Source organism: Heterodontus francisci, chromosome 12 (assembly GCF_036365525.1).
Source record: "Heterodontus francisci isolate sHetFra1 chromosome 12, sHetFra1.hap1, whole genome shotgun sequence".
Classification (NCBI taxonomy): Eukaryota; Metazoa; Chordata; class Chondrichthyes; order Heterodontiformes; family Heterodontidae; genus Heterodontus; species Heterodontus francisci.
Genome location: NC_090382.1, coordinates 20159675 through 20230074, shown reverse-complemented (window position 1 = coordinate 20230074; position 70400 = coordinate 20159675). Strand labels below are relative to the sequence as shown.

The window sequence follows — 70400 nt, the reverse complement described above, 5'->3', positions numbered from 1 at the left end:
TAACTGGAGTTCTGTGTCGCGAGGGGAGGGAGCTGTGGAGGAGTCTCGGAGTGATTGTTTGAGGGACTGGAGTTCTGTGTAGTGAGGGGAAGGACCTGAGGAGGAGTCTCTGAGTCATTGAGTATCTGGAGTTCTATGTAGTGAGGGGAAGGAGCTGAGGAGGAGTCTCTGAGTGATTGAGGCCCTGGAGTACTGTGTAGCGAGGGGAAGGAGCTGAGGAGGATTCTCTGAGAGATTGAGTAACTGGAGCTCTGTGTCGTGAGGGGAAGGAGCTGAGGAGGAGTCTCTGAGTGATTGAGTAACTGGAGTTCTGTGTAGTGAGGGGAAGGAGCTGAGGAGGAGTCTCTGAGTGATTGAGGGACTGGAGTTCTGTGTAGTGAGGGGAAGGAGCTGAGGAGGAGTCTCTGAGTGATTGAGTAACTGGAGTTCTGTGTGGTTAGGGGAACGAACTGAGGAGGAGTCTCTGAGTCATTGAGTAACTGGTTCTGTGTAGTGAGGGGAAGGAGCTGAGGAGGAGTCTCTGAGTGATTGAGTAACTGGAGTTCTGTGCAGCGAGGGGAAGGAGCTAAGGAGGATTCTCTGAGTGATTGAGTAACTGGAGTTCTGTGCAGTGAGGGGTAGGAGCTGTGGAGGAGTCTCTGAGTGATTGAGGTACTGGAGTTCTGTGCAGTGAGGGGAAGGAGCTGAGGTGGATTCTCTGAGTGATTGAGGTACTGGAGTTCTGTGCAGTGAGGGGTAGGAGCGGAGGAGGATTCTCTGAGTGATTGAGGGACTGGAGTTCTGTGTAGTGAGGGGAGGGAGCTGTGGAGGAGTCTCTCAGTGATTGAGGGACTGGAGTTCTATGTAGTGAGGGAAGGGACCTGAGGAGGAGTCTCTCAGTGATTGATTGAGGGACTGGAGTTCTGTGCAGTGAGGGGAGGGAGCTGAGGAAGAGTCTCTGAGTGATTGAGGGACTGGACTTCTGTGTAGTGAGGGGAGGGAGCTGTGGAGGATTCTCTCAGTGATTGATTCAGGGACTGGAGTTCTGTGCATTGAGGGGAGGAAGATGAGGAGGAGTCTCTGAGTGATTGAGTAACTGGAGTTCTGTGTAGTGAGGGGAAGGAGCTGAGGAGGAGTCTCTGAGTGATTGAGGGACTGGAGTTCTGTGTAGTGAGGGGAAGGAGCTGAGGAGGATTCTCTGAGTGATTGAGTAACTGGAGTTCTGTTTAGCGAGGGGAGGGAGCTGAGGAGGAGTCTCTGAATGATTGAGGGACTGGAGTTCTGTGTAGTGAGGGGAAGGAGCTGAGGAGGTGTCTCTGAGTGATTGTTTGAGGGACTGGAGTTCTGTGCTGTGAGGGGAAGGAGCTGAGGCGGATTCTCTGAGTGATTGAGTAACTGGAGTTCTGTGTAGCGAGGGGAGGGAGCTGTGGAGGAGTCTCTGAGTGATTGAGGGACTGGAGTTCTGTGTAGTGAGGGGAAGGAGCTGAGAAGGAGTCTCTGAGTGATTGAGTTACTGGAGTTCTGTGTAGTGAGGGGAAAGAGCTGAGGAGGAGTCTCTGAGTGATTGAGGGACTGGAGTTCTGTGTAGTGAGGGGAAGGAGCTGAAGAGGATTCTCTGAGTGATTGAGTAACTGGAGTTCTGTGCATTGAGGGGAAGGAGCTGAGGAGGAGTCTCTGAGTGATTGTGGGACTGGAGTTCTGTGTAGTGAGGGGAAGGAGCTGAGGAGGATTCTCTGAGTGATTGAGTAACTGGAGTTCTGTGTAGCGAGGGGAGGGAGCTGTGAAGGAGTCTCGGAGTGATTGTTTGAGGGACTGGAGTTCTGTGTAGTGAGGGGATGGACCTGAGGAGGAGTCTCTGACTGTTTGAGTGACTGGAGTTCTGTGTAGTGAGGGGAAGGAGCTGAGGAGGAGTCTCTGAGTGATTGAGGTACTGGAGTTCTGTGTAGCGAGGGGAAGGAGCTGAGGAGGATTCTCTGAGTGATTGAGGGACTGGAGCTCTGTGTAGTGAGGGGAAGGAGCTGAGGAGGAGTCTCTGAGTGATTGAGTAACTGGAGTTCTGTGTAGTGAGGGGAGGGAGATGAGGAGGAGTCTCTGAGTGATTGAGGGACTGGAGTTCTGTGTTGTGAGGGGAGGGAGCTGAGGAGGAGTCTCTCAGTGATTGATTGAGGGACTGGAGTTCTGTGCAGTGAGGGGAGGGAGCTGAGGAGGATGTCTCTGAGTGATTGATTAACTGGAGTTCTGTGTAGCGAGGGGAGGGAGCTGAGGAGGAGTCTCTGAGTGATTGAGGGACTGCAGTTCTGTGCAGTGAGAGGAGGGAGCTGAGGAGGATGTCTCTGAGTGATTGATTAACTGGAGTTCTGTGTAGCGAGGGGAGGGAGCTGTGGAGGAGTCTCGGAGTGATTGCTTGAGGGTCTGGAGTTCTGTGTAGTGAGGGGAAGGAGCTGAGGAGGAGTCTGAGTGATTGAGGGACTTGAGTCCTGTGTAGTGAGGGGAAGGAGCTGAGGAGGAGTCTCTGAGTGATTGAGTAACTGGAGTTCTGTGGAGTGAGGGGAAGGAGCTGAGGAGGAGTCTCTGAGTGATTGAGGGACTGGAGTTCTGTGTAGTGAGGGGAAGGAGCTTAGGAGGATTCTCTGAGTGATTGAGTAGCTGGAGTTCTGTTTAGCGAGGGGAGGGAGCTGAGGAGGAGTCTCTGAATGATTGAGAGACTGGAGTTCTGTGTAGTGAGGGGAAGGAGCTGAGGAGGAGTCTCTGAGTGATTGTTTGAGGGACTGGAGTTCTGTGCTGTGAGGGGAAGGAGCTGAGGCGGATTCTCTGAGTGATTGAGTAACTGGAGTTCTGTGTAGCGAGGGGAGGGAGCTGTGGAGGAGTCTCTGAGTGATTGAGGGACTGGAGTTCTGTGTAGTATGGGGAAGGAGCTGAGGAGGAGTCTCTGAGTGATTGAGTTACTGGAGTTCTGTGTAGTGAGGGGAAGGAGCTGAGGAGGATTCTCTGAGTGATTGAGTAACTGGAGTTCTGGGTCGCGAGGGGAGGGAGCTGTGGAGGAGTCTCGGAGTGATTGTTTGAGGGACTGGAGTTCTGTGTAGTGAGGGGAAGGACCTGAGGAGGAGTCTCTGAGTCATTGAGTATCTGAAGTTCTATGTAGTGAGGGGAAGGAGCTGAGGAGGAGTCTCTGATTGATTGAGGCCCTGGAGTACTGTGTAGCGAGGGGAAGGAGCTGAGGAGGATTCTCTGAGAGATTGAGTAACTGGAGCTCTGTGTCGTGAGGGGAAGGAGCTGAGGAGGAGTCTCTGAGTGATTGAGTAACTGGAGTTCTGTGCAGTGAGGGGAAGGAGCTGAGGAGGAGTCTCTGAGTGATTGAGGGACTGGAGTTCTGTGTAGTGAGGGGAAGGAGCTGAGGAGGAGTCTCTGAGTGATTGAGTAACTGGAGTTCTGTGTAGTTAGGGGAACGAGCTGAGGAGGAGTCTCTGAGTCATTGAGTAACTGGAGTTCTGTGTAGTGAGGGGAAGGAGCTGAGGAGGAGTCTCTGAGTGATTGAGTAACTGGAGTTCTGTGTAGCGAGGGGAAGGAGCTAAGGAGGATTCTGTGAGTGATTGAGTAACTGGAGTTCTGTGCAGTGAGGGGAGGGAGCTGTGGAGGAGTCTCTGAGTGATTGAGTAACTGGAATTCTGTGTAGTGAGGGGAGGGAGCTGAGGAGGATTCTCTGAGTGATTGAGGTACTGGAGTTCCGTGTAGTAAGGTGTAGGAGCTGAGGAGGATTCTCTGAGTGATTGAGGGACTGGAGTTCTGTGTAGTGAGGGGAAGGAGCTGAGGTGGAGTCTGTGAGTGATTGATTGAGGGACTGGAGTTCTGTGCAGTGAGGGGTAGGAGCTGAGGAGGATTCTCTGAGTTATTGAGAGACAGGAGTTCTGTGTAGTGAGGGGAGGGAGCTGTGGTGGAGTCTCTCAGTGATTGAGGGACTGGAGTTCTATGTAGTGAGGGGAGGTACCTGAGGAGGAGTCTCTCAGTGATTGATTGAAGGACTGGAGTTCTGTGAAGTGAGGGGAGGGAGCTGAGGAGGAGTCTCTGAGTGATTGAGCGACTGGAGTTCTTTGTAGTGAGGGGAGGGAGCTGAGGAGGAGTCTCTCAGTGATTGATTGAGGGACTGGAGTTCTGTGCAGTGAGGGGAGGGAGATGAGGAGGAGTCTCTGAGTGATTGAGGGACTGGAGTTCTGTGTTGTGAGGGGAGGGAGCTGAGGAGGAGTCTCTCAGTGATTGAGGGACTGGAGTTCTATGTAGTGAGGGGAGGGAGCTGCGGAGGAGTCTCTGAGTGATTGATTGAGGGACTGGAGTTCTGTGTAGTGAGGGGAGGGAGCTGAGGAGGAGTCTCTCAGTGATTGATTGAGGGACTGGAGTTCTGTGCAGTGAGGGGAGGGAGCTGAGGAGGAGTCTCTGAGTGATTGAGGGACTGCAGTTCTGTGCAGTGAGAGGAGGGAGCTGAGGAGGATGTCTCTGAGTGATTGATTAACTGGAGTTCCGTGTAGCGAGGGGAGGGATCTGTGGAGGAGTCTCGGAGTGATTGCTTGAGGGTCTGGAGTTCTGTGTAGTGAGGGGAAGGAGCTGAGTAGGAGTCTGAGTGATTGAGGGACTTGAGTCCTGTGTAGTGAGGGGAAGGAGCTGAGGAGGAGTCTCTGAGTGATTGAGTAACTGGAGTTCTGTGTAGTGAGGGGAAGGAGCTGAGGAGGAGTCTCTGAGTGATTGAGGGACTGGAGTTCTGTGTAGTGAGGGGAAGGAGCTGAGGAGGATTCTCTGAGTGATTGAGTAACTGGAGTTCTGTTTAGCGAGGGGAGGGAGCTGAGGAGGAGTCTCTGAATGATTGAGAGACTGGAGTTCTGTGTAGTGAGGGGAAGGAGCTGAGGAGGAGTCTCTGAGTGATTGTTTGAGGGACTGGAGTTCTGTGCTGTGAGGGGAAAGAGCTGAGGCAGATTCTCTGAGTGATTGAGTAACTGGAGTTCTGTGTAGCGAGGGGAGGGAGCTGTGGAGGAGTCTCTGAGTGATTGAGGGACTGGAGTTCTGTGTAGTATGGGGAAGGAGCTGAGGAGGAGTCTCTGAGTGATTGAGTTACTGGAGTTCTGTGTAGTGAGGGGTAGGAGCTGAGGAGGAGTCTCTGAGTAATTGTGTAACTGGAGTTCTGTGTAGTGAGGGGAAGGAGCTGAGGAGGATTCTCTGAGTGATTGAGTAACTGGAGTTCTGTGTCGCGAGGGGAGGGAGCTGTGGAGGAGTCTCGGAGTGATTGTTTGAGGGACTGGAGTTCTGTGTAGTGAGGGGAAGGACCTGAGGAGGAGTCTCTGAGTCATTGAGTATCTGGAGTTCTATGTAGTGAGGGGAAGGAGCTGAGGAGGATTCTCTGAGTGATTGAGTAACTGGAGTTCTGTGCAGTGAGGGGAAGGAGCTGAGGAGGAGTCTCTGAGTGATTGAGGGACTGGAGTTCTGTGTCGTGAGGGGAAGGAGCTGAGGAGGAGTCTCTGAGTGATTGAGTAACTGGAGTTCTGTGTAGTGAGGGGAAGGAGCTGAGGAGGAGTCTCTGAGTTATTGAGAGACAGGAGTTCTGTGTAGTGAGGGGAGGGAGCTGTGGAGGAGTCTCTCAGTGATTGAGGGACTGGAGTTCTATGTAGTGAGGGGAGGTACCTGAGGAGGAGTCTCTCAGTGATTGATTGAAGGACTGGAGTTCTGTGCAGTGAGGGGTAGGAGCTGAGGAGGATTCTCTGAGTTATTGAGAGACAGGAGTTCTGTGTAGTGAGGGGAGGGAGCTGTGGAGGAGTCTCTCAGTGATTGAGGGACTGGAGTTCTATGTAGTGAGTGGAGGTACCTGAGGAGGAGTCTCTCAGTGATTGATTGAAGGACTGGAGTTCTGTGAAGTGAGGGGAGGGAGCTGAGGAGGAGTCTCTGAGTGATTGAGCGACTGGAGTTCTTTGCAGTGAGGGGAGGGAGCTGAGGAGGAGTCTCTCAGTGATTGATTGAGGGACTGGAGTTCTGTGCAGTGAGGGGATGGAGATGAGGAGGAGTCTCTGAGTGATTGAGTGACTGGAGTTCTGTGTTGTGAGGGGAGGGAGCTGAGGAGGAGTCTCTCAGTGATTGAGGGACTGCAGTTCTATGTAGTGAGGGGAGGGAGCTGCGGAGGAGTCTCTGAGTGATTGATTGAGGGACTGGAGTTCTGTGTAGTGAGGGGAGGGAGCTGAGGAGGAGTCTCTCAGTGATTGATTGAGGTACTGGAGTTCTGTGCAGTGAGGGGAGGGAGCTGAGGAGGATGTCTCTGAGTGATTGATTAACTGGAGTTCTGTGTAGCGAGGGGAGGGAGATGAGGAGGAGTCTGAGTGATTGAGGGACTGCAGTTCTGTGCAGTGAGAGGAGGGAGCTGAGGAGGATGTCTCTGAGTGATTGATTAACTGGAGTTCTGTGTAGCGAGGGGAGGGAGCTGTGGAGGAGTCTCGGAGTGATAGCTTGAGGGTCTGGAGTTCTGTGTGGTGAGGGGAAGGAGCTGAGGAGGAGTCTGAGTGATTGAGGGACTTGAGTCCTGTGTAGTGAGGGGAAGGAGCTGAGGAGGAGTCTCTGAGTGATTGAGGGACTGGAGTTCTGTGTAGTGAGGGGAAGGAGCTGAGGAGGATTCTCTGAGTGATTGAGTAACTGGAGTTCTGTTTAGCGAGGGGAGGGAGCTGAGGAGGAGTCTCTGAATGATTGAGAGACTGGAGTTCTGTGTAGTGAGGGGAAGGAGCTGAGGAGGAGTCTCTGAGTGATTGTTTGAGGGACTGGAGTTCTGTGCTGTGAGGGGAAGGAGCTGAGGCGGATTCTCTGAGTGATTGAGTAACTGGAGTTCTGTGTAGCGAGGGGAGGGAGCTGTGGAGGAGTCTCTGAGTGATTGAGGGACTGGAGTTCTGTGTAGTATGGGGAAGGAGCTGAGGAGGAGTCTCTGAGTGATTTAGTTACTGGAGTTCTGTGTAGTGAGGGGTAGGAGCTGAGGAGGAGTCTCTGAGTAATTGTATCACTGGAGTTCTGTGTAGTGAGGGAAAGGAGCTGAGGAGGATTCTCTGAGTGATTGAGTAACTGGAGTTCTGTGTCGCGAGGGGAGGGAGCTGTGGAGGAGTCTCGGAGTGATTGTTTGAGGGACTGGAGTTCTGTGTAGTGAGGGGAAGGACCTGAGGAGGAGTCTCTGAGTCATTGAGTATCTGGAGTTCTATGTAGTGAGGGGAAGGAGCTGAGGAGGAGTCTCTGAGTGATTGAGGCCCTGGAGTACTGTGTAGCGAGGGGAAGGAGCTGAGGAGGATTCTCTGAGAGATTGAGTAACTGGAGCTCTGTGTCGTGAGGGGAAGGAGCTGAGGAGGAGTCTCTGAGTGATTGAGTAACTGGAGTTCTGTGCAGTGAGGGGAAGGAGCTGAGGAGGAGTCTCTGAGTGATTGAGGGACTGGAGTTCTGTGTAGTGAGGGGAAGGAGCTGAGGAGGAGTCTCTGAGTGATTGAGTAACAGGAGTTCTGTGTAGTTAGGGGAACGAGCTGAGGAGGATTCTCTGAGTGATTGAGTAACTGGAGTTCTGTGTAGTGAGGGGAAGGAGCTGAGGAGGAGTCTCTGAGTTATTGAGAGACAGGAGTTCTGTGTAGTGAGGGGAGGGAGCTGTGGAGGAGTGTCTCAGTGATTGAGGGACTGGAGTTCTATGTAGTGAGGGGAGGTACCTGAGGAGGAGTCTCTCAGTGATTGATTGAAGGACTGGAGTTCTGTGCAGTGAGGGGTAGGAGCTGAGGAGGATTCTCTGAGTTATTGAGAGACAGGAGTTCTTTGTAGTGAGGGGAGGTACCTGAGGAGGAGTCTCTCAGTGATTGATTGAAGGACTGGAGTTCTGTGAAGTGAGGGGAGGGAGCTGAGGAGGAGTCTCTGAGTGATTGAGCGACTGGAGTTCTTTGTAGTGAGGGGAGGGAGCTGAGGAGGAGTCTCTCAGTGATTGATTGAGGGACTGGAGTTCTGTGCAGTGAGGGGAGGGAGATGAGGAGGAGTCTCTGAGTGATTGAGGGACTGGAGTTCTGTGTTGTGAGGGGAGGGAGCTGAGGAGGAGTCTCTCAGTGATTGAGGGACTGCAGTTCTATGTAGTGAGGGGAGGGAGCTGCGGAGGAGTCTCTGAGTGATTGATTGAGGGACTGGAGTTCTGTGTAGTGAGGGGAGGGAGCTGAGGAGGAGTCTCTCAGTGATTGATTGAGGGACTGGAGTTCTGTGCAGTGAGGGGAGGGAGCTGAGGAGGATGTCTCTGAGTGATTGATTAACTGGAGTTCTGTGTAGCGAGGGGAGGGAGCTGAGGAGGAGTCTCTGAGTGATTGAGGGACTGCAGTTCTGTGCAGTGAGAGGAGGGGGCTGAGGAGGATGTCTCTGAGTGATTGATTAACTGGAGTTCTGTGTAGCGAGGGGAGGGAGCTGTCGAGGAGTCTAGGAGTGATTGCTTGAGGGTCTGGAGTTCTGTGTAGTGAGGGGAAGGAGCTGAGGAGGAGTCTGAGTGATTGAGGGACTTGAGTCCTGTGTAGTGAGGGGAAGGAGCTGAGGAGGAGTCTCTGAGTGATTGAGTAACTGGAGTTCTGTGTAGTGAGGGGAAGGAGCTGAGGAGGAGTCTCTGAGTGATTGAGGGACTGGAGTTCTGTGTAGTGAGGGGAAGGAGCTGAGGAGGATTCTCTGAGTGATTGAGTAACTGGAGTTCTGTTTAGCGAGGGGAGGGAGCTGAGGAGGAGTCTCTGAATGATTGAGAGACTGGAGTTCTGTGTAGTGAGGGGAAGGAGCTGAGGAGGAGTCTCTGAGTGATTGTTTGAGGGACTGGAGTTCTGTGCTGTGAGGGGAAGGAGCTGAGGCGGATTCTCTGAGTGATTGAGTAACTGGAGTTCTGTGTAGCGAGGGGAGGGAGCTGTGGAGGAGTCTCTGAGTGATTGAGGGACTGGAGTTCTGTGTAGTATGGGGAAGAAGCTGAGGAGGAGTCTCTGAGTGATTGAGTTACTGGAGTTCTGTGTAGTGAGGGGTAGGAGCTGAGGAGGAGTCTCTGAGTAATTGTGTAACTGGAGTTCTGTGTAGTGAGGGGAAGGAGCTGAGGAGGATTCTCTGAGTGATTGAGTAACTGGAGTTCTGTGTCGCGAGGGGAGGGAGCTGTGGAGGAGTCTCGGAGTGATTGTTTGAGGGACTGGAGTTCTGTGTAGTGAGGGGAAGGACCTGAGGAGGAGTCTCTGAGTCATTGAGTATCTGGAGTTCTATGTAGTGAGGGGAAGGAGCTGAGGAGGAGTCTCTGAGTGATTGAGGCCCTGGAGTACTGTGTAGCGAGGGGAAGGAGCGGAGGAGGATTCTCTGAGAGATTGAGTAACTGGAGCTCTGTGTCGTGAGGGGAAGGAGCTGAGGAGGAGTCTCTGAGTGATTGAGGGACTGGAGTTCTGTGTAGTAAGGGGAAGGAGCTGAGGAGGAGTCTCTGAGTGATTGAGTAACTGGAGTTCTGTGTAGTGAGGGGAACGAGCTGAGGAGGAGTCTCTGAGTCATTGAGTAACTGGAGTTCTGTGTAGTGAGGGGAAGGAGCTGAGGAGGAGTCTCTGAGTGATTGAGTAACTGGAGTTCTGTGTAGCGAGGGGAAGGAGCTAAGGAGGATTCTCTGAGTGATTGAGTAACTGGAGTTCTGTGCAGTGAGGGGAGGGAGCTGTGGAGGAGTCTCTGAGTGATTGAGTAACTGGAATTCTGTGTAGTGAGGGGAGGGAGCTGAGGAGGATTCTCTGAGTGATTGAGGTACTGAGGTTCCGTGTAGTAAGGTGTAGGAGCTGAGGAGCATTCTCTGAGTGATTGAGGGACTGGAGTTCTGTGTAGTGAGGGGAAGGAGCTGAGGTGGAGTCTGTGAGTGATTGATTGAGGGACTGGAGTTCTGTGCAGTGAGGGGTAGGAGCTGAGGAGGATTCTCTGAGTTATTGAGAGACAGGAGTTCTGTGTAGTGAGGGGAGGGAGCTGTGGAGGAGTCTCTGAGTGATTGAGGGACTGGAGTTCTATGTAGTGAGGGGAGGTACCTGAGGAGGAGTCTCTCAGTGATTGATTGAAGGATTGGAGTTCTGTGAAGTGAGGGGAGGGAGCAGAGGAGGAGTCTCTGAGTGATTGAGCGACTGGAGTTCTTTGTAGTGAGGGGAGGGAGCTGAGGAGGAGTCTCTCAGTGATTGATTGAGGGACTGGAGTTCTGTGCAGTGAGGGGAGGGAGCTGAGGAGGAGTCTCTCAGTGATTGAGGGACTGGAGTTCTATGTAGTGAGGGGAGGGAGCTGCGGAGGAGTCTCTGAGTGATTGATTGAGGGACTGGAGTTCTGTGTAGTGAGGGGCGGGAGCTGAGGAGGAGTCTCTCAGTGATTGATTGAGGGACTGGAGTTCTGTGCAGTGAGGGGAGGGAGCTGAGGAGGAGTCTCTGAGTGATTGAGGGACTGCAGTTCTGTGCAGTGAGAGGAGGGAGCTGAGGAGGATGTCTCTGAGTGATTGATTAACTGGAGTTCTGTGTAGCGAGGGGAGGGAGCTGTGGAGGAGTCTCGGAGTGATTGCTTGAGGGTCTGGAGTTCTGTGTAGTGAGGGGAAGGAGCTGAGTAGGAGTCTGAGTGATTGAGGGACTAGAGTCCTGTGTAGTGAGGGGAAGGAGCTGAGGAGGAGTCTCTGAGTGATTGAGTAACTGGAGTTCTGTGTAGTGAGGGGAAGGAGCTGAGGAGGAGTCTCTGAGTGATTGAGGGACTGGAGTTCTGTGTAGTGAGGGGAAGGAGCTGAGGAGGATTCTCTGAGTGATTGAGTAACTGGAGTTCTGTTTAGCGAGGGGAGGGAGCTGAGGAGGAGTCTCTGAATGAATGAGAGACTGGAGTTCTGTGTAGTGAGGGGAAGGAGCTGAGGAGGAGTCTCTGAGTGATTGTTTGAGGGACTGGAGTTCTGTGCTGTGAGGGGAAGGAGCTGAGGCGGATTCTCTGAGTGATTGAGTAACTGGAGTTCTGTGTAGCGAGGGGAGGGAGCTGTGGAGGAGTCTCTGAGTGATTGAGGGACTGGAGTTCTGTGTAGTATGGGGAAGGAGCTGAGGAGGAGTCTCTGAGTGATTGAGTTACTGGAGTTCTGTGTAGTGAGGGGTAGGAGCTGAGGAGGAGTCTCTGAGTAATTGTGTAACTGGAGTTCTGTGTAGTGAGGGGAAGGAGCTGAGGAGGATTCTCTGAGTGATTGAGTAACTGGAGTTCTGTGTCGCGAGGGGAGGGAGCTGTGGAGGAGTCTCGGAGTGATTGTTTGAGGGACTGGAGTTCTGTGTAGTGAGGGGAAGGACCTGAGGAGGAGTCTCTGAATCATTGAGTATCTGGAGTTCTATGTAGTGAGGGGAAGGAGCTGAGGAGGATTCTCTGAGTGATTGAGTAACTGGAGTTCTGTGCAGTGAGGGGAAGGAGCTGAGGAGGAGTCTCTGAGTGATTGAGGGACTGGAGTTCTGTGTAGTGAGGGGAAGGAGCTGAGGAGGAGTCTCTGAGTGATTGAGTAACTGGAGTTCTGTGTAGTTAGGGGAACGAGCTGAGGAGGAGTCTCTGAGTCATTGAGTAACTGGAGTTCTGTGTAGTGAGGGGAAGGAGCTGAGGAGGAGTCTCTGAGTGATTGAGTAACTGGAGTTCTGTGTAGCGAGGGGAAGGAGCTGAGGAGGATTCTCTGAGTGATTGAGTAACTGGAGTTCTGTGCAGTGAGGGGAGGGAGCTGTGGAGGAGTCTCTGAGTGATGGAGGCACTGGAGTTCTGTGCAGTGAGGGGAAGGAGCTGAGGAGGATTCTCTGAGTGATTGAGGTACTGGAGTTCTGTGCAGTGAGGTGTAGGAGCGGAGGAGGATTCTCTGAGTGATTGAGGGACTGGAATTCTGTGTAGTGAGGGGAGGGAGCTGTGGAGGAGTCTCTCAGTGATTGAGGTACTGGGGTTCTATGTAGTGAGGGAAGGGACCTGAGGAGGAGTCTCTCAGTGATTGATTGAGGGACTGGAGTTCTGTGCAGTGAGGGGAGGGAGCTGAGGAAGAGTCTCTGAGTGATTGAGGGACTGGACTTCTGTGTAGTGAGGGGAGGGAGCTGTGGAGGATTCTCTCAGTGATTGATTCAGGGACTGGAGTTCTGTGCATTGAGGGGAGGAAGATGAGGAGGAGTCTCTGAGTGATTGAGGGACTGGTGTTCTGTGTAGTGAGGGGAGGGAGCTGAGGAGGTGTCTCTCAGTGATTGAGGGACTGGAGTTCTATGTAGTGAGGGGAGGGAGCTGCGGAGGAGTCTCTGAGTGACTGATTGAGGGACTGGAGTTCTGTGCAGTGAGGGTTGGGAGCTGAGGAGGAGTCTCTGAGTGATTGAGGGACTGGAGTTCTGTGTAGTGAAGGGAGGGAGCTGAGGAGGAGTCTCTCAGTGATTGATTGAGTGACTGGAGTTCTATGCAGTGAGGGGAGGGAGCAGAGGAGGAGTCTTTGAGTGATTGATTGAGGGACTGGAGTTCTGTGCAGTGAGGGGAGGGAGATGAGGAGGAGTCTCTGAGTGATTGATTGAGGGACTGGAGATCAGTGCAGTGAGGGGAGGCGGATGAGGAGGAGACTCTGTGCGATTGAGGGACTGCAGTTCTGTGTAGTGAGGGGAGGGAGCTGAGGAGGAGTCGATGAGTGATTGAGTGACTGGAGTTCTGTGCAGCGAAGGGAGGGAGCTGTGGAGGAGTCTCTGAGTGATTGATTGAGTGACTGCAGTTCTGTGTAGTGAGGGGAGGGAGATGAGGAGGAGTCTCTGAGTGATTGAGTAACTGGAGTTCTTTGTTGCGAAGGGAGGGAGCTGTGGAGGAGTCTCTGAGTGATTGAGGGACTGGAGTTCTGTGTAGTGAGGGGAAGGAGCTGAGGAGGAGTCTCTGAGTGATTGAGTTACTGGAGTTCTGTGTAGTGAGGGGAAAGAGCTGAGGAGGAGTCTCTGAGTGATTGAGGGACTGGAGTTCTGTTTAGTGAGGGGAAGGAGCTGAAGAGGATTCTCTGAGTGATTGAGTAACTGGAGTTCTGTGCAGTGAGGGGAAGGAGCTGAGGAGGAGTCTCTGAGTGATTGAGTAACTGGAGTTCTGTGTAGCGAGGGGAGGGAGCTGAGGAGGAGTCTCTGAGTGATTGAGTAACTGGAGTTCTGTGTAGCGAGGGGAGGGAGCTGTGAAGGAGTCTCGGAGTGATTGTTTGAGGGACTGGAGCTCTGTGTAGTGAGGGGAAGGAGCTGAGGAGGAGTCTCTGACTGTTTGAGTGACTGGAGTTCTGTGTAGTGAGGGGAAGGAGCTGAGGAGGAGTCTCTGAGTGATTGAGGTACTGGAGTTCTGTGTAGTGAGGGGAAGGAGCTGAGGAGGATTCTCTGAGTGATTGAGTAACTGGAGTTCTGTGTAGCGAGGGGAAGGAGCTGAGGAGGATTCTCTGAGTGATTGAGGGACTGGAGCTCTGTGTAGTGAGGGGAAGGAGCTGAGTAGGAGTCTCTGAGTGATTGAGTAACTGGAGTTCTGTGTAGTGAGGGGAAGGAGCTGAGGAGGAGTCTCTGAGTGATTGAGGGACTGGAGTTCTGTGTAGTTAGGGGAAGGAGCTGAGGAGGAGTCTCTGAGTGATTGACTAACTGGAGTTCTGTGTCATGAGGGTGAAGGAGCTGAGGAGGAGTCTCTGAGTGATTGAGGGACTGGAGTTCTGTGTCGTGAGGGGAAGGAGCTGAGGAGGAGTCTCTGTGTGATTGAGTAACTGGAGTTCTTTGTAGCGAGGGGAAGGAGCTGAGGAGGAGTCTCTGAGTGATTGAGTAACTGGACTTCTGTGTAGTGAGGGGAAGGAGCTGAGTAGGAGTCTCTGAGTGATTGAGTAACTGGAATTCTGTGTAGTGAGGGGAGGGAGCTGAGGAGGATTCTCTGAGTGATTGAGGTACTGGAGTTCTGTGTAGTAAGGTGTAGGAGCTGAGGAGGATTCTCTGAGTGATTGAGGGACTGGAGTTCTGTGTAGTGAGGGGAAGGAGCTGAGGTGGAGTCTGTGAGTGATTGATTGAGGGACTGGAGTTCTGTGCAGTGAGGGGTAGGAGCTGAGGAGGATTCTCTGAGTTATTGAGCGACAGGAGTTCTGTGTAGTGAGGGGAGGGAGCTGAGGAGGAGTCCCTCAGTGATTGAGGGACTGGAGTTCTATGTAGTGAGGGGAGGGAGCTGCGGAGGAGTCTCTGAGTGATTGATTGAGGGACTGGAGTTCTGTGTAGTGAGGGGAGGGAGCTGAGGAGGAGTCTCTCAGTGATTGATTGAGGGACTGGAGTTCTGTGCAGTGAGGGGAGGGAGCTGAGGAGGAGTCTCTGAGTGATTGAGGGACTGGAGCTCTGTGCTGTGAGGGGAGGGAGCTGTGGAGGAGTCTCTCAGTGATTGATTGAGGGACTGGAGTTCTGTGTAGTGAGGGGAGGGAGCTGAGGAGGAGTCTCTGAGTGATTGATTGAGGGACTGGAGTTCTGTGCAGTGAGGGGAGGGAGATGAGGAGGAGTCTCTGTGCCATTGAGGGACTGCAGTTCTGTGTAGTGAGTGGAGGGAGCTGAGGAGGAGTCGATGAGTGATTGAGTGACTGGAGTTCTGTGTAGCGAAGGGAGGGAGCTGTGGAGGAGTCTCTGAGTGATTGATTGAGTGACTTCAGTTCTGTGTAGTGAGGGGAGGGAGATGAGGAAGAGTCTCTGAGTGATTGAGTAACTGGAGTTCTGTTCAGTGAAGGGAGGGAGCTGTGGAGGAGTCTGTGAGTGATTGATTGAGGGACTGCAGTTCTGTGCAGTGAGGGGAGGGAGCTGAGGAGGATTCTCTGAGTGATTGAGGGACTGGAGTTTTGTGCAGTGAGGGGAGGGAGATGAGGAGGAGTTTCTGAGTGATTGAGGGACTGGAGCTCTGTGCAGTGAGGGGAGGGAGCTGAGGAGGAGTCTCTGAGTGATTGAGGGAATGCAGTTCTGTGCAGTGAGAGGAGGGAGCTGAGGAGGAACGCTGAGTGATTGAGGGACTGGAGTTCTGTGCAGTGAGAGGAGGGAGCTGTGGAGGAGTCTCTGAGTGATTGAGTAACTGGAGTTCTGTGTCGCGAAGGGAGGGAGCTGAGGAGGAGTCTCTGAGTGATTGATTGAGGGACTGGAGCTCTGTGCAGTGAGGGGAGGGAGCTGTGGAGGAGTCTCTGAGTGATTGAGTAACTGGAGTTCTGTGTCGCGAAGGGAGGGAGCTGTGGAGGAGTCTCTGAGTGATTGAAGGACTGCAGTTCTGTGCAGTGAGGGAGCTGAGGAGGGGTCTCTGAGTGATTGAGGGACTGGAATTCTGTGCAGTGAGGGGAAGGAGCTGAGGAGGAGTCTCTGAGTGAGTGCGCTCTGTAGACACTGTGCTGGTGAATCCCCTCCATCTCTAACCAGTATTCTAAATACTGTTAATGGTGATGGTTCCTCTGGTGAATGTACAGCCAGAGCCAAGTCACAGCATCTGGGCTGGCTCAGCTCGACAGGGTGGGAGGAGGAAGGCCAGAAAAGCAATAGTGTTTGGAGATTCAATGGTCACTTACGAGGCTGTGCACATGATTCCAGGATAGAATATTGTCTCCCAGTTTCAGGATCAGGGATATCAGTGAGCAGCTGTAGTGCATTCTGAGTGGGGAGGGTGAACAGCCAGATGTCGTATTGGCTTTGGGCCCTGACAGCATCCTGGCTGAGGTACTGAAGACTTGTGCTCCAGAACTAGCCGCACTCTTAACCAATCTGTTCCAGTACAGTGACAACACTGACACCTCCCGACAATGTGGAAAATTGCCCAATTGCACAAAAAGCAAGACAAAACTAATCCGGCCAAATACTGCCCATCAGTCTACTCTCAATCATTAGCAAAGTGATGGAAGGTGTTGTTGACTGTGCTACCAAGCAGCACTTACACAGCAATAACCTGCTCACTGACGCTCAGTTTAAGTTCTACTCGGGCCACTCTCCTCCTGACCTGATTCCAGCCTTGGTCTAAATATGAACAAAACAACTGAATTCCAGAGGTGAGAGTGACTGCCCTTGACATTAGGGCAGCATTTGATCAAATGTGGCATCAAGAAGCCCGAGCAAAATTGAAGTCAATGGGAATCAGGGTGAAAAGTCTCCACTGATTGGAATCATACCTAGCACAAAGGAAGATGGTTGTGGTTATTGGAGGCCAAACATCTCAGGTTCAGAATATTGGTGCAGGAGTTCCTCAGAGTAGTGTCCTAGGCCCAATATTCTTCAGCTGCTACATTAATGACTTTCTCACCATCATAAGGTAAGACATGTGGATGTTCGCTGATGATTGTACAGTCTTTAGAAAAACTTACAATCGCTCGGATAATGAAGCAGCCCAGGATCGCATGCAGCAATATCTGGACAATATCCAGGCTTGGGCTGATAAGTGGCAAGTAAATTTGGCGCCACACAAGTACCAGGCAATGACCATCTCCAACAAGAGAGAATCCAGCCATCTCCCCTTGACATTCAATGACATTACCATCACTGAATCCCCCACTATCAACATCCTAGGGGTCACCACTGACCGGAAACTGAACGAGACCAGCCGTATAAATGTTGTGGCTACGAGAGCAGGTCAGAGGCTGGGAATTCTGTGACGAATACTCGCCTCCTGTCTCCCCAAAGCCTGTCCACCATCTACAAGGCACAAGTTAGGATTGTGATGGAATATACTCCACTTGCCTAGATGGGTGGTGCTCCAACAACACTCAAGAGGCTCGACGCCATCCAGGACAAAGCAGCCTGCTTGATCAGTACCCCATCCATCATATTCAACATTCACTCCCTCCACCACCAAAGCACAATAGCAGCAGTATGTAACATCTACAAGATGCACTGCAGCAATGCACCAAGGCTCCTTGGACGGCACCTTCCAAACCAGTGACCTCTACCAACAAGGGCAGCAGATGCGTGGGAACACCACACCTGCAAGTTCCCCTTCAAGTCACACACCATCCTGACTTAGAACTATATCGCCGTTCCTTCACTGTCGCTGGGTCAAAATCCTGGAACTCCCTTCCTAACAGCACTGTGGGTGTACCTACACCCCAAGGACTGCAGCATTTCAAGAAGGCAGCTCACCACCACCTTCTCAAGGGCAATTAGGGATGGGCAATAAATGCTGGCCTGGCCAGTGAGGATCACATCCCGTGAATAAATTTTAAAAAAACTATTTTTCGGAGGTCCAGAAATTTGGTATGCTATGTGGGTGGGCTGATTGATTCCCGATATGATCAGGGGAGCCACCTGTCAATCAGATGGAAATGATTCACACTTGTGGCCTCATAGTGGCTTCCCGCTCATCCCTCCCACATGATTCATGTCCCAATATAAAATCACACTGCCACCTTCCATTGGAAAAGTCCTGTATTAATGCTGTTGAATTTGTGTGGGCCTTAAAGGGTTAATCTGCAGACATATGAAATGCTGTAACTGAAGCAGCAGGAGCTTTGTGTTCCAGGTCTTGGATATAGAGCAGGAAGTGGTTAATGGCCTAATCAGCTCAGGAAATGTGTATTGTTTTGTTGGTTCACCTACATCCTGTCGTGTCACCTCACCCCCAGCTCCTCACTCTATCTTGCCCAGCAAACTCCATCACATCACTCCTCACAGTCACTTAAGTTTCAGCAGCCCCCATCCTTCACTTTTGATGCATTTCCTCACCTCCCCATGTATCCATCCACTGCTGTCACTCAATCCCAATCCTTAATATGATGCATCTGTCTCTTCGTCACCCTCACTAAATGCACTACATCCATCAAGCTCATAGGTCTGTTTTTCACCTTTTGTAGAAGAAGAAAGCACAAAACACAAGAAAAAGGGAGAGGATTAGAGGTGGGCAGGTATAAATTGTATAACTCACTGAAGTAGGGGAGATACCCTGGAGATGAGTAACACATCTGCATCCCTCCCACTCAGTGATGGAGAGACAGGGAGCTCACAGGAAAGCTTGTGACAGAATTACAAATATCTCTGACACATCCAAAAATCTTCTACCAGTATGTAAATAGTAAGAAGCTAGTTAGAGGTGGAGTGGGGCCTATTCAGGACAAATAGGTTAATATATGCTTCAAGGCCCAGGGCAAAGCCAGAAAACTGAATGAGTACTTTGTATCAATGTTTACTGAAGAAGAGGAGTCTGATAAAATATCAGTAGAAGTGGAGAGAGTAGAGGCAATGGATAGGGTAAAAATTGAGAGAGAGAAGGTATTAAGAAACCTGGCTGTGCTTAGGGTAGATAAGCCAGCTGGTCCGAATGGCTTGTATCCCAGTTATCTAAAAGAAGTGGTGGGGGAGATAACGGAAGGGCTTGCCATAATCTTCCAATTTTCCCTAGATGTGGGGGAGGTGTCAAAGGATTGGAGAGTGGCAAATGTGGCATCCTTATTCAAGAAAGGGTGTAAGGATATTCTGAGCAACTACAGGCCAGTTAATTTAACATTAGTGCTGGGTGAGGTTTTATAAATAATAATCGGGGAAAAAAATCAACAAGCACTTGGAAAGGTTTGAGTTAATTAAGAATAGCTCACATGGATTTGTAAAAGGCAGATCATGCTTGAATAATCTCATTGACATTTTTGACTAAGTAACAGAGAAGGTTGATGAAGGAAATATGGTGGGTGTTGTCTATATGTATTTTACAAAAGCATTTGATAAAGTACCACATAAAAAGCTGGTTGACAAAACTGTGGCTCGTGGAATATGAGGTTCAATGTCCAAATGGATAAAAACTTGGGCCTGGATTTTACATGTCCGCCGCTGAGATTGGTGACAAGATGCTGTCTAAGAAGTCTTGGTAAGTTGCTTCAGTGCATCTTGCAAGTGGTACACACTGCTGCCTCTGTGCATCGGTGGTGAAGGGAGTGAATGTTTGTAGATGGGGTGCCAATCAAGTGGGCTACTTTGTCTTGGATGGTGTCGAGCTTCTTGAGTGTTGTTGGAGCTGCGCCCATCCAGGCAAGTGGAGAGTATTCCATCACACTCCTGACTTGTGCCTTGTAGATAGTGGACAGGCTTTGAGGAGTCAGGAGGTGAGTTACTCGCTGCAGAATTCCCAGCCTCTGATCTCTTGTATCCACAGTATTAATATGGCTGCTCCAGTTAGTTCTTTTATCTTCCAGGGCCTTCACGTGTTGAGCACCTGTTGTTAGATACCCATGAGGACCTCTTTCCTTCTGAGAGTGCACCATCACAGCCACTTTAACCATGCACCAACACAGATACGTGCACTACGGTGGTTCCAGTTAGAGAATTAGTTGGGTTTTTACCTGGTGATTCAACCCTTATAAGTGAGCACGAGCAGACACTAGGGACTCGATTTTAAGGAGCCCTCAATGTCGGGATCTGTGGCGGGTGCGTGATGGGTGCTGAAGATGACCCTGCTCGTCGCCCGCCACAGACCTCGATGCCGGCAGGGTCCGGTCCGATACTCCCGGTGGCGGTGAGACCCCGTGGCAGCCCCTCACCTGCCACTCGGCGACAGAACCATAATTTGAATATTTAAAATAATTAATATCAATATAATTACGTTGCCTCCCTATGTCCCGCTGTGATCTTCGGCTCGGTGGCCAGCACTCCTGTGCCTTCGGATCCCTGTCCAGAGAAACAGGCATAATGCTGGCGGGGAGGGGGTAATTTTCTCAGTGCGGGGACAACGGTGGATGGGGTCAAATTAACATGGGTATAGGGGATGGTGGGAAGGGTTGTGCTTTAAACTTGTTGCAGTTGGCGGGGCTGGGGGAGAGGTCAGAATGTAAAGTTGTTTTGGGGGAAAAGGGGCAAATAATTAATTTATTTATTATTGGGGGGGGTGGGAGAGGGGAAAAAGAGATGTATTTATTTAATTTCATTAAATGTTTCTTTAAATATTTATATATGCCGGCAGTGCTAACAGTCCTTTAAAAATGGCATCAGTGTCTGCACACAGGCAGCTGACGCCATTGCCGGGGATGCACAGCTGGCCCCCTCCACATGACTGGGGGGGTCCAGCCCGCCCCAGCTATTTAAATAAGACTACATGCTGCAAATCGCGGCGGCTGATTGGCTCACGGCCCGCACGAGCGTGGCACCATTTTTTTCACTCGCCGCCCCCGTGCTGGGGACAGCTGTGGAGAGTCTGTGGTGGGGAATGCAGTTCTCTCTAATCTCTGCTCAGCTGACCCAATGCTGAACCCTGGGGGACATCAGTAAGAATGAGAATGTTAGAGGTGCATCAGCAACAGACATAGCACACGCACTCACCATGACAGTGGAGAGGATGAAGGAGTTCAACTTGAACACTGATGAATTGGTGGCACAATTACTTGGGAGAATGTCTGTCACGGAGAGAGTGTCCCTCTCCATTGATCTTCAAGTTAGCTGTCAAATGATTCGATGCAGGCCCAGAGCACTGCCATACAGACTTTGAAAAAGTATAAATACTCTGGCTGGTACTTTGTGCTAGGCATGTCCTCGTCGATAGTCTGGGCATACATGGAACCAGAGTTTTATACATTTGTTATGTAACTTCCAGTGCTTTGTATTCCAGCCCTGGAGATAAAGGTCAAGACTCCATAAACATGAAGCACAGGGGCTGCCAAGGAATCTACTTCTCCACCAACAACATTCCAGAACTTCCGGTCCTGTGGAATAGATGTGTGGAGTCTACTGCTGTCAATCCTGCAGGGATAATCTAGAGGGAGAAACTTGTAAATCCATGTGAATGGGACAGAGACCACACCCATCCCTTTGGTGGGACTGAGTGTCAGAGTGAGTGAAGAACCTGGCCTGACATTTCCAAGACCTAGATTCAAATCCAGCTCAGAGCAGATGGGTGAAACCCCTCCTCTTTCTTGCATTTATATAGCGCTTTTAATGTAATAAAACATCCCAAGATGCTTCACAGGAGCTTTCTAAAACAAAAGTAGACACTGAGCCACATAAAGGACAGATGATCAAAAGCTCAGTCAAAGAGGTTGGTTTTAAGAAGCATCTTAAGGGAGGAAAGAGAGGTGGAGAGGCGTAGGGAGGGAATTCCAAAGCCGAGGGCCAAGGCACAGCCATCAATGATGGTGCAATTAAAATCGGGGATGGTCAAGAGGCTGGAATTAGAGGATCATAGTTATCTTGGAGGGTTGTGGGGCTGGCGGAGATTACAGAGATAGGGAGGGGGAAGGCTATGGAGGAATTTGAAAACAAGCATGAGAATTTTAAAATGGAGATGTTGCTCAACTCGTGTCAATCAATGAGCATGGGAGAAACGTGAATGGGACTTGGTGCGAGTAAGGACACAGACAGCAGATTTTGGATGACCTCAAGTTTACTGAGGGTAGAATGTGAGAGACCAGACAGGAGTGCTTTGGAATACTCAAGTCTTGAGATAACAAAGGCATGAATGAGGTTTTCAACAGCAGATGAACTGAGGCAGTGCATTTGGAGCAGTATTAGTAAGTCCCAAATGCCGTTTGGGTCCACAGCATAAATACAATTGTTAAACTTGAACTGAATTAGCAATCACGCTCTGCAAGGCTACCAGCTGGTTATTGGGGCCATATGGGAAAACATCACAGGGAGGATGATGGGTTAGAGGTGTCCTGCAGTGCAGGAATTTTATTCGAGCTGGATCGCGATAGTTTAACTCTGTGTCTCGCAGGGTTCTATGTGACGTGTCCTGGGAATGATATTCAGGCCAGTGTACTAGTTTTATCTTGCAACAAGCTTGTGTCTTTATTGTGTATTATCCAGGGTTCTGTATCTAACCCATGTGCCAGTATCTAACTCGAGGTCATGTAGCTGACCCATGGTCCTGTATCTAACCCATGATCCTGCATTTAATTCATGGTCCTGTATCTTATCCACAGTCCCGTATCTAATTCACAGTCCAGTACCTCACCCATTGTCCAGTATCTAATTCGAGGTCATGTACCTGACCCACTGTCCTGTATCTTACCCATGATCCTGTATCTAATTCACGGTCCTGTATCTGACCCATAGTGCCGTATCTAACCCAGGCCCTGTATCTGACCCATAGTGCCATATCTAACCCAGGCCCTGTATCTGACCCACAGTGCTGTATCTAACCCTGGCCCTGCATCTGACCCATAGTGCTGTATCTAACCCAGGCCCTGTATCTGTCCCATAGTGCTGTATCGAACCCAGGCCCTGTATCTGTCCCATAGTGCTGTATCGAACCCAGGCCCTGTATCTGTCCCATAGTGCTGTAACGAACCCAGGCCCTGTATCTGACCCATAGTGCTGTATCTAACCCAGGCCCTGTATCTGTCCCATAGTGCTGTATCTAACCCAGGCCCTGTATCTGTCCCATAGTGCTGTATCGAACCCAGGCCCTGTATCTGTCCCATAGTGCTGTATCTAATCCAGGCCCTGTATTTTACCCATAGTGCTGTATCTAACCCAGGCCCTGTACCTGACCCATAGTGCTGTTTCTAACCCAGACCCTGTATCTTACCCATAGTGCTCTCTTGATGGTCCAGAAACAGCAAGTGACAAAATCGAAGCAGTACTCCAGAAACAATATGACCTCAGGGTCTAGAAACCAGAAGTAACTCCATCAGAGAACCCAAAATCTGAAGTGGCTGAAGCCCCAGAAAATCAGAAGTGGCATCATCCAATTCCAAAACAGGAAGTGATGACATCCAAATCCCTAATATCAGGATTAATTTAACAGTTTTAGGGATTTGTCCCAACAATAAAATGCTGGAAACACGGGTTCAGTGAATGTGGTTTGAAATGTGTGTAAATGTGTCAGTGAGTCAGTGACCTGGTGAAATGACACAGTCCCGACCTCGTAGTTTAACTGAACTCGTATCCTGCTCTTCGGCGGAATCCGTGGTAGGTCAGTGGGTCGGAAATTGTGCTTGGCTGTGAGAGAATTTTCATCCAAATTACCATCAAAATTCACACACCAGGATTTACAGCTGTTCCCAAGTAAAGAGTCTATCCCCTCCCTCTCCATGCTCCCACAAACAATCCCAAAACCCCAGCATTTCCCATCAGTCTCTACATCCCAGGAATGGGACCCTGAGGACAAGCTCTGGGAGCAGAGGACTTGCGGATAGTCTTTAAACCTCTCTGGGTGAGGTGGGTAGGGCTGTTCCTGCTTAGTCCTTGTTACTGATCTCAGATCATCAGACAGATCCAAGTTCCAGTTTGCTGTCTTTGGATCCAGGCTCAATGACCTTTTCCCTAGAGAGGAGAGGAGAGATTGGTTAGACAGGGTTACTCCACTCAAATCAATGATTGACAGCTTCAGGGTAGGGGTGTCAGTTGCCACACTTACAAGAAGTGTGATGATGAAAAATTATGGACTAAAACTGAAGAGTTATAAAAATTTACTTTGCCTTTTTAAGAAAATGGACAATGCTGCAAAATATGGCTACATGTGTATTTTGCCATGCTGTCTGTTTAGAACAAAGAATACCTTCAAAGATAAGAGGCGTCAATTGCACCCATCCTAAACACATCCTGAAACATTACTGAATTGAATGGGTTCTACTGAAACAAAGAAGGTGTGAAGTGAAAACATCATAACTAGATTATTCTCATCATTGGCCATTGTGTGACAACCATGGGGGAGAGACAAAAGCATCTCCTACCAGAAGATGGTGTGACAAACCTTTTACCTTGAAAAGGCAGCCCGCGAAGAGGGAGGGAGACACTGAGAAAGAAGCATCACCAAACAGCTTGTCCAGCTAGCTGGGAGAAAATCCAGCAAGCCATAAGGGAGGTGCCCAACTGTAAAATGTTACATTTTTCACTTACGCAGCAGTTAAATTGGAAGTGATCCTCAGTCTTCAAACTGAACTTTCAACCAAGAGGGAAATGTACAAACACCTCAGGCCTGCAACCAACAAGAACTTAACTTCTGAGAGAATTCAACAGGTTTACCATGACTCCTGAAACCCTACCTCAACTGAAAACTGCTTACCCCTTTTCCTCTTTATCTGTCTCTTTGTGTGCGTGTGTGTGTATACATGTGTGTCTGTGCGTGTGTGTGTTCGTGTGTGTCTGTGTCTGTGTGCGCATGTGTGATTGAGTGGATGTGGTTTCGACAATTTCAGGATAAGGCATATTGGTCAATAAATATTAGATTTTCTGTTTTAAATCTACAAGAAAACCTGTTGCTCTCTGTTTATTTGACAAATAAAACACCAAGGGATTAAACCCTAATAACAAAAATCACTTGCTACAGTCATGTGGGAAGTTGAACAGTGGGAACCACCCAAAACCCTCACCACGTGGCTGTAACACAGTATTTTGGAGACACTGTCAGATCCATACTACCTTTTAGAGTATTTTTTACATGTTAAATAAATGCCCTGCCATCTGAATTCCTATTGAAAATAGCAAAAGCAAAACACGACTGAGGCTCGAAACCTGAAATAAAATTTTAAAAAACTGGAAATACTCAGCAGGTCAGACAGCATCTGTGGAGAGAGAAACAGAGCCAACATTGGCCAGGAGAGGCTCTCAGTGGGTGGGAGGGCTGTTTTGAGGTTGGGAAACCCAGAAGAACGGGTTGCTGCAGTGTATCTCGTAGATGGTACATTCTGCTGCCACTGTGTGTTGGTGCTGAAGGGAGTGAATGTTTAAAGTGGTAGATGGGGAGCTGATCGAGTGGCTGCGTTGTCCTGTATGGTGTCGAGTTTCTTGATTGTTGTTGGAACCGCACCCATCTACAAGTGGAGGATATTCCATCACATTCCTGACTTGTGCTGTTTGCTTTTACCCATCTCTGCACTGTTTCGCCCCAGATTACAGCACGGAGCTTTGTGGAACCTGAAGCACCAGAGTTAGAAGGACAATGAGAATAGGACAGCAAATACTCTAAAACACTTGTTTTGTTGGTTTTGGATGTCAATCAATCTATGGGAGCAGAGCGGCAGCTGGCGGACCTGCGAGGAAGCTGATCCGGAGTGGCATCTGAAAATAAAGAGCGGGGCTCGAGGCCCTCTTTCACTTACCTGGGAGCAGAGCGGCAGCTGGCGGACCTGCGAGGAAGCTGATCCGGAGCAGCATCAGGAAATAAAGAGCGGGGCTCGAGGCCCTCTTTCACATCTCCCCACTTCCTGATGTCAGGTCCCTTGTTCAAGGACTAAGTACCTTTGAAGGAGGGGCTCCCCCACCACCACCTGGTAGCTAGGATCAGCCCGCGTGGTTTTTCATGCCATGCTTCCCATGCAGCGACAGGGCTGCCCGCCACACAGGTAATTGCGACTGCAGTGGGAAGAGGCCCTTAGTTAGGCGTTAATTACCCAGTTAAGGGCCTCAATTGGCAGCAGTCCGGGAAGGCCATTCACAGGATTAAATTTTGTCAGAGACGGGATGGTGGCAGGAACTGCACCACCCGCCCCCCCACCCACCGCTGTCACCATCCCACCCGATTTTATGCTCTCACCACCTCCAAATCTGCCACGGGGGAAAAGCATAAAATTCCACCCTGTGTGTGTGAGTGTGTGTGACTGTGTTGTCAGTGTGTGCCATTAGAGTCATAATGGCACAGAAGGAGGCCATTCGGCCCATCGAGCCCATGCTGGCCCTGTAAGTTTATTTCCCTCAAGTGCCCATTCAATTTCCTTTTGAAATAATTCATTGTCTCCGCTTCCACATACATTGTAAACCTGTCCTTGTATTCCTTGTAGTCCTTCTTAGTCTGCTCCTATCTAATATGGTACTACTTCCTTCTCTAGTATTATCCAATACCCCACTTTGTGCAGCTTATTCTACTTTTCTGCTTCTATATACTGATACCCATCCCCATGATAATTTAGTTTAAACCCTCCCCAGTGAACCACCCCAGGGGGACACTGGTCCCAGTCCTGTTATGGTACAATCTGTCCTTTTAAATAGGTGCCTCCTGCCTCAGAACTGGTTCCAATATCCCAAGAATCTGAAGCCCTCTCTCCTGCACCAGGCCTCAAGCCACACATTGATCCTCCCTATCTTCCTATTTCTACTCTAACTAGCACATGGCAGCAGAATAATCCAGAGATTACTACCATCCAGGTCCTACTTTTTAATTTTCTACCTAGCCCCTGAAAATCTGACTGCAGGACCTCCATACCTGCGCTCTCTATGTCGTTGGTACCAACAGTACCACAACCTCTGGCTCATTCCCTTCCCCCTGCAGAATATTCTGCACCCTCTCTTTGAAGTCTTTTACCCTGACAGCAGGGTGACAACACATCATGATGATGGTTACAGAAAGGCGTGTCTGCTCCCTAACTATGGAATCTCCTCCAAAGACTGGATTTCTACTCTTTACTGTTCCCTCCTGTGCAGCCCTTGCCCATTGTTACAATGGTCTGCCTTGAACTCCTTCAAGGTTTGTCACTCCCACCAGTCTCCAATGCTGAGTATGGTTTGAGAATGGCACACGCCCTAAGACTCCTGCACTTCCTGCCTCTTCCTACTTTTCTGGATGGCCATCCATCTGAACTCTTACTGCCTGTGGAGTGAACATACGATCCAGGAAACTCTCAACCTCCGTGATGCTCTGCAGTGACTCCAGCTGTCTCTCAAGCTCGGAAATCCTGAGCTTGAGCTCAGCTCTGTGTCTGTGTGTGTGCATTTGTCTGTATCTGTGTCTGTGTTTGTGTGTGTTTATCTTTGTTTGTGTATATGTTTGTATGTGTGCCTGTATGTGTATGTTTCTGTGTGTCTGTTTGTGTAGCTGTGTATGTGTCCACATGTGTGTCTGTGCATCTGTTTGGCAGGATTTCTTTTTTATTCATTCATGGGATGTGGGTGACGCTGGCCAGGCCAGCATTTATTGCCTATCCCTAATTGCCCTTGAGAAGGTGGTGGTGAGCTGCCTTCTTGAACCGCTGCAGTCCATGTGGGGTAGGTATACCCACAGTGCTGTTAGGAAGGGAGTTCCAGGATTTTGACCCAGCGACAGTGAAGAAACGGTGATATAGTTCCAAGTCAGGGTGGTGTGTGACTTGGACGGGAACTTGCAAGTGGTGATGTTCTCATGCATCTGCTGCCCTTGTCCTTCAAGGAGGTAGAGGTCGCGGGTTTAGAAGGTGCTGCAGTGCATCTTGTAGATGGTACACACTGCTGCCACTGTGCGTCGGTGGTGGAGGGAATGAATGCTTGTAGATGGGGTGCCAATCAAGCGGGCTGCTTTGTCCTGGATGGTGTTGAGCTTCTTGAGTGTTGTTGGAACTGCACCCATCTAGGAAAGTGAAGAGTATTCCATCACACTTCTGACTTGTGCCATGTCGATGGTGGACAGGCTTTGGGGAGTCAGAAAGTGAGTTACTCACCACAGGATTCCTAGCCTCTGACCTGCTCTTGCAGCCACGGTATTTATATGGCTACTCCAGTTCAGTTTCTGGTCAATGGTAGCCCCGAGGATGTTGATAGGATGCGTGTGTCTCTGCAGCAGGGTGTCTCTGTGGCAGGGTACGTGAGTCTGTGTGCCAGCATGTGTGTGCCTCTGTCACTGTGCCTTTGTAACTTATGAACTATTTTGGATACTCCCAGCTGACAACTGACCCGACCTGCTCTCAGTCCCTTAAATTGGAGAAAAGCTGCACGTTCTTACTGATGATTCCCAATATGTCTGAGTGATACTTTTCCCATCCATTCAGCCTCTTCTGGATAAGTTGGGATATATTGGACAGGTTCAGGGTGAGTGCTGGAACATCTGGGTCTGTCACTCTCTGAGTCTCAGTCACTCTGTAATGAAAGAGGAGAGAATGTTTTTATCAGTGGGGACATTTCAGATCAGAAACCCAAAGGGGAACGAGTGATCAGTGCAACAACCTGCACCCCTTCTAATGCTCGTACTGACACCCTGCAGCAACCCATCCTGAAAATGGCAGAATCCCGGGATTTACAGTCTCCCTGTATTCACACTGATTTCCACGGACAGTGGGATCCTGGTTTGCTGCCACTTCAGCTCAGTTTGTGATTTTCAAAGCTGTCTGTGTTCAGTCCAGTTTCTCTGTACTGGAGCCTCATCTTTCCATTATTAATAATGATTATTATCCCGAGGGTCTCCAGTCTGTGCTTCCTCCTCTCTGCAGGAACACACTCACTACAATAATGTGAAGTGAGGAGGGAAGGAATAGCCTCCCAGGGATTCGGGATCAGTGGGATTCGCTCACAGAGTGTCCAGTGACACTGACATTCCTGGGAAATCTCAGCACCCAGTCATTTCTCTGTTAGTGGATAGAACAAGCCAATCACACAGCACTTACTGAGCGAATGGAATAAAGCTCTCACTGACACACATGGAGCCTTTAGGAAGCCTCGGTTAGATACAGCTCACTGCAGCTTTCACTCTCTCTCACTTCCTGTCTAACAGCTTCCTGAGAAACTCTACACACTGATGGAACAGCCCATGTCACTGCCATTTCCCACAGGCTGCCTGAGTCAATAACCCCTCAAACCACAGTTAAACATCACTCAATATTCCCACCATTTCAAAGCACCTTATCTGGGAAGGTTTCCAAGCCGTGATTCTACTTTCACTCTTCTCCCAGATACAGGTGAAGGTTCCCTATCAGCAGCAGGTTCTGTATGACTGAGAGGAACTTACCTGGAAAGGAGCTGCTTCCAGTTCTGTGAATAAAGAGAGGAGATCAAATCAGTAAACGAACAAACCAACACCCAATGGAAGCAAACAGTGAATTTGGGATTGAGAGTAAAGAGTTCAGTGTGTAACAGTAGGTGGGGCCAGTCACAGGAATGGGGAATAATCCCACATTTCACTGCACTCCATCCTGGGGAAGTACCAACACTCCGAGGACAGGACTGAGGGGGCAGCACCAACACTCCGAGGGTAGGACTGAGGGGGCAGCAACAACACTCCGAGGGTAGGACTGAGGAGGCAGCACCAACACTCCAAGGGCAGGACTGAGGGGGCAGCACCAACACTCCGAGGGCAGGGGTGAGGGGGCAGCACCAACACTCCAAGGGCAGCGCTGAGGAGGCAGCTCCAATGCTCGGCCCCACCAACAATCTTCAAATAATTCAGCCTCACTGAAACATCCCATTCCCCAGCCATAGCCCTGTTTATATTGAAGATGTACCTGAATAAAGGAGACAGGGTCCCTCTGTACCAGACTCTGGGTTTCTCCATCTATTAATGTCATCTGTTCCATCCTCTTGTTTAATGCTTCAGAACAGTTTCTAATCTGTGAGAGAGTTCGGAGACCCTCCTCATCGATCAGTTTCAGTGTGTATTCTTCATCTTCTTCCAGCTGTCTCCTCCATTCAGAGAAGCTCTTCGATAACTTTCCTTTCAGCTCATTGATTCGTGTCTGAAACCCAAACCAACTCTCATTACAAACGGCTCTTCCACACAGCTGTTACCCTGAGCACACGGCACTTTCCAGGGATGGGAGTTTGTTTAGATCACTACTCCATCACCCATTAAAGATAGACAAGCAGTGGAGGGTGTCGACTGGGAGAGAAAACACACTTTAACCAGTGTTGCCTTGAGCCTTGAGTTTAAAAGAAAGAGCTCTGTATTTAGACTGTGTATGGCACTGCCACCTGGTCCATCCACACCTGGAGTGATGGCTCCAGTTTTGGTGCCCACACCTGGTGAAGGAGATGGAGATTCTGGAGAGGACGGTGGCCAGAATGACACGTAGTCTGATGGATTTTAGTTCACAGGATCGGCTCGAGGCGGTCGGGGGATTTAGAGAAAGGCAGACCGAGAGGGACAGGATTGAGGTGTTAAAATGATGGAGGGATTATTGGACTCACTCATTGGGTGAGGTACTTGAGATGGATCAGGATGGTAGGACTAGAGGGCCTGTGTATAAAATCCATAGACACACAGTTAGGTTAGACTCCTTTCACACTGTCAGGTTTTTGTATATTTTATTAATGGCGTAATGACATAAATAAACACTTCCTTGAACTAGCCGTGCTTGGTGTTTATTTTTTCTGCTAGTGCCACCCGAACATATTACAGAACATGGCAATTAGGATGTGATGGAAGTCTGTAAATATCGGCAGCAAACAGCAGCAGGGACTGCAGTGAACAGGTTCAACAAGCTGCTGCTGAACTACCTGCTCGGATGCTGGAGATTCTGGCTGGATTGTGCACAGCCTGAGCCTCAAACTGTCTCCTCAGTTGAGTGGGATGCTGCAAGGTCCTGGTGTGTATTGGATTAAAGTGCACATTTGGGTGAGAGAATATTTTTAACACCAACTCGACTGGTTTTGGTAACACTTTTAAGGACAGCCTCATTAAACTGTTTATGGGTGACTGTGAATTTGGAAACAGGACAATATGACTGTGTGCACAGGATACATCGGAAGATAGGAACATATGAGAGGACTCAGGAACCATTCACTTCGTATATTCAGAGAATGGAGATGTTTTTCAGAGCTAATAATATTTTCGAGCTTGAAGGTGATGGTGAAGAAAGCAGTCTTGCTGATGGAAATGAGTCTGGAAGTGTATGGCATCCTAACAAACCTTCTTGCTTCCAAAAAGGCAAAGAGATTTGCCATTCAAAGTAATCATCACCAAGTTGGAGGAACATTTCAAGCCTCTAAGCCACTAGAGATGGCGGAAACCTACAAATTTGGAACGAGAAATCAGAAAAATGGTGAAACAGTTGCCGGGTACATTGTGACACTGAAGGGTTTATCCCTACATTGCAACTTTGGCCCATTCTTAGACTGTGCATTATCAAACAGATTTGTGTGTGGACTGGTGGACGAAAGAATCCAATCGAAGTTACTAAATATACAAAATCTTACATTTGAGCTCGCATGTAAGGTTGCTCTTTCTACCGAGATGGCATCGAAGAATGCTCGTGAATGATGTCCCGTGTCAAGGGTGAGTACAGCTTCTGGCCACTGACAGAAAGCTTCCCCCAAGCCTTAAGTGGAGAGACTGAGTCAGAAGAGTGGTGGTGATAGTGGTTTAGCATCTTGTTAGCACTCTAAGGGTAACCACACAGCATAAGCATGTTAGTACAGAAAAGCCAAATGCTTCCATTACCAAAACATAGGCCATATTACAACTGCTTGCTGAGTAAAGCCCAGAGCAGGAAAGGGGACTTATTCCAGTGGGAATGGAAAACAGAGATATCACAAGAGTGGAGTTCACAATCTGAAAGTGAATCCAGAGTGTCTAAGCTAAGAGGAGCTGGGGCTGTACAGCATTTATACCACTAGCAACCAATCAAATGACAGAGACTCTTGTACATAGGAGTTGGTACCTCAACATGTGCATTGATACAGCTGCAGATTGCTCCATTATGAGTAGAGACACGTATGAGAGCTAATTCAGTGATGCATCTCTCACTGACAGCACAGTTCAGTTGAAAACCTACTCTGGTGAGGTATTAGAAAAGTGTGGACAAATGGAATGCAATGTCCAATGTAAGGGCAAATCCCTCAAGTTAGCCATTGTTGTAGTGAGATATGTCGAAAAACTAATGTTAATGGGCAACGACAGGCTTCATAAGCTGGAGTTAGACTGGAAGCATGTTTTCCAAGTTGAGATGACCAAGAAGCTTGATCAGAAATTGAACAGTTACAGCAACATTGTTGAGGATAGGAATGAAGGTATAATCAGTGTGAAAGCACATTTCCAAATTAAGCCTGATACAACACCAGTAGATTGCAAGGCTGGGCTGGTTCTTTATGCTCTCCAACCCCAGGTTGAAGAGGAAATAAAGAAGCTGGAGAGGAATGGTGTGCTAGTGAAAACTAATCACAGTGACTGGGCAACCCCAATTGTGGTAGTACCCAAGTCAGACAAAACAGTGAGACTAAGTGGAGATTACAAAGTCACATTTAACCAGGCAGTGGATGATGAGCAGTATCCAATAGCAACCTCTCAAGATTTGTATGCGGAGTTAACGGGATCTAGGCTATTCACGAAGTTGGATTTGTCCCATGCTTCTGTACAGCTCAATGTGGATTGAGGGAGTCAGCAGTATCTCACGATAAACACATACATGGAGTTATACTCCTACATGAAGCTGCCCTATGGTGTGAAGTCTTCTCTAAAAATCTTCCAAGCTGCAATGGATAAGATTTTGCAAGGACTGCCGCTGTGCTTGTGTAATCAGGATGATGTGTTGATCGTGACTGCAACAGAGGAAGAGAATCTTCAAGTGTTGGATGAAGTGCTAAAAAGGCTCATTGATCACAATGTGAAGTTGAAAAAGAGAAAGTGTGCTTTTGTGCATTCTGAGATAGTGCATGTAAGATTATTAGGTTGCTAAAAGTTACTAACAAACATACGAATTGTCAAAATCTAGCTATTATAAACTAACTTTTAGCCTTATTCGAATCCTTCTTTGTAGTATAGTAAAGTGGAAAACTTAGGAAATAAGGTACAAATAGAAAGATGTCAAGGCAGAGAGATTCTGTCTTATGTCAAGTTTTAATATGCTTACTTGCAGTAAAAATGTCAGTCCTTGAGAGCCGGCAGTGACAGCCGCAGCATAGGTTTGTCTCATAGTGAAATGAGGCATCCTCGGGAAAGTACAAGCATTGAGATAAGGTGGTTAACACAAAGACTTTTTCTATGTATTCATAGCGGAAGTTAAAAGGTTGGCAACCATCACAAAACAATCCTTTTTGGCTAAGAAAGACATCCTTTAATAGCAGACTGCTCACTGATTGGTATGAAGGGAGGGTTAACTGGAAGGCTGCCAGAATAAGTTAGCTTGTGACTTTGCTACTAAGCAGCAGAGAAATTGAACATCAACAAGAGAACCTACGGGAGAGATAAAGAGAGCCAAAGACTTGAAGACCACAAGCTGCAAGAGAGAGAGAGTCATACTCTCTGCTGTCCAGTCTATATTATGGGTTAGACTGTTAATGACTGCTTGAGTTTGTTACTAATAGTTTAACTGAGAACTTAACAAACTTGTCCTTACCTTTATCTCAATAAAGTCAATTCACAACAAGCTGTTTACTGCTAAGTCTTTTCCCACTTTAGAGGGGGGTATAAAACACCCTTATCTTAGTCACAGAGATACAGCACTGAAACAGGCCCTTCGGCCCACCGAGTCCGTGCCAGCCAACAACCACCCATTTATACCAATCCTGCATTAATCCCATATTCCCTACCACGTCCCCACCATTTTCCTACCTACACTAGAGGCAATTTACAATGGCCAATTTACCTATTAACCTGCAAGTCTTTGGCTGTGGGAGGAAACCGGAGCACCTGGCGGAAACCCACACGGTCACAGGGAGAACTTGCAAACTCCGCACAGGCAGTACCCAAAATTGAACCGGGGTCGCTGGAGCTGGGAGGTTGCGGTGCTAACCACTGCGCCACTGTGCTGCCCTTTCTTACAGTACATTGGCTTAAAAATCAATAAAAAAGGAGTACAGCTAGTGAAAGAGAAGATGGAGGCAACAACGTCCCAAAGTCAAAAGATGCGTCTGAGCTGAAATCTTTTCTATGCTAGGTTCAATACTACTCGTGATTTCTGCCTGAGCTTACAATGGTGTTAACTCCACTTTGTGAGTTGTTGAAGAAAGATGTGAAATGGGAAAGGGCTAAAGGACAACAAGATGCTTATGATGCATGTAAGAGAAAGATACATCCTCGCAGTGGCCCTTGGCCAGAAACTTAACTGATCAGCCCTAGAAATACTGTGTTGTCATGATACTGTTGTTGTTTTTTCAGGAACTATGTGGTGTTTCTTTAAGAAGGCAAAGGATCAGTACTGCTTTCCGACAGCAAGATCAGAAGTTACCAAGGAAAGTTCATCTTGGTTGTCTTGGACATAGCCATTCAGAGACTGAGGATAGAACATACAATGTTGCGATTGTCTTTTGAACTGGCTTTTGTTGAGACAGACTGTTCTAACAAACTCAGACACAACTGGGCCAGCATGAACTGAAGAAGAGAACTCTGAATTCAAACTGAAGGAAGTAAGTTTAGAGTATTTGTTACCTCTCAAAATTCTAAAAGTTAAGCCAGATTGATTCTATTGAAAGCAGTTGCAAGTTGTTTATCTGCAATGGTCATCAGTGGAAGGAAGAGCAGTTTGAAGCTTTGGATTTTGGACTGGATTTTCTTACCTCATTGGACCACAGAAGACGGCGAGTGGACTTTGCATCAGAGGACTGATTATCAGAAAGCATAAATCTGAACAGACTTGTTATTGATATTGTTATTACTATTTTTAAATTTTGTTTTAACTGAGTAGCATTTAAAATTTTTATTTTTCTAATTAAACAGTTGTCCTGTAGACCCTCACCTGCCAAGAATGAGGAATATGAATTACATCATATGAACATTAATTTTAAACTGTTGCTGGAGTGAAGAAATGACTTGTTATCGAGATCACCAGACCTTTGACTGGAAAACATTTGCATACTAAGATACGGTGCTTGTGGAGACAAAGAACTATTCCCTGGTCCAATTAACCCAAATGGATTTTGATCACCAGACACTGAGGGTGTAAGGAAGCTCGCATTCCAGGGTCAGCTAAAATGATAGAATACACAAAGACAGGACTGGGTAAGCCAGCTGGTCACATGACTAACCAGCTGGTCCAGGCTGTTGAACTAGAGACAGGACAGTTTGAATTGAGACTGCAGAGAGGTTGTAACTGAAGCTGGAACAAGGAAGCCTCTCTCCTGGCTGTCTCTCTCTCACATTCTCCCAAGTCACTGGACCCACAGAAGACACGTAAACCTCACAAGAGAAACAAGTTGAAGTGTGCACTGGGCTCCAATGAAAAACAAGGCTTACCAGCAACCAAAGACTCCACATTGAACTTAAAGGACTGTAACTATAATCCAGATACTGCCTCAAACTTTTCCCCTTTATTCTTTTCTACTTTTTCTGTCTCTATCTGCATGCGTATTTATCGTGTATGCATACTAGCCTGGTCGTGTCGCATATTTGTAGTCGATAACCGAATTAAAGTTTAAGATTAATAAACTTCTACTTTTCTTTTTTAAATCTAAGAAAACCTGTCTAATTGATGTCTTTGCCTTACAATTGGAAAACGGTGAACAAGGATTCTCTGAGGGGGAGCTAAAAACATGATGTTTCTTAAACCCTATTACGTTTAGACCAGGCAAAGGCTGAGAGGGAACCCCTTGACCCCTATAACAGCTGATCGTAACATAGTTAATTGGTGATCTAAAGATACCTGGTTTGGTTTGCCTCATTCAGGGGTTAATAGATGGTTCAATTCGGCTATGACTTTCTTTAATTTGTTATAACATTAAAGTGATTTGTTATGCGATTGGTAGAGTGACAGGACTGAATTGATAGTCCGTTGCTCCCACCACAATCAGAACCATATATTTTGACTGGGGGCTTTGTCTCGAGTGGTCTTGAATTTGGCTGCAAGAGCAGGTCAGAGGCTGAGAATTCTATGGCGAGTAACTCACCTCCTGTCTCCCCAAAGCCATCTACAAGACACAAGTCAGGAATTTGAAGGAATACCCTTCACTTATTTGCATGAGTGCAGCTCCATCAGCAAAGAAGTTTGACACCATCCAGGATAATCTGATCAGCACCCCATCCACCACCTTAAAAATTCACTCCCTGTGCCACTGACGCACAGTGACAGCAGCATGTACCATATACAAGATTCACTGCGGGAACTCACCAAGCCTCCTTTGACAGCACCTTCCAAACTCGCGACCTCTACCACCTAGACGTGCAAGGACAGCACTTGCCTGGGAACACCACCACCTGCAAGCTCCCCTCCAAGCCACATACAATCCTGACTTGGAACTATATTGCCGCTCCTTCACTGGCGCTGGGTCAAAAACCTGGAACTCTCTTCCTAACAGCACTGTGGGTGCCATACATGACATGGACTGCAGCGGTTCAGGAAGGTGGCTCACCACTACTTTCTCAAGGCCAATTAGGGGTGAGCAACAAATGCTGACCTCGCCAGCAACACTCACACCCTGTGAAAGAATGAAATAAAGCTTGACCAGTGATGTATTCCTCATTCATTAGGACACAAATCACGACCTGAAGCTATCATGTGACACTTCAAACTCTGGAGTTGGAGCAATGATCAGTCATGTCATGGATGATGGTCAAGAGAAGCTCATAGCGTTTGCGTCACATGCTCTGACCAATAATGAATGGAACTACGTGCAGATAGAAAATGAAGCGCTTGGAATCATATTTGGAATCAAAATGTATCATCTGTTTTTATTGGGTGCAAACTTTATGCTAGTTCCCAATCATAAACCCCAAGTAGTTATTCTGGGGTCAAAGTCTGCAATACCAACAATAACAGCATCAAGGATGCAGCGATGGGCTGTACTTCTCTCACCGTACGACTACAAAATCGGATATCACAGTTTGAAAGAGAACGCTATCGCTGATGCACTGTCGTGTTTGCCGCATGAGGGCTCAGAAGTAGACTGTGAAGGTGCAATCTTCACAATAGGGCTAGTAGATTTCAAATCACTGCAACTTAAACTGCAACTGAAACTCAGAAAGAGTCGATAAACAGACATTGAAAGGATGGACAGAATTTGACCAGTGTCCAGATGAGGAACTGAAACTGTTCCACAATCACTGCAATGAGTTGTCATGTGAACAGGGCTGCAGTAAGTGGGGTTATAGGGTGGTGCTACCGAGTTCTTTGAGAGATAGGATTCTGGCAGTACTTCATACTGAACACACAGGAATAGTCAGTATGAAATTTATAGTTAGAACTATTGTTTATTGGCTTGGTCTAGACTGTGATCTAGAATCATTGGTTCGCAAATGTAGTATCTGCCAAAACTGTAGAAATAAGCCACCTAAAACTCCTTTGTAATCATTGTCAAGGTTGAGTCAACCATTTCAAAGAGGTCATTTAGACTTTTGTGAGAATGAAAGTGACAGATTCTTAGTACTTATGAATAACTATTCAAAGTGGATCGAAGTCAAACACATGGATCAAAACACCATTGCTGAATGGACAAATAGACGAGTTATGGTCTATTTTTGCTTATCATTGTTTACCAGTGGATTTTGTCACAGATAATAATCCGCAATTTTGTTCTGCTCCATTTCAGAATTTCAAGAAAAGCAAAATGGTATCAAACATACCCTGACTCCTCTTTATCATCCAGCAATAAATGGAGCAGCTGAAAGATCCATTTAGATAGTGAAAGAAGCATTCATGAAACAGGTGATACTTAGATGTTCAAATTTCAGTATGTAACAGTGATTGGCTAATTTTCTGCTGAGCTATCGAACAACCCCACACTTCACCACAGGCTATACACCTGCTGAGCTTTTGATGAAAAGAAGTTTATGGACATGTTTAAGTCTGGTCCCACCTAACTTGACTGCTAAAGTCGAACACAAACAATTCAGTCAAAAATGTAAGTATGACAAAAACAAAAGAGAACATGTTCGTGTTATCATTCCCCCTCACAAGACACACAAGTGGGATGTAGCAAATGTAGTAGAAATGTGTGGGACTGAAAGATACTTGATTGAAATTGATGAAAAGGTGAGAAATGTCCATGTCAATCACATGATCCCAAGAAGGAATGAACAAAAACATGAGCATGCTTGACCATGAGCTCATATGAGAGTTTGAACCAGTTCAGACTTCTGAGAAAGAAACAAGATCTTCTCTAAATACTGAATCTAAACCACGCAGTTCAAAACCTGACTCTACACCAAAACCTGTAAGGAGATCAGAAAGTCTTCACAAACCAATTATTAAGCTTGATTTGTAAATATTGTTCATTGTTAAGAAACAATAAGAAAAATACCTTTCTTTTGAAGGGGGAAGCAGTGGAAAGTATTTGTATATTATGTTAATAATGTGATGACGTAATGATATCAATAAACACTTCCTTCAACTGGGTATGCTTGGTGTTCATATCCTGTGATGTAATATAGGTATAATAGGCTTAATTAAGTAGAATTTGGAAATAGTTGGTGTATCATGCCTTTTAGAGTTAAAGATTGAATAAATGGTTAGCTTTTTGAACTCACTGAGATTCCCCTTTAAGAAGGTAGAGTTAGAAAATTTCAAGGTCCCCATTAGGAACCAGAAACAAGTTGGGAAATCCATTTGTGTCTCTGTTGTCAGGGGCTTGGAAGATAAACACACACATTGAAATATCCTGTCAGTAAGAGGCAGCAATAAACTTAATTGGTTTGTGCAGACAGGCCGGCTCCGGAGGTCACTTTGGAAAGGGCAATTAACAATAAATGGAATGGAACAGGGACAAGAAAAGATAAGTAAACACAATTATAAACATTTTGACCAGATAAATGCTCACAACTTTAACAGCAAAGGAAGTTCAGTAAAACATTAATTGGAAATGGTAATTAAAGATATGGATTTTAAACACACACAGGAAGGTCACATCGAAATGTTAGAAGTCAGATGACACTTCAGAAACAGTAAAAACATGAGAAGTTTTGAAGCAATGATTAGAAGTGTTGAATTCCTCAATCAATGCTTCTCAACTATGGGGAATTTAAGGTAAAAAGTTTACTTTAAATTTTGCTGAATGTTCTGGATATTCTAAGATATTTTGCTGTAACATTAGCAAGGTTAAACTTTTGGATTGTATGTTAAAAAATAAGATTATGTGTTACATAATTTAGTAAAATGTGATATTGTGATATACTTATCCACTTAGAAATGTATTTGTATCTTAAATTCTTTAATACATCTATGAAAGTTAATAAATCATCTCATGTAGCATTCTGTATACAACTACAAAGAACCTCCTCTCTGTGTCTCTTTAAATGGAGAGATACGTATTGAAGAGAGTTCCCAAACCCTTATAATATCTGTGATATTTATGACTTAGCCATAATTATTAAAGTAGGCTATCTGAAAGATGGTAATATTCTCTGTTGGATTTCTTTCTTTGAGTGAAAGCGGGTACAATTCTTTGGACCCAAATATGAGTCTATGAAAATTTGTCTGGTTTGAACTTGATTAAAGGAGATTCATAGGGATGTACTCCTGATTTGGTTTAGTCATAAGGGGTTAAAGTCATAAATCACTTCAATTCTCTGCTAGTGCCACCTGAATAATATTACAAACATATGGTGGGTATGGAGTCACTCATACCCTTTAAAATTGAGCTGGAGAGGAATTTCCTTGAGTTAGTCCTGAATTGGCTGCAGGTGTTTATTCTCTCTTCTGTTTGTCTTTCCCAGGTGAGTACATGGTTCAGGATGGATCAGTGGTGTGTGTGATTGAACCCTGTCTGCATGGGGCAGGCTCACTGGGGCTAATGGGCTTTTCTTCCTCTTCCTTTCTATGTTCATATGATACAGGCTTCAGGACATGTCTTCACCTGCCAGCCTCTGGCTATGTCTGTTTCAGTAAATCCGGTGTCTAAATCATGTAATAATATTCGCTGGGAGGTACAGGTAGAGTTAAGCAGCTCCTCCTCACATCAAACACACAGAATCTCAGTGTAATCAGTGACTCGGCCCCAACAGAACCAGCCTGGTTTGGAAGGCCTGCTTCTGATTGCTCATTGACTCAGTGGGGAGAAAAAGCCATTCAAAATCCCGTTCCACTTTTCCCTACCTTTATTTCAGCTTCTGATCTCCCCAAGTCTCGCTGTTTGCTGGAACAATTCTGCTGGACTCCCCGAAGCTTCTCGACTTCTCTCTCCAATTCTTCCTGTAAAGGCAGTTGGAAAGTGTTTAAAAGGGTTTCAAATCGAAATGTAAAAGGAGAATGATTCTGTTCCAGGAGTGAGCTCACTGGGTGTGGATAGAATATAGTTTGCAGGAATCTCAGTGTCTGGGTCCTGAGCAGAAATATTCCCTTCAGTGTTTCTCAGTAAAGAGGTGCTCCCTGTCCTGTATAAACTGAGTAACCACACACACACTGGCTTCTTTTCACAGTGACACACATGTGCTGCATTTTTAAACTGATAGTTCCAGAAGTGAAGACGGGACCAGAGCAGATCAGAAACCCATTGGAATCTAAAGCAGGCTTTGCCATGGATCTTTAACTGATCATCCTGCTTCTTGATTTCCTGTCAAGTTAAAGAGAGGCAGCGTAATGAGGACACACATCTGTCAATGAAGTGCTCTCCATTGAATGGGACTCCTGCAGGGGTCAGAATGGCTGCAGGAAAATTTGTTTTGTGCTGTCAGGAGGAAGTGCTGTCATGTAAGGAGAATGTGGGAATGATCCCCCCACCACCACCCTCTCCCCCACCTCCCGGTTCTTGAATGTTTTCCTGGAGGTCATTCAGACTAGAAGGGAAGTGCTGTTTCTAGAAGAAGGAAGGAGGAGGCCAGACAGCAGCATGGCTGGAGGTCGCCAAGGCTGCGAGCGGCAGGAATCTGCTGCCTTGTACCTGGATACAGTGCTGATAGAAGTTTAATGACATCATTATGCCAGGCAAGGTGATCAACATACCAATATCAGGTGGCAATTAATAGTCTGTGAATTGCCCAGCCTTCTCCTGCACTCCTCTGACCAACCTTACAGCTCCACTCATACCTCTATCACCAGGGACATCCACAAATCTCCATCTGATGGATTTCCATCCATCTCCAACACGAACACTCACCCTCTCCAAGTGCCATCTCACACCTATCTCTCACAGTTTCACTCCACAAGTATTCTCCTTTCATTCTCTCCACATATTCCACTTCTCACACTCACAACTCTCTGCTTTCTCTCATTGCAGGGGAAGAGATCTCACAATGTTATATTATATCAGAGATTTCACAACTCCAGGGAGGGGCTGAGAATCAGGGGTGGCCCTCCAACCATTGCCACCCTGACCGCTGTGGAGGAAGAGATTGGCAGGGTGATACAAACACTGGCCATAGGCGATGGAAAGATGGGGGAGGGGACAGTCTCACTGCCAATTTGCTCATTTTAGTCACTCTATTGTAATTGTTTTCACAACTAACTGAAATGTCAAGATCTGCACAATGTAGACGTTGAATCTTTTCCACATGTCTTTTCTAATTAATGTCTTTCATCTCCCACACGTTCTTCTGGGGTGAGGGAGTAGGTGGAGCACAAAGTGGCTCAAAGTCAGCGTGCACTCTGAGAGAGCACCCTCCACTGACAGAAACGCACACCTCGGTGGAGATAGGAATAGAGATAGGTAGGATGTCACATAATGAGGTGTACAGGATGTTTGGATCAGGTAAATGTGTGCATGCTTGCCATCTGCAATGGTCTGCCCAGTCAGTCTGCCTCTTTAAACAGGATGGAGGAAAAACTCACTGTGGTCACTAAACACCTCATTGAAATACAGCAAAGTGCTCTCCAGCTTTGTGTGAGCTGAAAAGTGCAGTGAGCTATGAGAGAGAGCGCAATGTTGTTTCATTGGTGGAATTGTAAATGAGGCAAGTTTTTTATATCCATTGTCTCTCTCCTGTCTTGCCCTCTCCATTGCTGCAATCTGATTCTGCAATGGACAAAAGGCTTCAACAGAATGTCCACCCAGAGTGGAGTGTGTGTGAACCATGTGATTGTGATGAATCACTGTGGGAATGCTTTGTGATGGGGTTGGGGGGGTTGTGGGATTGGTGGGTAGGGTCAATGGGCTTGGGGTTTTATAAATTTAGGCTTGTAGTTCTCTGAACTATGCCTCAAAGAGGTCGTCACGGCCTTCTTCGAGAGCCAGATGTGCAGCTGCAGCCACCCTCACCTCATCATACTTCCTCCTCCTGCAGCTCCATTCATCTCTGAAAGGCCAAGCAGACCACAATCATTCTTGATAGTATGTACTGAAGGGGGCCCTCAGATCTGTCCTGGCACATGAATCGCAACTGCAGCAGCCCACTGGCTTGTTCAATGATTGCTCTTGTGGTGATGTGGTTCCTATTGTAGCTCTCCTCAGTATCACCAGCAGGGCTCCTGACAGGAGTCAGTCATCAGGCAGGTCCTCAGAGAGTAGCTCTTGTTTCCAAGGAGTTTTTCCTTGGAGGTTCAAACACCTGTGGTTCACTTAACTGCTGCAGGAATTAGAAGTCATGGCCACTTCCAGGATATCTTGCACATGCCTGCATGATAAACTTACAATGGTCACAAACCATCTGTACATTGAGGGAGTGGAATATCTTCCGATCTCTTGATGAACGCTCCAGGATTATCTGAGGGCGCCTTGATTGCCACATGTGTACAGTCAATAATTCCCTGAACCTGTGGAAACCCAGCCACTGCAGCAAAGGCAAGAGCTGTCTGTGTCTGACTGTCCTCATCAGGGTCGAAGTTCACATATTGGGTGGCCTTCGCAAGTATGGCATCTGTGAATTGGGATACGGACTTGTGGGTTTTAGATGATGAGATCCTGCAGATGCCCCCAGCAGATACCTGGAAGGAACCGGGGGGAGTGAAGAAATTCAGGATTGTGCTCACACTGACAGACACTAGCAGCGCATGTTCACTTAGCCCTCTAGAAGGAGGTCTTATTTCAAGAAGCTTCAGATGTCAACAAAAGCCTGAGCTTCCTGAGACATTGTTGCTTGTTCCTGCCGAGGAAGCAAATTCTCTGTGGATTGTGTTTTGGGGATATCGTCTCCTTCGAAGTGGAGCTTTGGTCCTTCCCCTCTGTCCTGTGGAGCAGCGTGTAGCTGTGGCGAAGGCTGCTGATGGAGCTGTTGTTGCAACTCCTGGTGTTTCTGGTGTTGGTGTTGCTGCTTCTCCTGCTCCTCTTCAGAGGGTCAAAATAATGGCTGCATAAGGTGTTCCCATGCTGCAGTGAAGGCTGAGAGCAGGTACATTTAGACCAAGGTTAACAAGGTGCAATGTAAGTGAAATGACTTCAACAAACTTGTTGTTGTCCTGTAAATCAACGAAATCTTGCTCTCAAGACAAGTGCTGAGAGTACAAGTGTCATGCAGGCCCCCACCTGCCAAGAATGAGGCACATTAATTTCACCACATGGACATGAAATTTCAAATTGTTGCTGGGAAAAAGAGAAGGCCTATTACAAGGACTGCCAGACTGGCTGGAAAGACATTTTTGCATATTGACAGACGGTACTTGAAAAGACAAAGGGGATATTCCCTGTTCCAATTTAAACCACAATGAACCTTTGATCACCAGCTATTGTGTGGAGAGGAGACATTCCAAGGTCAAGACAATCCACAAGGGCCAGGACTGATTAGGCCAGCTGGTCACATGACTAACTGGCTGTTGCAGGTTCTTTTTGAACTCACCACAGGGAATTTGAACTCAGAAATCTGTTTGCTCCTGGACTGAAAAGAGCTCTCGTGGCTGGCTCACCACAGCCTCTCCTGTCTGCTCCCATCTTTCTCACGGAACTGAAAGCCCCAGGAGAGAATAGTCTCCGACAGTGAACAAGGTTTAAGAAGAATACTGGGCCCCAACGAAAAGCAAGATCAACCTACAATCAAGGACTCTACAGGGAGCTCGAATCACAGTAACAAAAAACCCACCTCAGAGATTGTCTCAAACTGTTCCACTTTATCTTTTCTTCTGCTCTTTTCTGTCTCTATTTGCATGTACGTATCACCTATGCATGCTAGCATGAGGTGTGGTGAGTATCCATAGGCGTCAAAGTTAAACTACAAACTCTAATTCGGTTAAAAAAATTTCACCATTCTTCTTTAAACTGAAGAAAGCCTGTTTGTGCTCATTTCTTTGCCTGATAATTGGAAAGTGGTGAACAAGGATTCACCAAGGGGGAACTCAAAACACAGTGTGTTTAAAATCAAACTCTGTTACAGTAAGACCAGGTGAAGGCCGAGAGGGAACCTGAGACACCTTCCTCATCTGGTCGTAACAACAAGCCTTACCCATAGGCATGACTGCAGCTATTCAGTTTCACTATTTAAAGGCTATCTAGCTCAGCAGCTTTAATGCTCAATGATCTCCCACTGTGTTCTCACCTGGTGAGATTCAAACAGCTTGGGAAACCCGCCGCTGGATATTAAAGCTAGAATGGTAGATTAACTTGTCAGGTAGTTGCTACGGAATGTATTTGAAAGTCTGACCCAACAGCTTCAAGAAGGTTTCCTGCTCCTTCTGAACGTAGCTCTGTTAAATGCGAGAGTGAGTGGGAATATTCGGGTTCCCGACACACCAGCATTTTCTGGGGTTTTAACCCTCCCATCCCTGCTTGGCAGATAAAATTCCCCCCAACCCTGTGCTGCATTTACACACAGACCCAGCTCCTCCATTTCCAGGAATCAGCCGAGGGGAAAGGGAGACAGACTCAGACACACAGCATTTCTCAAACAACAATTCCCTCTTATTGTGAGGAACAGTTTTCCACTCAGTCCCCGAGTCTCCCCCCGTGGGTGTTCCTCACTCCCCCACTGGTGATTGTCCTCTCCCTGCTGCTCAGAGGGCAGAATCCCCCAATGTTACACAGGGTACAACATGCTCTGCTCTACAGCTCGATGCCACAGAGTGCCAATTCTTACAGGTGCCCACAGTGAATTACTGAGACATACAGTGCCCTCCCCAGGAGGGGCTGAGAGTGGGTGAGGGGCAGTCACCCTGGGCCACTCTCACAGCCTCCCTGTGCCCACCCTGTTCTCTCAGACAGGCTGTAAGAGAAAGGGGAGGGGGCAAATCAGACTGACAAAAAAACAAGCAATCAGCTGTAAAGCCAGACCTAGGGCAGCAAGAAAACACTGGGCTAAATCAGCACTGTCTGTAATCAGTTCCAATTAATGTTGGTCATTAACAGGAAAACTCTCCCTCACTGTATTTAATATCAGGAACTGTGTCACTCACCTTAATTACAGCTTCTGCCTGACCCAGGCTCAGCAGTGTGTGGGATTTATGTTTCCCTGTTATTATACATGAAATACACACACACTCTGCATCATCCTTACAGTATACTTCAAGCACTTTCTTATGGTCAAGGCACTTTGTGCCTGTAAGGTCAAGCAGTGGTTCCATTAGGGTATGTCCGCTCAAGGTCTTGTTTAGCAGATGTGGTTTTAAATGATGAGAGCAGAATGATGTTTCACATTTCAGACACGTTTTCACAGCTGGGTTTGGATTATCATCACAGTAATCACACACGACACGAGCTGAATCAGCAGGAGGCTGTGAACAGTTGTAATTTTCCACTGTATTACACAGAGTGAAGTTTCTCTCCAGACTGGGCCTGGGGTTAAATATCCGGCGACACTGAGGACACTCGAACCCTCCTGGGCCTTTTGTCTGGTCCCAAACTCCCTCAATACATTTCAAACAGAAACTGTGCTGACAGGGTAATGCTACAGGATCCTGGTATACACGGAGACACACAGCACAGGTTAATTCATCCTCTAAATCTCCGGGATCCATTGTTACAGCACCTGAAGAGGTTTCACACAGCACCGGAGAGACTGAGGCACCAGAGCAGGAAGTGAAATTCTTATAAACGCTCGGTGCAGGGAGTGACAATGTTAGTTTCATTTTCATGAGCCACTTCGCTTAAGACTCAGACCTGCAGTAGCAGTTCAGAACCAAAATCAAAAAAAAAAGATTGTAATGTTACCATATGGAGCCAGAATACAGCAAGCTGGGCTCAGTAAACACAAACCCAAAAATAATCAGCTCAGACCAGACCCAAAATAGTTTAACAAACAAATTAAAACTGATATCAAGAGGAAAAATAACCAAGACAAACCCTGCAGACAGGAAAGTTAAGGAACCCTTTGGCAGAGAGGAAGGAGAAGGAGCTCTCTGGGAGAAATAGAAAAATATACAGAAAAAGTTAAAGGTTCATCAGAGGGGTAAAGAGAGATGTGAAAAAGCAAAGCAACAGAGGCTACAGGTCTCAGTAAACTCAACACCAAACATGTCTGATCAGTGCAGAGATGCAAAAACAGAGACAGAATAATGTTGGACCAAAAACACAAAACAGGAGAATACAGGAAGAGGAAGTTGCAAACAAACTGTACAGGGTTCTGGTCAGACCCACCTCGAGTAATGTGTCAAGTTCTGTTCTGAACCACCTCGAGTAATGTGTCCAGTTCCGGTCAGACCCACCTCGAGTACAGTGTCAAGTTCTGGTCAGACCCACCTCGAGTACTGTGACCACTTCCAGTCAAAACCACCTCGAGTACTGAGTCCAGATCCGGTCAGAGCCACCTCGAGTACTGTGTCCAGTTCTGGTCAGACCCACCTCGAGTACTGTGTCCAGTTCTGGTCAGACCCACCTCGAGTACTGTGTCCAGTTCCAGTCAAAACGACCTCGACTACTGTGTCCAGTTCTGGTCAGACCCACCTCGAGTACTGTGTCCAGTTCCAGTCAAAACCACCTCGAGTAATGAGTCCAGTTCCAGTCAGACCCACCTCGAGTACTGTGTCCAGTTCCAGTCAAAACCACCTCGAGTACTGAGTCCAGTTCCGGTCAGACACACCTCGAGTACTGTGTCTAGTTCTGGTCAGACCCACCTCGAGTACTGTGTCCAGTTCCAGTCAAAACCACCTCGAGTACTGAGTCCAGTTACGGTCAGACCCACCTCGAGTACTGTGTCCAGTTCCAGTCAAAACCACCTCGAGTACTGAGTCCAGTTCCGGTCAGACCCACCTCGAGTACTGTGTCCAGTTCCAGTCAAAACCACCTCGAGTACTGAGTCCAGTTCTGGTCAGACCCACCTCGAGTACTGAGTCCACTTCCGGTCAGACCCACCTCGAGTACTGTGTCCAGTTCCAGTCAAAACCACCTCGAGTACTGAGTCCAGTTCCGGTCAGACCCACCTCGAGTACTGTGTCCAGTTCCAGTCAAAACCACCTCGAGTACTGAGTCCAGTTCCGGTCAGACCCACCTCGAGTACTGTGTCCAGTTCTGGTCTGACCCACCTCGAGTACTGTGTCCATGTCTGGTCAGAACCACCTCGAGTACTGTGTCCAGTTCCGGTCAGACCCACCTCGAGTATTGTGTCCATGTCTGGTCAGAACCACCTCGAGTACTGTGTCCAGTTTCGGTCAGACCCACCTCGAGTACTGTGTCCAGTTCCGGTCAGACCCATCTCGAGTACTGTGTCCATATCCGGTCAGACCCACCTCAAGTACTGTGTCCAGTTCCAGTTAAAACCACCTCAAATACTGCGCCCAGTTATAGTCAGACCCACCTCGAGTACTGTGTCCAGTTCCAATCAGACCCACCTCGAGTACTGTGTCCAGTTCTGGTCAGACCCACCTCGAGTACTGTGTCCAGTTCTGGTCAGTCCCACCTCGAATACTGTGTCCAGTTCTGGTCTGACCCACCTCGAATACTGTGTCCAGTTCTGGTCAGACCCACCTCGAGTACTGTGTCCAGTTCTGGTCAGTCCCACCTCGAATACTGTGTCCAGTTCTGGTCTGACCCACCTCGAATACTGTGTCCAGTTCTGGTCAGACCCACCTCGAGTACTGTGACCAGTTCAGGTCTGACCCAGCTCGAGTACTGTGTCCAGTTCTGGTCAGACCCACCTCGAGTACTGTGTCCAGTTCTGGTCTGACCCACCTCGTGTTCTGTGTCCAGTTCTGGTCTGACCGACCTCGAGTACTGTGTCCAGTTCTGGTCTGACCCACCTCGTGTTCTGTGTCCAGTTCAGGTCTGACCGACCTCGAGTACTGTGTCCAGTTCTGGTCTGACCCACCTCGAGTACTGTGTCCAGTTCTGGTCTGACACACCTCGAGTACTGTGTCCAGTTCTGGTCTGACCCACCTCGAGTACTGTGTCCAGTTCTGGTCAGACCCACCTCGAGTACTGTGTCCAGTTCTGGTCTGACACACCTCGAGTACTGTGTCCAGTTCTGGTCAGACCCACCTCGAGTACTGTGTCCAGTTCTGGTCAGACCCACCTCGAGTACTGTGTCCAGTTCTGGTCTGACACACCTCGAGTACTGTGTCCAGTTCTGGTCAGACCCACCTCGAGTACTGTGTCCAGTTCTGGTCTGACACACCTCGAGTACTGTGTCCAGTTCTGGTCAGACCCACCTCGAGTACTGTGTCCAGTTCTGGTCTGACACACCTCGAGTACTGTGTCCAGTTCTGGTCAGACCCACCTCGAGTACTGTGTCCAGTTCCGGTCAGACCCACCTCGAGTACTGTGTCCAGTTCTGGTCAGACCCACCTCGAGTACTGTGTCCAGTTCTGGTCTGACACACCTCGAGTACTGTGTCCAGTTCTGGTCAGAGCCACCTCGAGTACTTTGTCCAATTCTGGTCAGACCCACCTCGAGTACTTTGTCCAGTTCCGGTCAGAGCCACCTCGAGTACTGTGTCCAGTTCTGGTCTGACCCACCTCGAGTTCTGTGTCCTGTTCGGGTCTGACCGACCTCGAGTACTGTGTCCAGTTCTGGTCAGACCCACCTCGAGTACTGTGTCCAGTTCTGGTCAGACCCACCTCGAGTACTGTGTCCAGTTCTGGTCAGAGCCACCTCGAGTACTTTGTCCAATTCTGGTCAGACCCACCTCGAGTACTTTGTCCAGTTCCGGTCAGACCCACCTCGAGTACTGTGTCCAGTTCTGGTCAGAACCGCCTCGAGTACTTTGTCCAGTTCTGGTCAGAGCCACCTCGAGTACTTTGTCCAATTCTGGTCAGACCCACCTCGAGTACTGTGTCCAGTTCCGCTCAGACCCACCTCGAGTACTTTGTCCAGTTCCGGTCAGACCCACCTCGAGTACTGTGTCCAATTCTGGTCAGACCCACCTCGAGTACTTTGTCCAGTTCCGGTCAGACCCACCTCGAGTACTTTGTCCAATTCTGGTCAGACCCACCTCGAGTACTTTGTCCAGTTCCGGTCAGACCCACCTCGAGTACTGTGTCCAGTTCTGGTCAGAACCGCCTCGAGTACTTTGTCCAGTTCTGGTCAGAGCCACCTCGAGTACTTTGTCCAATTCTGGTCAGACCCACCTCGAGTACTTTGTCCAGTTCCGGTCAGAACCACCTCGAGTACTTTGTCCAGTTCTGGTCAGACCCACCTCGAGAACTTTGTCCAGTTCCGGTCAGACCCACCTCGAGTACTGTGTCCAGTTTCAGTCAGACCCACCTCGAGTACTGTGTCCATATCCAGTCAGACCCATCTCGAGTACTGTGTCCAGTTCCGGTCAGACCCATCTCGAGTACTGTGTCCATATCCGGTCAGACCCACCTCAAGTACTGTGTCCAGTTCCAGTTAAAACCACCTCAAATACTGCGCCCAGTTATAGTCAGACCAACTTCGAGTACTGTGTCCAGTTCCAATCAGACCCACCTTGAGTACTGTGTCCAGTTCTGGTCAGTCCCACCTCGAGTACTGTGTCCAGTTCTGGTCAGACCCACCTCGAGTACTGTGTCCAGTTCTGGTCAGACCCACCTCGAGTACTGTGACCAGTTCTGGTCAGTCCCACCTCGAGTACTGTGTCCAGTTCTGGTCAGACCCACCTCGAGTACTGTGTCCAGTTCTGGTCTGACCCACCTCGAATACTGTGTCCAGTTCTGGTCTGACCCACCTTGAGTACTGTGTCCAGTTCTGGTCAGTCCCACCTCGAGTACTGTGTCCAGTTCTGGTCTGACCCACCTCGAATACTGTGTCCAGTTCTGGTCTGACCCACCTCGAGTACTGTGTCCAGTTCTGGTCTGACCCACCTCGAATACTGTGTCCAGTTCTGGTCAGTCCCACCTCGAGTACTGTGTCCAGTTCTGGTCAGTCCCACCTCGAGTACTGTGTCCAGTTCTGGTCAGACCCACCTCGAGTACTGTGTCCAGTTCTGGTCAGACCCACCTCGAGTACTGTGTCCAGTTCTGGTCTGACCCACCTCGAATACTGTGTCCAGTTCTGGTCTGACCCACCTTGAGTACTGTGTCCAGTTCTGGTCAGTCCCACCTCGAGTACTGTGTCCAGTTCTGGTCAGACCCACCTCGAGTACTGTGTCCAGTTCTGGTCAGACCCACCTCGAGTACTGTGTCCAGTTCTGGTCAGACCCACCTCGAGTACTGTGTCCAGTTCTGGTCTGACCCACCTCGAATACTGTGTCCAGTTCTGGTCTGACCCACCTTGAGTACTGTGTCCAGTTCTGGTCAGTCCCACCTCGAGTACTGTGTCCAGTTCTGGTCAGACCCACCTCGAGTACTGTGTCCAGTTCTGGTCAGACCCACCTCGAGTACTGTGTCCAGTTCTGGTCTGACCCACCTCGAATACTGTGTCCAGTTCTGGTCTGACCCACCTTGAGTACTGTGTCCAGTTCTGGTCAGACCCACCTCGAGTACTGTGACCAGTTCTGGTCAGTCCCACCTCGAGTACTGTGTCCAGTTCTGGTCAGACCCACCTCGAGTACTGTGTCCAGTTCTGGTCTGACCCACCTCGAATACTGTGTCCAGTTCTGGTCAGACCCACCTCGAGTACTGTGTCCAGTTCTGGACTGACCCACCTCTAGTACTGTGTCCAGTTCTGGTCTGACCCACCTCGAGTACTGTGTCCAGTTCTGGTCTGACCCACCTCGTGTTCTGTGTCCAGTTCTGGTCTGACCGACCTCGAGTACTGTGTCCAGTTCTGGTCTGACCCACCTCGTGTTCTGTGTCCAGTTCAGGTCTGACCGACCTCGAGTACTGTGTCCAGTTCTGGTCTGACCCACCTCGAGTACTGTGTCCAGTTCTGGTCTGACACACCTCGAGTACTGTGTCCAGTTCTGGTCAGACCCACCTCGAGTACTGTGTCCAGTTCTGGTCTGACCCACCTCGTGTTCTGTGTCCAGTTCTGGTCTGACCGACCTCGAGTACTGTGTCCAGTTCTGGTCTGACCCACCTCGAGTACTGTGTCCAGTTCTGGTCTGACACACCTCGAGTACTGTGTCCAGTTCTGGTCTGACCCACCTCGAGTACTGTTTCCAGTTCTGGTCTGACCCACCTCGAGTACTGTGTCCAATTCCGGTCAGACCCACCTCGAGTTCTGTGTCCTGTTCGGGTCTGACCGACCTCGAGTACTGTGTCCAGTTCTGGTCAGACCCACCTCGAGTACTGTGTCCAGTTCTGGTCAGACCCACCTCGAGTACTGTGTCCAGTTCTGGTCAGAGCCACCTCGAGTACTTTGTCCAATTCTGGTCAGACCCACCTCGAGTACTTTGTCCAGTTCCGGTCAGACCCACCTCGAGTACTGTGTCCAGTTCTGGTCAGAACCGCCTCGAGTACTTTGTCCAGTTCTGGTCAGAGCCACCTCGAGTACTTTGTCCAATTCTGGTCAGACCCACCTCGAGTACTGTGTCCAGTTCCGCTCAGACCCACCTCGAGTACTTTGTCCAGTTCCGGTCAGACCCACCTCGAGTACTTTGTCCAGTTCCGGTCAGACCCACCTCGAGTACTGTGTCCAATTCTGGTCAGACCCACCTCGAGTACTTTGTCCAGTTCCGGTCAGACCCACCTCGAGTACTTTGTCCAATTCTGGTCAGACCCACCTCGAGTACTTTGTCCAGTTCCGGTCAGACCCACCTCGAGTACTGTGTCCAGTTCTGGTCAGAACCGCCTCGAGTACTTTGTCCAGTTCTGGTCAGAGCCACCTCGAGTACTTTGTCCAATTCTGGTCAGACCCACCTCGAGTACTTTGTCCAGTTCCGGTCAGAACCACCTCGAGTACTTTGTCCATTTCTGGTCAGACCCATCTCGAGTACTGTGTCCAGTTCCGGTCAGACCCACCTCGAGTACTTTGTCCAGTTCCGGTCAGACCCACCTCGAGTATTTTGTCCACTTCTGGTCAGACCCACCTCGAGTACTTTGTCCTGTTCTGGTCAGACCCACCTCGATTGCTGTGTCCAGTTCTGGTCAGACCCATCTCGAGTACTGTGTCCAGTTCTGGTCAGACCCACCTCGAGTACTTTGTCCAGTTCTGGTCAGACCCATCTCGAGTACTGTGTCCAGTTCCAGTCAGACCCACCTCGAGTACTGTGTCCAGTTCCGGTCAGACCCACCTCGAGTATTGTGTCCATGTCTGGTCAGACCCACCTCGAGTACTGTGTCCAGTTTCAGTCAGACCCATCTCGAGTACTGTGTCCAGTTTCAGTCAGACCCATCTCGAGGACTGTGTCCATATCCGGTCAGACCCACCTCAAGTACTGTGTCCAGTTCCAGTTAAAACCACCTCAAATACTGCGCCCAGATATAGTCAGACCCACCTCGAGTACTGTGTCCAGTTCCGGTCAGACCCACCTCGAGTATTGTGTCCAGTTCTGGTCAGAACCACCTCGAGTACTGTGTCCAGTTCCGGTCAGACCCACCTCGAGTACTGTGTCCATATCCGGTCAGACCCACCTCAAGTACTGTGTCCAGTTCCAGTTAAAACCACCTCAAATACTGCGCCCAGATATAGTCAGACCCACCTCGAGTACTGTGTCCAGTTCCGGTCAGACCCATCTCGAGTACTGTGTCCAGTTTCAGTCAGACCCATCTCGAGGACTGTGTCCATATCCGGTCAGACCCACCTCAAGTACTGTGTCCAGTTCCAGTTAAAACCACCTCAAATACTGCGCCCAGATATAGTCAGACCCACCTCGAGTACTGTGTCCAGTTCCGGTCAGACCCACCTCGAGTACTGTGTCCAGTTCCGGTCAGACCCACCTCGAGTACTGTGTCCAGATCTGGACTGACCCACCTCGGGTACTGTGTCCAGTTCCGGTCAGACCCACCTCGGGTACTGTGTCCAGTTTCAGTCAGTCCCACCTCGAGTACTGTGTCCATATCCAGTCAGACCCATCTCGAGTACTGTGTCCAGTTCCGGTCAGTCCCACCTCGAGTACTGTGTCCATATCCAGTCAGACCCATCTCGAGTACTGTGTCCAGTTCCGGTCAGACCCATCTCGAGTACTGTGTCCAGTTCCGGTCAGACCCACCTCAAGTACTGTGTCCAGTTCCGGTCAGACCCATCTCGAGTACTGTGTCCAGTTCCGGTCAGACCCATCTCGAGTACTGTGTCCTGTTCCGGTCAGACCCACCTCGAGTATTGTGTCCATGTCTGGTCAGAACCACCTCGAGTACTGTGTCCAGTTCCGGTCAGACCCACCTCGGGTACTGTGTCCAGTTTCAGTCAGTCCCACCTCGAGTACTGTGTCCATATCCAGTCAGACCCATCTCGAGTACTGTGTCCAGTTCCGGTCAGTCCCACCTCGAGTACTGTGTCCATATCCAGTCAGACCCATCTCGAGTACTGTGTCCAGTTCCGGTCAGACCCACCTCAAGTACTGTGTCCAGTTCCAGTTAAAACCACCTCAAATACTGCGCCCAGTTATAGTCAGACCCACTTCGAGCACTGCGTCCAGTTCTGGTCAGACCCACCTCGAGTACTGTGTCCAGTTCCGGTCAGACCCACCTCGAGTACTGTGGCCAGTTCTGGTCAGACCCACCTCGAGTACTGTGTCCAGTTCTCGTCTGACCCACCTCGAGTACTGTGTCCAGTTCTCGTCTGACCCACCTCGAGTTCTGTGTCCAGTTCTGGTCTGACCCACCTCGAGTACTGTGTCCAGTTCTGGTCTGACCCACCTCGAGTACTGTGTCCAGTTCCGGTCAGACCCACCTCGAGTACTGTGGCCAGTTCTGGTCAGACCCACCTCGAGTACTGTGTCCAGTTCTCGTCTGACCCACCTCGAGTACTGTGTCCAGTTCTCGTCTGACCCACCTCGAGTACTGTGTCCAGTTCTCGTCTGACCCACCTCGAGTTCTGTGTCCAGTTCTGGTCTGACCCACCTCGAGTACTGTGTCCAGTTCTGGTTTGACCCACCTCGAGTACTGTGTCCAGTTCTGGTCTGACCCACCTCGAGTACTGTGTCCAGTTCTGGTCAGACCCACCTCGAGTACTGTGTCCAGTTCTCGTCTGACCCACCTCGAGTACTGTGTCCAGTTCTCGTCTGACCCACCTCGAGTACTTTGTCCAGTTCCGGTCAGAACCACCTCGAGTACTTTGTACAGTTCTGGTCAGACCCAACTCGAGAACTTTGTCCAGTTCCGGTCAGAACCACCTCGAGTACTTTGTCCAGTTCCGGTCAGACTCTCCTCGAGTACTTTGTCCAGTTCTGGTCAGACCCACCTCGAGTACTTTGTCCATTTCTGGTCAAACCCACCTCGAGTACTGTGTCCAGTTCTGGTCAGACCCACCTCGAGTACTGTGTCCAGTTCCGGTCAGACTCACCTCGAGTACTTTGTCCAGTTCTGGTCAGACCCACCTCGAGTACTTTGTCCATTTCTGGTCAAACCCACCTCGAGTACTGTGTCCAGTTCTGGTCAGACCCACCTCGAGTACTTTGTCCAGTTCTGGTCAGACCCACCTCGAGTGCTGTGTCCAGTTCTCGTCAGACCCACCTCGAGTACTTTGTCCAGTTCTGGTCAGACCCACCTCGAGTACTGTGTCCAGTTCTGGTCAGACCCACCTCGAGTACTGTGTCCAGTTCCGGTCAGACCCACCTCGAGTACTTTGTCCACTTCTGGTCAGACCCACCTCGAGTACTGTGTCCAGTTCTGGTCAGACCCACCTCGAGTACTGTGTCCAGTTCCGGTCAGACCCACCTCGAGTACTTTGTCCACTTCTGGTCAGACCCACCTCGAGTACTGTGTCCAGTTCTGGTCAGACCCACATCTAGTACTGTGTCCAGTTCCGGTCAGACCCACCTCGAGTACTGTGTCCAGTTCCGGTCAGACCCACCTCGAGTACTGTGTCCAGTTCCAGTCAGACCCACCGCGAGTACTGTGTCCAGTTCCAGTCAGACCCACCGCGAGTACTGTGTCCAGTTCTGGTCAGACCCACCTCGAGTACTGTGTCCAGTTCCAGTCAGACCCACCGCGAGTACTGTGTCCAGTTCCGGTCAGACCCACCTCGAGTACTGTGTCCAGTTCCAATCAGACCCACCTCAAGTACTGTGTCCAGTTCCAGTTAAAACCACCTCAAATACTGCGCCCAGTTATAGTCAGACCCACCTCGAGTACTGTGTCCAGTTTCAGTCAGACCCAGCTCGAGTACTGTGTCCAGTTCCGGTCAGACCCACCTCGAGTCCTGTGTCCAGGTCCAGTCAAACCCACCTCGAGTACTGTGTCCAGTTCCAGTCAGATCCACCTCGAGTGCAGTGTCCAGTTCTGGTCAGACCCAACTCGAGTACTGTGTCCAGTTCTGGTCTGACCCACCTCGAGTACTGTGTCCAGTTCTCGTCTGACCCACCTCGAGTACTGTGTCCAGTTCTGGTCAGACCAACCTCGAGTAATATGTCCAGTTCTGGTCAGACCCACCTCGAGTACTTTGTCCAGTTCTGGTCAGACCCACCTCGAGTACTTTGTCCAGTTCCGGTCAGACCCACCTCGAGTACTTTGTCCAGTTCTGGTCAGACCCACCTCGAGAACTTTGTCCAGTTCCGGTCAGACCCACCTCGAGTACTTTGTCCAGTTCTGGTCAGACCCACCTCGAGTACTTTGTCCAGTTCCGGTCAGACCCACCTCGAGTACTTTGTCCAGTTCTGGTCAGACCCACCTCGAGTACTTTGTCCAGTTCCGGTCAGACCCACCTCGAGTACTTTGTCCAGTTCTGGTCAGACCCACCTCGAGAACTTTGTCCAGTTCCGGTCAGACCCACCTCGAGTACTTTGTCCAGTTCTGGTCAGACCCACCTCGAGTACTTTGTCCAGTTCTGGTCAGACCCACCTCGAGTACTTTGTCCAGTTCCGGTCAGACCCACCTCGAGTTCTTTGTCCAGTTCCGGTCAGACCCACCTCGAGTACTTTGTCCAGTTCTGGTCAGACCCACCTCGAGTACTTTGTCCAGTTCTGGTCGGACCCACCTCGAGTAATATGTCCAGTTCTGGTCAGACCCACCTCGAGTACTTTGTCCAGTTCTGGTCAGACCCACCTCGAGTACTTTGTCCAGTTCCGGTCAGAACCACCTCGAGTACTTTGTCCAGTTCTGGTCAGACCCACCTCGAGTACTTTGTCCAGTTCCGGTCAGACCCACCTCGAGTACTTTGTCCAGTTCTGGTCAGACCCACCTCGAGTACTTTGTCCAGTTCTGGTCAGACCCAACTCGAGAACTTTGTCCAGTTCCGGTCAGAACCACCTCGAGTACTTTGTCCAGTTCTGGTCAGACCCACCTCGAGTACTGTGTCCAGTTCCGGTCAGACCCACCTCGAGTACTTTGTCCAGTTCTGGTCAGACCCAACTCGAGTACTTTGTCCATTTCTGGTCAAACCCACCTCGAGTACTGTGTCCAGTTCTGGTCAGACCCACCTCGAGTGCTGTGTCCAGTTCTCGTCAGACCCACCTCGAGTACTTTGTCCAGTTCTGGTCAGACCCACCTCGAGTACTGTGTCCAGTTCTGGTCAGACCCACCTCGAGTACTTTGTCCAGTTCTGGTCAGACCCACCTCGAGTACTTTGTCCAGTTCTGGTCAGACCCACCTCGAGTACTGTGTCCTGTTCAGGTCAGACCCACCTCAGGTACTTTGTCCAGTTCTCGTCAGACCCACCTCTAGTACTGTGTCCAGTTCCAATCAGACCCACCTCTAGTACTGTGTCCAGTTCTGGTCAGACCCACCTCGAGTACTGTGTCCAGTTCCGGTCAGACCCACCTCTAGTACTGTGTCCAGGTCCGGTCAGACCCACCTCGAGTACTGTGTCCAGTTCCAATCAGACCCACCTCTAGTACTGTGTCCAGTTCTGGTCAGACCCACCTCGAGTACTGTGTCCAGTTCCGGTCAGACCCACCTCGAGTACTTTGTTCAGTTCTGGTCAGACCCACCTCGACTACTGTGTCCAGTTCTGGTCAGCCCCACCTCGAGTACTGTGTCCAGTTCCGGTCGGTCCACCTCGAGTGCTGTGTCCAGATCTGGTCAGACCCACCTCGAGGACTGTGTCCAGTTCCGGTCAGAACCACCTCGAGTACTGTGTCCAGTTCTGGTCAGACCCATCTCGAGTACTGTGTCCAGTTCCGGTCAGACCCACCTCGAGTACTTTGTCCAGTTCTGGTCAGACCCAACTCGAGAACTTTGTCCAGTTCCGGTCAGAACCACCTCGAGTACTTTGTCCAGTTCTGGTCAGACCCACCTCGAGTACTGTGTCCAGTTCTGGTCAGACCCACCTCAAGTGCTGTGTCCAGTTCTGGTCAGACCCACCTCGAGGACTGCGTCCAGTTCCGGTCAGAACCACCTCGAGTGCTGTGTCCAGTTCCGGTCAGATCCACCTCGAGTACTGTGTCCAGTTCCGGTCGGTCCACCTCGAGTGCTGTGTCCAGTTCTGGTCAGACCCACCTCGAGGACTGGTGTCCAGTTCTGGTCAGACCCACCTCGAGGACTGGTGTCCAGTTCTGGTCAGACCCACCTCGAGTCCTGTGTCCAGTTCCGGTCAGACCCACCTCGAGTACTGTGTCCAGTTCCAGTCAGACCCACCTCGAGTACTGTGTCCAGTTCCGGTCAGACCCACCTCGAGTCCTGTGTCCAGTTCCAGTCAGACCCACCTCGAGTACTGTGTCCAGTTCCAGTCAGATCCACCTCGAGTGCAAGTCCAGTTCCGGTCAGACCCACCTCGAGTACTGTGTCCAGTTCCATTCAAAACCACCTCGAGTACTGAGTCCAGTTCCGGTCAGACCCACCTCGAGTACTGAGTCCAGTTCCGGTCAGACCCACCTCGAGTATTGTGTCCATGTCTGGTCAGAACCACCTCGAGTACTGTGTCCAGTTCCGGTCAGACCCACCTCGAGTATTGTGTCCATGTCTGGTCAGAACCACCTCGAGTACTGTGTCCAGTTCCGGTCAGACCCACCTCGAGTATTGTGTCCATGTCTGGTCAGAACCACCTCGAGTACTGTGTCCAGTTCCGGTCAGACCCACCTCGAGTATTGTGTCCATGTCTGGTCTGAACCACCTCGAGTACTGTGTCCAGTTACGGTCAGACCCACCTCGAGTATTGTGTCCATGTCTGGTCAGAACCACCTCGAGTACTGTGTCCAGTTGTGGTCAGACCCACCTCGAGTTCTGTGTCCAGTTCTGGTCTGACCCACCTCGAGTACTGTGTCCAGTTCTGGTCTGACCCACCTCGAGTACTGTGTCCGGTTCTGGTCAGACCCACCTCGAGTACTGTGTCCAGTTGTGGTCAGACCCACCTCGAGTTCTGTGTCCAGTTCTGGTCTGACCCACCTCGAGTACTGTGTCCAGTTCTGGTCAGACCCACCTCGAGTACTGTGGCCAGTTCCGGTCAGACCCACCTCGAGTTCTGTGTCCAGTTCTGGTCAGACCCACCTCGAGAACTTTGTCCAGTTCCGGTCAAAACCACCTCGAGTACTTTGTCAAGTTCTGGTCAGACCCACCTCGAGTACTGTGTCCAGTTCCGGTCAGACCCACCTCGAGTACTTTGTCCAGTTCTGGTCAGACCCACCTCGAGTACTTTGTCCCCTTCTGGTCAGACCCACCTCGAGTACTGTGTCCAGTTCTGGTCAGACCCACCTCGAGTACTTTGTCCCCTTCTGGTCAGACCCACCTCGAGTACTTTGTCCAGTTCTGGTCAGACCCACCTCGAGTACTGTGTCCAGTTCTGGTCAGACCCACCTCGAGTACTTTGTCCAGTTCTGGTCAGACCCACCTCGAGTGCTGTGTCCAGTTCTGGTCAGACCCAACTCGAGTACTTTGTCCAGTTCTGGTCAGACCCACTTCGAGTACTTTGTCCAGTTCTGGTCAGACCCACCTCGAGTACTTTGTCCAGTTCCAGTCAGACCCACCTCGAGGACTGGTGTCCAGTTCTGGCCAGACCCACCTCGAGTCCTGTGTCCAGTTCCAGTCAGACTCACCTCGAGTACTGTGTCCAGTTCCGGTCAAACCCACCTCGAGTACTGTGTCCAGTTCCGGTCAAACCCACCTCGAGTACTGTGTCAAGTTCCAGTCAGACCCACCTCGAGGACTGGTGTCCAGTTCTGGCCAGACCCACCTCGAGTCCTGTGTCCAGTTCCAGTCAGACCCACCTCGAGTACTGTGTCCAGTTCCGGTCAAACCCACCTCGAGTACTGTGTCCAGTTCCTGTCAGACCCACCTCGAGCACTGTGTCCAGTTCCGGTCAGACCCACCTCGAGTCTTTCTTTTGGGCCTCCTTATCTCGAGAGACAATGGATACGCGCCTGGAGGTGGTCAGTGGTTTGTGAAGCAGCGCCTGGAGTGGCTATAAAGGCCAATTCTGGAGTGACAGGCTCTTCCACAGGTGCTGCAGAGAAATTTGTTTGTTGGGGCTGTTGCACAGTTGGCTCTCCCCTTGCGCCTCTGTCTTTTTTCCTGCCAACTACTAAGTCTCTTCGACTCGCCACAATTTAGCCCTGTCTTTATGGCTGCCCGCCAGCTCTGGCGAATGCTGGCAACTGACTCCCACGACTTGTGATCAATGTCACACCATTTCATGTCGCGTTTACTGTGTCCAGTTCCAGTTAAAACCACCTCAAATACTGCGCCCAGTTATAGTCAGACCCACCTCGAGTACTGTGTCCAGTTCCGGTCAAACCCACCTCGAGTACTGTGTCCAGTTCCAGTCAGACCCACCTCGAGTACTGTGTCCAGTTCCAGTCAGATCCACCTCGAGTGCAGTGTCCAGTTCCGGTCAGACCCACCTCGAGTACTGTGTCCAGTTCCATTCAAAACCACCTCGAGTACTGAGTCCAGTTCCGGTCAGACCCACCTCGAGTACTGAGTCCAGTTCCGGTCTGACCCACCTCGAGTACTGTGTCCTGTTCTGGTCTGACCCACCTCGAGTACTGTGTCCAGTTCCGTTCCGAACCACCTCGAGTACTGTGTCCTTTTCTGGACAGATCCACCTCGAGTACTGTGTCCAGTTCTGGTCAGACCCACCTCGAGTACTGTGTCCAGTTGTGGTCAGACCCACCTTGAGTTCTGTGTCCAGTTCTGGTCTGACCCACCTCGAGTACTGTGTCCAGTTCTGGTCAGACCCACCTCGAGGACTGTGGCCAGTTCTGGTCAGACCCACCTCGAGTATTGTGTCCATGTCTGGTCTGAACCACCTCGAGTACTGTGTCCAGTTCCGGTCAGACCCACCTCGAGTACTGTGTCCAGTTCCGGTCAGACCCACCTCGAGTATTGTGTCCATGTCTGGTCAGACCCACCTCGAGTACTGTGTCCAGTTTCAGTCAGACCCATCTCGAGTACTGTGTCCATATCCGGTCAGACCCACCTCAAGTACTGTGTCCAGTTCCAGTTAAAACCATCTCAAATACTGCGCCCAGTTATAGTCAGACCCACTTCGAGCACTGTGTCCAGTTCTGGTCTGACCCACCTCGAGTACTGTGTCCAGTTCTGGTCTGACCCACCTCGAGTACTGTGTCCAGTTCTGGTCAGACCCACCTCGAGTACTGTGTCCAGTTCTGGTCAGACCCACCTCGAGTACTGTGTCCAGTTCTGGTCAGACCCACCTCGAGTACTGTGTCCAGTTCTGGTCAGACCCACCTCGAGTACTGTGTCCAGTTCTGGTCAGACCCACCTCGAGTACTGTGTCCAGTTCTGGTCAGACCCACCTCGAGTACTGTGTCCAGTTCTGGTCAGACCCACCTCGAGTACTGTGTCCAGTTCTGGTCTGACCCACCTCGAGTACTGTGTCCAGTTCTGGTCAGACCCACCTCGTGTTCTGTGTCCAGTTCTGGTCTGATCCACCTCGAGTACTGTGTCCAGTTCTGGTCAGACCCACCTCGTGTTCTGTGTCCAGTTCTGGTCTGATCCACCTCGAGTACTGTGTCCAGTTCTGGTCAGACCCACCTCGTGTTCTGTGTCCAGTTCTGGTCTGATCCACCTCGAGTACTGTGTCCAGTTCTGGTCTGACCCACCTCGAGTACTGTGTCCAGTTCTGGTCAGACCCACCTCGAGTACTGTGTCCAGTTCTGGTCTGACCCACCTCGAATACTGTGTCCAGTTCCGTTCCGAACCACCTCGAGTACTGTGTCCAGTTCTGGCCAGACCCACCTCGAGTACTGTGTCCAGTTGTGGTCAGACCCACCTCGAGTTCTGTGTCCAGTTCTGGTCTGACCCACCTCGAGTACTGTGTCCAGTTCTGGTCAGACCCACCTCGAGTACTGTGGCCAGTTCCGGTCAGACCCACCTCGGGTTCTGTGTCCAGTTCTGGTCTGACCCACCTCGAGTACTGTGTCCAGTTCTGGTCAGACCCACCTCGAGTACTGTGTCCAGTTCTGGTCTGACCCACCTCGAGTACTGTGTCCAGTTCTGGTCAGACCCACCTCGAGTACTGTGTCCAGTTCTGGTCAGACCCACCTCGAGTGCTGAGTCCAGTTCTGGTCAGAACCACCTCGAGTACTTTGTCCAGTTCTGGTCAGACCCACCTCGAGTACTTTGTCCAGTTCTGGTCAGACCCACCTCGAGTGCTGTGTCCAGTTCTGGTCAGACCCAACTCGAGTCCTTTGTCCAGTTCTGGTCAGACCCACCTCGAGTACTGTGTCCAGTGCTGGTCAGACCCACCTCGAGTACTGTGTCCAGTTCTGGTCTGACCCACCTCGAGTACTGTGTCCAGTTCTGGTCAGACCCACCTCGAGTACTGTGTCCAGTTCTCGTCAGTCCCACCTCGAGTACTGTGTCCAGTTCTGGTCTGACCCACCTCGAGTACTGTGTCCAGTTCTGGTCAGACCCACCTCGAGTACTGTGTCCAGTTCTCGTCAGTCCCACCTCGAGTACTGTGTCCAGTTCTGGTCTGACCCACCTCGAGTACTGTGTCCAGTTCTGGTCAGACCCACCTCGAGTACTGTGTCCAGTTCCGTTCCGAACCACCTCGAGTACTGTGTCCATTTCTGGCCAGACCCACCTCGAGTACTGTGTCCAGTTCTGGTCAGACCCACCTCGAGTACTGTGTCCAGTTCTGGTCAGACCCACCTCGAGTACTGTGGCCAGTTCCGGTCAGACCCACCTCGGGTTCTGTGTCCAGTTCTGGTCTGACCCACCTCGAGTACTTTGTCCAGTTCTGGTCAGACCCACCTCGAGAACTTTGTCCAGTTCCGGTCAGAACCACCTCGAGTACTTTGTCCAGTTCTGGTCAGACCCACCTCGAGTACTGTGTCCAGTTCCGGTCAGACCCACCTCGAGTACTGTGTCCAGTTCTGGTCAGACCCACCTCGAGTACTTTGTCCAGTTCTGGTCAGACCCACCTCGAGTGCTGTGTCCAGTTCTGGTCAGACCCAACTCGAGTCCTTTGTCCAGTTCTGGTCAGACCCACCTCGAGTACTTTGTCCAGTTCTGGACAGACCCACCTCGAGTACTGTGTCCAGTTCCAGTCAGATCCACCTCGAGTGCAGTGTCCAGTTCCGGTCAGACCCACCTCGAGTACTGTGTCCAGTTCCATTCAAAACCACCTCGAGTACTGAGTCCAGTTCCGGTCAGACGCACCTCGAGTACTGTGTCCAGTTCCATTCAAAACCACCTCGAGTACTGTGTCCAGTTCCGGTCAGACCCACCTCGAGTACTGTGTCCAGTTCCGGTCAGACCCACCTCGAGTATTGTGTCCATGTCTGGTCTGAACCACCTCGAGTACTGTGTCCAGTTCCGGTCAGACCCACCTCGAGTATTGTGTCCTTGTCTGGTCTGAACCACCTCGAGGACTGTGGCCAGTTCCGGTCAGACCCACCTCGAGTATTGTGTCCATGTCTGGTCTGAACCACCTCGAGGACTGTGGCCAGTTCCGGTCAGACCCACCTCGAGTATTGTGTCCATGTCTGGTCTGAACCACCTCGTGTTCTGTGTCCAGTTCTGGTCTGATCCACCTCGAGTACTGTGTCCAGTTCTGGTCTGACCCACCTCGAGTACTGTGTCCAGTTCTGATCAGACCCACCTCGTGTTCTATGTCCAGTTCTGGTCTGATCCACCTCGAGTACTGTGTCCAGTTCCGGTCAGACCCACCTCGAGTACTGTGTCCAGTTCTGGTCTGACCCACCTCGAGTACTGTGTCCAGTTCTGGTCAGACCCACCTCGAGTACTGTGTCCAGTTCTGGTCTGATCCACCTCGAGTACTGTGTCCAGTTCTGGTCTGACCCACCTCGAGTACTGTGTCCAGTGCTGGTCAGACCCACCTCGAGTACTGTGTCCAGTTCTGGTCTGACCCACCTCGAGTACTGTGTCCAGTGCTGGTCAGACCCACCTCGAGTACTGTGTCCAGTGCTGGTCAGACCCACCTCGAGTACTGTGTCCAGTTCTGGTCTGACCCACCTCGAGTACTGTGTCCAGTGCTGGTCAGACCCACCTCGAGTACTGTGTCCAGTTCTGGTCTGACCCACCTCGAGTACTGTGTCCAGTTCCGTTCCGAACCACCTCGAGTACTGTGTCCTGTTCTGGTCTGACCCACCTCGAGTACTGTGTCCAGTTCCGTTCCGAACCACCTCGAGTACTGTGTCCATTTCTGGTCTGACCCACCTCGAGTACTGTGTCCAGTTCTGGTCTGACCCACCTCGAGTACTGTGTCCAGTTCTGGTCAGACCCACCTCGAGTACTGTGTCCAGTTCTCGTCAGTCCCACCTCGAGTACTGTGTCCAGTTCTGGTCTGACCCACCTCGAGTACTGTGTCCAGTTCTGGTCAGACCCACCTCGAGTACTGTGTCCAGTTCTGGTCTGACCCACCTCGAGTACTGTGTCCAGTTCCGTTCCGAACCACCTCGAGTACTGTGTCCATTTCTGGACAGATCCACCTCGAGTACTGTGTCCAGTTCTGGTCAGACCCACCTCGAGTACTGTGTCCAGTTGTGGTCAGACCCACCTCGAGTTCTGTGTCCAGTTCTGGTCTGACCCACCTCGAGTACTGTGTCCAGTTCTGGTCAGACCCACCTCGAGTACTGTGGCCAGTTCCGGTCAGACCCACCTCGGGTTCTGTGTCCAGTTCTGGTCTGACCCACCTCGAGTACTGTGTCCAGTTCTGGTCAGACCCACTTCGAGTACTTTGTCCAGTTCTGGTCAGACCCACCTCGAGAACTTTGTCCAGTTCCGGTCAGAACCACCTCGAGTACTTTGTCCAGTTCTGGTCAGACCCACCTCGAGAACTTTGTCCAGTTCCGGTCAGAACCACCTCGAGTACTGTGTCCAGTTCCGGTCAGACCCACCTCGAGTACTTTGTCCAGTTCTGGTCAGACCCACCTCGAGTACTGTGTCCAGTTCCGGTCAGAACCACCTCGAGTACTTTGTCCAGTTCTGGTCAGACCCACCTCGAGTACTGTGTCCAGTTCCAGTCAGACCCACCTCGAGAACTTTGTCCAGTTCCGGTCAGAACCACCTCGAGTACTGTGTCCAGTTCTGGTCAGACCCACTTCGAGTACTGTGTCCAGTTCCAGTCAGACCCACCTCGAGTACTTTGTCCAGTTCTGGTCAGACCCACCTCGAGTACTTTGTCCAGTTCTGGTCAGACCCACCTCGAGTACTTTGTCCAGTTCTGGTCAGACCCACCTCGAGTACTGTGTCCAGTTCCAGTCAGACCCACCTCGAGTACTTTGTCCAGTTCCGGTCAGACCCACCTCGAGTACTGTGTCCAGTTCTGGTCAGACCCACCTCGAGTACTTTGTCCAGTTCTGGTCAGACCCACCTCGAGTACTTTGTCCAGTTCTGGTCAGACCCACCTCGAGTACTGTGTCCAGTTCTGGTCAGACCCACCTCGAGTACTTTGTCCAGTTCCGGTCAGACCCACCTCGAGTACTTTGTCCAGTTCCGGTCAGACCCACCTCGAGTACTGTGTCCAGTTCTGGTCAGACCCACCTCGAGTACTTTGTCCAGTTCCGGTCAGACCCACCTCGAGTACTGTGTCCAGTTCCAGTCAGACCCACCTCGAGTACTGTGTCCAGTTCTGGTCAGACCCACCTCGAGTACTATGTCCAGTTCCGGTCAGACCCACCTCGAGTACTGTGTCCAGTTCTGGTCAGACCCACCTCGAGTACTTTGTCCAGTTCCGGTCAGACCCACCTCAAGTACTATGACCAGGTCCGGTCAGACCCACCTCGAGTACTGTGTCCAGTTCCAGTCAGACCCACCTCGAGTACTGTGTCCAGTTCTGGTCAGACCCACCTCGAGTACTGTGTCCAGTTCCAGTCAGACCCACCTCGAGTACTGTGTCCAGTTCTGGTCAGACCCACCTCGAGTACTGTGTCCAGTTCCAGTCAGACCCACCTCGACTACTGTGTCCAGTTCTGGTCAGACCCACCTCGAGTACTTTGTCCACTTCTGGTCAGACCCACCTCGAGTCCTACGTCCAGTTCCGGTCAGACCCACCTCGAGTACTGTGTCCAGTTCTGGTCAGACCCACCTCGAGTACTGTGTCCAGTTCCAGTCAGACCCACCTCGAGTACTGTGTCCAGTTCTGGTCAGACCCACCTCGAGTACTTTGTCCACTTCTGGTCAGACCCACCTCGAGTCCTACGTCCAGTTCTGGTCAGACCCACATCTAGTACTGTGTCCAGTTCTGGTCAGACACTCCTCGGGTACTGTGTCCAGTTCCGGTCGGTCCACCTCGAGTGCTGTGTCCTGCTCTGGTCAGACCCACCTCGAGGACTGTGTCCAGTTCCGGTCAGACCCACCTCGAGTTCTGTGTCCAGTTCTGGTCAGACCCACCTCGAGTACTGTGTCCAGATCCGGTCGGTCCACCTCGAGTGCTGTGTCCAGTTCCGGTCAGACCCACCTCGAGTACTGTGTCCAGATCCGGTCGGTCCACCTCGAGTACTTTGTCCAGTTCTGGTCAGACCCACCTCGAGTACTGTGTCCAGTTCCGGTCAGACCCACCTCGAGTACTGTGTCCAGTTCCAGTCAGACCCACCTCGAGTTCTGTGTCCAGTTCTGGTCAGACCCACCTCGAGTACTGTGTCCAGTTCCGGTCAGACCCACCTCGAGTACTGTGTCCAGTTATAGTCAGACCCACCCCGAGTACTGTGTCCAGTTTCAGTCAGACCCAGCTCGAGTACTGTGTCCAGTTCCGGTCAGACCCACCTCGAGTACTGTGTCCAGTTCTGGTCAGACCCACCTCGAGTACTGTGTCCAGTTATAGTCAGACCCACCCCGAGTACTGTGTCCAGTTTCAGTCAGACCCACCTCGAGTACTGTGTCCAGGTCCAGTCAAACCCACCGCGAGTACTGTGTCCAGTTTCACTCAGACCCATCTCGAGTACTGTGTCCAGTTCCGGTCAGACCCATCTCGAGTACTGTGTCCATATCCGGTCAGACCCACCTCGAGTACTGTGTCCAGTTCTGGTGAGACACTCCTCGAGTACTGTGTCCAGTTCCAGTCAGACCCACCTCGAGTACTGTGTCCAGTTCTGGTGAGACACTCCTCGGGTACTGTGTCCAGTTCCGGTCAGACCCACCTCGAGTACTGTGTCCAGTTCTGGTCAGACCCACCTCGAGTACTGTGTCCAGTTGTGGTCAGACCCACCTCGAGTTCTGTGTCCAGTTCTGGTCAAACCCACCTCGAGTACTGTGTCCAGTTCTGGTCAGACCCACCTCGAGTACTGTGTCCAGTTGTGGTCAGACCCACCTCGAGTTCTGTGTCCAGTTCTGGTCAAACCCACCTCGAGTACTGTGTCCAGTTCTGGTCAGACCCACCCCGAGTACTGTGTCCAGGTCCAGTCAAACCCACCGCGAGTACTGTGTCCAGTTTCACTCAGACCCATCTCGAGTACTGTGTCCAGTTCCGGTCAGACCCACCTCGAGTACTGTGTCCAGTTCCGGTCAGACCCATCTCGAGTACTGTGTCCATATCCGGTCAGACCCACCTCGAGTACTGTGTCCATATCCGGTCAGACCCACCTCGAGTACTGTGTCCAGTTCTGGTGAGACACTCCTCGGGTACTGTGTCCAGTTCCGGTCAGACCCACCTCGAGTACTGTGTCCAGTTCTGGTCAGACCCACCTCGAGTACTGTGTCCAGTTGTGGTCAGACCCACCTCGAGTTCTGTGTCCAGTTCTGGTCTGACCCACCTCGAGTACTGTGTCCAGTTCTGGTCAGACCCACCTCGAGTACTGTGTCCAGTTGTGGTCAGACCCACCTCGAGTACTGTGTCCAGTTCTGGTCAGACCAACCTCGAGTAATATGTCCAGTTCTGGTCAGACCCACCTCGAGTAATATGTCCAGTTCTGGTCAGACCCACCTCGAGTAATATGTCCAGTTCTGGTCAGAACTACCTCGAGTACTTTGTCCTGTTCTGGTCAGACCCACCTCGAGTACTTTGTCCATTTCTGGTCAGACCCACCTCGAGTACTTTGTCCAGTTTCGGTCAGAACGACCTCGAGTACTTTGACCAGTTCTGGTCAGACCCACCTCGAGTGCTGTGTCCAGTTCTGGTCTGACCCACCTCGAGTACTGTGTCCAGTTCTGGTCAGACCAACCTCGAGTAATATGTCCAGTTCTGGTCAGACCCACCTCGAGTAATATGTCCAGTTCTGGTCAGATCCACCTCGAGTTCTGTGTCCAGTTCTGGTCAGACAAAACCTCGAGTACTGTGTCCAGTTCCAGTCATACCCACCTCGAGTACTGTGTCCAGTTCTGGTCAGACCCACCTCGACTACTGTGTCCAGTTCTGGTCAGACCCACCTCGAGTACTGTGTCCAGTTCAGGTCGGTCCACCTCGAGTGCTGTGTCCCGCTCTGGTCAGACCCACCTCGAGGACAGTGTCCAGTTCCGGTCAGACCCACCTCGAGTTCTGTGTCCAGTTCTGGTCAGACCCACCTCGAGTACTGTGTCCAGTTCCGGTCAGACCCACCTCGAGTACTGTGTCCAGTTCCGGTCGGTCCACCTCGAGTGCTGTGTCCAGTTCCAGTTAAAACCACCTCAAATACTGCGCCCAGTTATAGTCAGACCCACCTCGAGTACTGTGTCCAGTTCCGGTCAGACCCACCTCGAGTCCTGTGTCCAGGTCCAGTCAAACCCACCTCGAGTACTGTGTCCATGTCTGGTCAGAACCACCTCGAGTACTGTGTCCAGTTCCAGTCAGATCCACCTCGAGTGCAGTGTCCAGTTCCGGTCAGACCCACCTCGAGTACTGTGTCCAGTTCCATTCAAAACCACCTCGAGTACTGAGTCCAGTTCCGGTCAGACCCACCTCGAGTAATATGTCCAGTTCTGGTCAGACCCACCTCGAGTAATATGTCCAGTTCTGGTCAGACCCACCTCGAGTACTTTGTCCAGTTCTGGTCAGACCCACCTCGAGTATTGTGTACATGTCTGGTCTGAACCACCTGGAGTCCTGTGTCCAGTTCCGGTCAGACCCACCTCGAGTACTGTGTCCAGTTCCGGTCAGACCCATCTCGAGTACAGTGTCCATATCCGGTCAGACCCACCTCGAGTACTGTGTCCAGTTCTGGTCAGACCCACCTCGGGTACTGTGTCCAGTTCCGGTCAGACCCACCTCGAGTACTGTGTCCAGTTCCTGTCAGACCCACCTCGGGTACTGTGTCCAGTTCCGGTCAGACCCACCTCGAGTACTGTGTCCAGTTCCGGTCAGACCCACCTCGAGTACTGTGTCCATATCCGGTCAGACCCACCTCGAGTACTGTGTCCAGTTTCAGTCAGACCCATCTCGAGTACTGTGTCCAGTTCCGGTCAGACCCACCTCGAGTACTGTGTCCATATCCAGTCAGACCCATCTCGAGTACTGTGTCCAGTTCCGATCAGACCCATCTCGAGTACTGTGTCCAGTTCCGGTCAGACCCACCTCGAGTACTGTGTCCAGTTCTGGTGAGACACTCCTCGAGTACTGTGTCCAGTTGTGGTCAGACCCACCTCGAGTTCTGTGTCCAGTTCTGGTCTGACCCACCTCGAGTACTGTGTCCAGTTCTGGTCAGACCCACCTCGAGTACTGTGGCCAGTTCCGGTCAGACCCACCTCGGGTTCTGTGTCCAGTTCTGGTCTGACCCACCTCGAGTACTGTGTCCAGTTCTGGTCAGACCCACCTCGAGTACTGTGTCCAGTTCTGGTCTGACCCACCTCGAGTACTGTGTCCAGTTCTGGTCAGACCCACCTCGAGTACTGTGTCCAGTTCTGGTCAGACCCACCTCGAGTGCTGAGTCCAGTTCTGGTCAGAACCACCTCGAGTACTTTGTCCAGTTCTGGTCAGACCCACCTCGAGTACTTTGTCCAGTTCTGGTCAGACCCACCTCGAGTGCTGTGTCCAGTTCTGGTCAGACCCAACTCGAGTCCTTTGTCCAGTTCTGGTCAGACCCACCTCGAGTACTGTGTCCAGTTCTGGTCTGACCCACCTCGAGTACTGTGTCCAGTTCTGGTCAGACCCACCTCGAGTACTGTGTCCAGTTCCGGTCAGACCCTCCTCGAGTACTGTGTCCAGTTCCGGTCAGACCCACCTCGAGTACTGTGCCTAGTTCCGGTCAGACCCACCTCGAGTACTGTGTCCAGTTCTAGTCAGACCCACCTCGAGTACTGTGTCCACTTCTGGTCAGACCCACCTCGAGTACTGTGTCCAGTTCTGGTCAGACCCACCTCGAGTACTGTGTCCAGTTCTGGTCAGACCCTCCTCGAGTACTGTGTCCAGTTCTGGTCTGACCCACCTCGAGTACTGTGTCCAGTTCTGGTCAGACCCACCTCGAGTACTGTGTCCAGTTCTGGTCTGACCCACCTCGAGTACTGTGTCCAGTTCTGGTCAGACCCACCTCGAGTACTGTGTCCAGTTCTCGTCAGTCCCACCTCGAGTACTGTGTCCAGTTCTGGTCTGACCCACCTCGAGTACTGTGTCCAGTTCTGGTCAGACCCACCTCGAGTACTGTGTCCAGTTCCGTTCCGAACCACCTCGAGTACTGTGTCCATTTCTGGCCAGACCCACCTCGAGTACTGTGTCCAGTTCTGGTCAGACCCACCTCGAGTACTGTGTCCAGTTCTGGTCAGACCCACCTCGAGTACTGTGGCCAGTTCCGGTCAGACCCACCTCGGGTTCTGTGTCCAGTTCTGGTCTGACCCACCTCGAGTACTTTGTCCAGTTCTGGTCAGACCCACCTCGAGAACTTTGTCCAGTTCCGGTCAGAACCACCTCGAGTACTTTGTCCAGTTCTGGTCAGACCCACCTCGAGTACTGTGTCCAGTTCCGGTCAGACCCACCTCGAGTACTGTGTCCAGTTCTGGTCAGACCCACCTCGAGTACTTTGTCCAGTTCTGGTCAGACCCACCTCGAGTACTTTGTCCAGTTCTGGTCAGACCCACCTCGAGTACTTTGTCCAGTTCTGGTCAGACCCACCTCGAGTACTGTGTCCAGTTCCAGTCAGATCCACCTCGAGTGCAGTGTCCAGTTCCGGTCAGACCCACCTCGAGTACTGTGTCCAGTTCCATTCAAAACCACCTCGAGTACTGAGTCCAGTTCCGGTCAGACGCACCTCGAGTACTGTGTCCAGTTCCATTCAAAACCACCTCGAGTACTGTGTCCAGTTCCGGTCAGACCCACCTCGAGTACTGTGTCCAGTTCCGGTCAGACCCACCTCGAGTATTGTGTCCATGTCTGGTCTGAACCACCTCGAGTACTGTGTCCAGTTCCGGTCAGACCCACCTCGAGTATTGTGTCCATGTCTGGTCTGAACCACCTCGAGGACTGTGGCCAGTTCCGGTCAGACCCACCTCGAGTATTGTGTCC

The 70400-nt window shown here is 50.1% G+C and overlaps 1 protein-coding gene across 1 annotated transcript; it reads right to left on the bottom strand.

The window, feature by feature from the left end:
* Window positions 1-21283: 21283 nt before the first annotated feature.
* Window positions 21284-45240, bottom strand: LOC137375768 (E3 ubiquitin/ISG15 ligase TRIM25-like). The gene is made up of 6 exons (XM_068043171.1): window positions 44639-45240; window positions 39482-39577; window positions 29030-29260; window positions 28537-28559; window positions 27538-27671; window positions 21284-23171 (listed from the first exon to the last, which is right to left on the bottom strand). The coding sequence occupies exons 1-6, from the start codon at window positions 45197-45199 to the stop codon at window positions 22642-22644; spliced, it is 1575 nt and encodes a 524-aa protein (XP_067899272.1). The 5' UTR covers window positions 45200-45240; the 3' UTR covers window positions 21284-22641.
* Between the last annotated feature and the right edge of the window lie 25160 nt (window positions 45241-70400).

Coding starts and splice junctions, on each gene's coding strand:
- LOC137375768 (XM_068043171.1), bottom strand. CDS start 45,199: ATGGATCCCGGAGATTTAGAGGATGAATTAACCTGTGCTGTGTGTCTC. Junction 39,578..44,638: donor AGGCAGAAGCTGTAATTAAG/GTGAGTGACACA, acceptor CTGCCTTTACAG/GAAGAATTGGAGAGAGAAGT. Junction 27,672..28,536: donor TGGAAGCAGCTCCTTTCCAG/GTAAGTTCCTCT, acceptor CTTTCATTACAG/AGTGACTGAGACTCAGAGAG.